Raw genomic sequence first — 72089 nt, 5'->3', positions numbered from 1 at the left:
GACTCAGATTTCCTATATCATGTGTAAAAGCTAACTAAAGCACTGTACAGGATGAAGCAAGCTCTACGAGCATGGTATGAAAGATTAAGCTCTTTTCTAATTGATCATGGGTTTACAAAAGGTAAAGTAGATAATACTCTATTTATTAAAAGATCATCAGAAGGTAATCTCATTATTCAAATTTATATTGATATTATATTTGGTAGTACTAATCCTCTTATGTGCAAGGAATTTTCAAATCTTATGCAAAGTGAGTTCGAAATGAGTATGATGGGAGAACTGACGTTCTTTCTTGGACTTCAAATTCAACAATTTGAAGACGGAACATTCATGTGTTAGACTAAATACACAAAGGATCCGATCCAAAAATTCGGCACGAGCAGTGCCAAAGCTATTGTCACACCAATGAGTCCTTCAACAAGTCTCGACAAAGATGAACAGGGAAAATCTGTTGATGAAACTAAGTATCGTGGAATGATTGGTTCTCTTCTTTATTTAACTGCTAGTCGACCAAATATTATGTTCAGTGTTTGTAAATGTGCCAGGTTTCAGTCACCTCTTAAGGAGTCTCACATGACTGCAGTAAAAAGAATTATTCGATATCATATTGGAACTGTCTCTCATGGATTATGGTATCCTCGTTCTAACACTTTTAATTTAGAAGGTTTTTCAGATGCTGATCTTGCAGGTGATAAGGAAGACAAAAAAAGCATGAGTGGGACATGTCAATTGCTTGGCAAAGCTTTAATATCTTGGAATAGTAAAAAACAAGGATCAGTTGTACTATCCACAACTGAAACTGAATACATTGCTATTGGACAATGTTGTGCACAACTACTGTGGATGTCTCATCAACTTGGTGACTATGAATTATTTTTTAAGCCTATTCAAATCTTCTGTGATAATTCTAGTGCTATATGTCTTTCAAAGAATCCTATGCATCATTCTAGAGCAAAGCATATAGACATCAAGCATCATTTTATTAGAGATCATGTTCTTAAGGGAGACGTAAAAATATCTTTTGTTGGAACAACTGATCAATTAGCAAATATTTTTACTAAGCCTTTATTAGAGGATATGTTTTGTGCTTTGAGAAAATTACTTGGAATTACTTGCATTAATAATAATTTGTAGGACATATGTGTAATCCGGTTACTTTTGTAGGTTTAATAATTGTCTCTTACTTTTTCATTAATTACGCCTCCGTTTTCCCTCTCTTTTCCTCTTCTTTCACATCAATTGCGCCGTTCAAAGATGGAAAGCCAATCATCACGTCTATTCAACTGAAGCCTTTTTCCTTTTCTGTACTCAACCGTCAGAAGGTTCAGAATCCCTCTTTTTAAGGCAAAGATCTCTTTTCAATCACTTTTATCTCTATCATATAGAAAACCCTTCTCCGAAGCTCTGCTCAAACCACTATCCTTTAATGGATAAACACTCCAAGAACCCATCTACCTCCACAAGAAAAAGTACCCATTCCAAAGCAAAACCCCTTTCTATTCCCCCAGAACAAGTAGAGCTAGGGTCCGACCATTCAGAGGGTTTCGCTTCTTCGCAGGGTGATTTGTCTGATCATTCTCAAATCTTAGGAGAAAAAGCTTTAGGAAAATGACCTATGGAAGACCCCCCTATTTCCTCCACTCCAAATAAATCCAAGATAGATCTTTCTGGCTCCCTAGAATCTGACCTAAATTTCTGGGATTCTCCAAACATGGATCTTTTCATCGCTTTGAAAAACAAGCCCATTGTTCATGGAAGGGTAGTCGACCTTGACGACATGGAAGCCTTAAATTGTAAGGTAAAAAATCTTTTTGTTCATCAAGGGTGGTCTAAGTTCCTCTCTATTCCTCCGCCTAAGGTCTATGAACCCCTAGTAAAGATGTTTTATGCTAATTTTTGTTCTAGTAAACCTGATAAATTGGAATCCTTAGTGTTAGGTAAGCGCATTGCCCTTGATTGTGCCATGTTTGATTCACTCTTTCAGTGTAAATGTTCTGATTTTCCCATGCTTTTCAAAAATACCCGACCCAATGATTTTGAAATCTCCTTTGATCAAGCTAAACGATGTATTGCTGAGTATTCCTCTGAATCCCTTCCCAATCAGTTAGGCCCCAGTGATGTTAGTTTTGAAACTCGAGTCCTGGCTTATATCATAACAACTACTCTGCTTTCTCACACTGGTTCCTTCTCTACCATCTCTCAAAGAGACACCTTCTTGGTGTATTGTCTTGTGACCAAACTCAAAGTCAAGTTATCCTCCTAGGTCATTAACTTCATGATTGAAAGTGCAGAAGATCCCACCAGTCTACCCTATGGTATGGCCATTACTCACATCCTGGAAGCCGCCAAATTTCCCTGTCTGTTTATCCCTTTATCACGGTTTCAAAATCTTAAAATTCTAGAGATTTTGCAAGTATGGGATATGTGAGTGTGAAAGGCTCATGGGTTAAGAAGCACGAAGGCGAAGTAAAGCATGCTCCAATAGATCCCAAACCCAAATATTCTGCCTCTCATCCTAGTCCTAGTGATCCTGATCTTGCTGAGAAGCTTCGTGCCATTGACATTCAACCCTCTAAAATTAAAGATCTCATCACAGCCACTCAGTCAACTGTTGGTGACATTTATGCCATCTCCAAAGAAATAGGGTTTGATGTGTCCAAGATAAGAGTTGTCGTTCTTAGAGTAAGGGAGAACGTTGTCAAGGCTTTCAGGGAGATTCATGACAGGTTTGATAGAATGAGCATCTCAACCAATGCCAGCTTTGACCAATTAAAGGAAGCCATCTGCAATACTCTTACTTACTTTCTGCATTGTTAATGTGGTTGCTTGAGACAATTTTTTTGTTGTGCTGTTTTAAGACTATTACATCAGTCATTGGACAATTTTTGTTTTTGTTTCTTGTTTTTCTCTGGTTGCTTTTTGGACTATAACTCTGTTTCATAATGTTATATACCTTGTTTTAGTTCGTAGTTTGCTTTGACTATTCCTTCTTTGCTAATGCCAAAAAGGGGGGAGAAGGATATATGTATGTATCTACACAGGTATACAAAGTCAGTCGACTAAAGGGTAAGTGTACGTTAGCATCCTCTGCAACAGGAGTCGACTGCACCATCTATCACCATGGACCAATCAACTGCATGAATTAATGGGGAGTACCATGGACCAGTCAACTGCATACATTAAGGGGGAGTATAACACAGGAAAGGCAACTGTTGTTTATACATATATATTATTTTGTCATCATCAAAAAGGGGGAGATTGTTAGATCTGATTTTAATGATGCAAATAATATATCTATGCAGGAACTCATGGACATCAATTCAAAGACTGAAGGAATCAATTATAGAAGATCAAGGAATCAAGGAGTAACTACGAGATGTTAGCAATCAATCAGGAAACTTAAGGAAAGCAATCCGATATTAGCAAAGATCACGAAATCAATGGACAACAACGAGATGGAAGGAATCAAGAAAAGCAATCCGGTATTAGAGAAATCAATCAAAGCCAAGACGGAATCAATCAATCCTAAACTTAAGGAATCAATCAAGTCGAGCGTATCTAAATCTGGAAGGTGCAAGATCTTGGGAAGCATAAATGGAATATCAATCAAGGATCTCATAATTATAGCCGTTATTGTATGACCTTATTCTTGGAAAAATCAATTTCTCTCCAAGGTTCAAATCTCTTATGTTGGAAAATCTCTCCAGAAACCAAGACTCTCTCAAAGTATTTAAACTTGTATCTGTACCCTAGAACCACATACTTTGATCGAACCAAATACCTTCTTTTTATTCTACTACAAACAAACATTGTAGCTCTACTAGATCTGCTGTGTAACAAGTTAGAGAAACAAGAGAGAACAACACTAGTGAAGCATTGTATCAAATGAAATGAGTGAAATAGGAACTAAGCGATCGGTGTAGACCACACCATTCTCTGTACTCTCGAAGAAACTAATTCATTGAAAATGAACTCCCTTGCAACCCAAGGGGACTGGACTAGGATTCACATTGAATCCGAACCAGTATAAAAACTCTGGTGTCTTTAATTCCTACATTTAAATTCTGCAACTTAAATTCTGTCTTTACTAGTATCAAGTTCTTATATCCAATCGAGTAATCGTAAAACTAGTCAACTGCTAGATATTAAGTTTAACAATAAGCAATTCACCCCCCCCCCCTCTTGTATTTTCAAAAAGTTCATAAGTTTGATTCATGGTGCGATTCTTAGTTTCAATATTTTTTTATGTGATTTGAGACCTCGAGCGAGTCTGTGTTAGGTTATGAAACTTGTTGGTATGTTTAGATAGAGTCCCAGGGGCTTCGGGCGAGTTTCGGATAGGATACGAGTCATTTCCTTCTATTTTTGGACTGCTGTTTTCTGTCATCTAGTTTCCTTAATTGTGTTTGTGTCACTTCCATCGCGTTTGTGTAGTGTTATTTAAATGGATGAAGTATTTCTTCTTCGTGTTCGCATTCTTGCTCTCACGGTCACGAAGTCCTGTCACTCAATTCTTCGCGTTCTCACTCTCGCATAGTTTAGAACTGGACGACCAATTTTTCCTCTCTGCATTAACGAGTGTGTTGTCGCGTTTGCGTAGTACAAACTAGGCATCCTTTATTTTCCTCTCCGCATTCGCAAGCGACCAGTTGCATTCATGAACCACATCTTGGCAGCCTTCACTTTTTCGTCTTCGCGAACGCGATCATTCTTCCTCGTTCGCGATGCTTGTGACCTGGACAGAATATAAACATTATCTATTCCGAGGGTTTGCCATTTTCACCATTTTTGGAGTTCTAGAGGTCAGGTTTGAGTGATTATTTGTGGGGTTTTCAAGCAAAATGATTGGGTAAGTGTTCTTCACCTAGAATTTATTATATTTCAAGATTTTATCATTTAATTTGTATTATTAAGTGAAGAGAATGGGGATTTTTGAAGAAAGCTTTCACAATGAAAAATGATGATTTGAGGGGCGAATTGGTATCGAAATTTGATAATTTTTGTATGGTTGAACTCGTATCGGAATGGGTGTTCGAATTTTGTAAAATTTGCCGAGTTCTGAGGTGCGGGCCCGGGGTCAATTTTTGGGTTGCATTTTTAGATTTTGATAAAGATTGAGGCTTTATGACCCGGAATAGTTTCTTATGAATTTTATTTATGTTTGTAAGTTATTTTTGCTAGTTTTGAGCTGTCCAGAGGTCTTTTCCCCCGAGAAATTTATTTTAGAGTATCGGTCTATCTTGTATGAGGTAAGTATCTTGCCTAGCTTCGTGTGGAGGAACTACCACTTGGGATTTGAGTCTTCTATGCTAATTGTAGTCCGTGTACGCGAGGTGACGAGTATGTGCTCGGGCTTATTTGTGGAAAGTTGGCCTTTTAGGGTTCTTGGGTCCTTACATTCATTGAGTATAAAATTGTTTTTATTATGATTAAGTTTCTTAATTACTAATTTCACCCTTACCTGCTTTAATTGAAATTAATTGCTTCATGATCCACTACTATGTATAGTGGAGGTGTATTTTTAATGATGGGAGAAATAGTAAAGTGTAGGCCACAACTCCCACCTTCCTAATAATCTGAAATGGTCTATAGTATTTAGTAGACAGTTTATGGAATGGTTGAGCAGTAATGCTCACCAACCTTAAGGTTGAGTCTTGAAATAAATCCAATACCCTACTTCAAAGTTCATGTCACTCCTATGAGAGTTGGCTTGCTACTTCATTCTTAGCTAGGCTCTCAACAAGTGGTGCTGCAACAGTTGCAACTTCAATTCTCTGTTGATCAGAGTGTTGTCTACATCAGCTGAAGTTGATTCACCTGGTAGATAAGGCAAGTGCTGGGGTGGTGGTCTTCCATAGAGGGCCTCACAAGGGGTGGTTTTTATGGCTGAATGAAAGAAAGTATTGTACCAATACTCAGCCATGTATAGATAAGAATGCCAGTCAGTAGCTTCCTCAGAGCAAAAGCATCTCAAATATGTCTCTAGGCATCTATTTAGACCCTTAGTGTGCCCATTAGTTTGTGGGTGGTAAGATGATGGTGTAACTGGACTCCTTGTATTGTGAGTAGTACCTGCCAAAAGGAATTTAAGAACACTGTGTCCTTGTCACTCACAATGGAATCTGGTAGACCATGAAGTCTGTATGTGACTTCCATAAACACTCTCGCTACAGATTGAGCAGTATAAGGGTGTTAAATGGTATAAAGTGGCCATATTTAGTCAACCTATATACTATGACTAGTATTACCTCATATCCTTTGACTTAGGTAATCCATCAATGAAATCCATACTGATTTGAGACCATACCACTTCTGGAATTGGAAGAGGTTGTAGGAGACTAGGATACGCTGCTAAGTCAGACTTATTTCTTTGACAGCCATCACACTTCTAAACAAAGAGCTTTACATCCTCTCTTATGCTCGTCCAGTAGAACAAGGTCAAAATTCTCTTCAATGTTGCCTCGATTCTTGAGTGACCACCTTGGGGTGTAGAATGCCACAAAGAAATGGTGTCCAATCTAAGTTGTAGTACTTTGCCAACTACTAATTTGCCTTTTCTCCTCAATTGATCCTGATTCCAAATGAACTATATGTGAGCTGCAGGATCCACCTTTAGTTGTTCAATGATTGCTTTTAGCTCAGGATCTGTGTCCCAATTGTGGGCTATAGCTTGTAATATTTCTGAGCTAGTAGTTGAGATGACTAATGAAAATACTTCAGCCCCAGATACCCTCGAAAGAGCATCAACATTTTTGTTTTCAATTCCTTTCTTGTACTCAATGGCATAGTCAATGGGCATCAGCTTTCTTAACCACATCAACTGAGAATTAGTGTGGAGCTTCTGTTCCATTAGAAATTTGAGAGATCTTTGATCATTTCTGATAATGAATTTCTTGCCAAGCAAGTATTGAGACCACTTGGTTAAAGCATGAACAATAGCTAACAACTCACTGCCATAAATTGGGAGAGCAGCATATCTAGATGAAAGAGCTCTGCTGATAAAAGAAATATGATGGTCCTGTTGCATGAGGACAACACCTATTCCTTGTCCACTTGCATTAGTTTCTACCATTAAGGTTTTATTAATATCAGGTAATGCCAGGACTGGTGCTTGAGTAAGAGCAGATTTCAATTGTTCAAAAGTTGTAGAGGTAGCAGGTAACCATTTGAGTTGTCTTTTTAAAGGAAATTAGTTAGTGGCTTACTGATGATCCCAAATCCTTTTATAAACTTCCTGTAATACCCTTCTAGACATAAGAATCCTCTTAGTTGTTTGATAGTAGTGGGAAGATGCAGTTCTTCACAGATTCTTTCTTTTGAGGGTCTGTTGATACTCTTTCAATAGTAATGAAATGCCCCTAGTACTCTATATTGTCTACTCCAAAGAAACACTTGTTATGCTTAGCAAATAGTTGGTGTTTCTTTATCTCATTGAACACAAATGGCATGATCACGCCCAACTATGCCTTATAAAAAAGACAAAGTGGTCGTTGCAAATATAATCAATGTATTTAGCCCAGAGTTAAATCCCACAAGGAATTAACCTACCAATTACTTTTGTCAAACTCACTCAATTCTCCGTAACCAACTTCCCAGATATTTCGAATAACACTTGGTGTTATTTCTACTAACTATAACTGAATAAAATTAAGTAAACTAAAAGCTAACTATGACTGAGTTGTAAACAGATAAGAGAAGGATCTAAGGTTGTGATTTCCCCTATTGATGGAATCCCTTCCTGTCGTATTTCGTATAGATTTGCCTAATCGTCTCTATCGATCATGAGCACTCTTACTACCGTAAATCTCTCCCAAGTAATTACGACAATTTACTAGATGTGCTCTCCCGAGTTACGCTAGCTGGCTTTTATTACAGCTCAGTTAGATCACACCCATGGTTTGTTATCCTTAATCCCACCTTTAAACCCTCAGTTATTGATTCCTCATATACTTTGGGAGTGGTTTTGTTCAATAACTACCTAAATATTCACTCTCTCCCAAGTAATACATATTAAATAGGCACAGCTAATTGAGGATCCTATCAATTAACTACAACAAGAACGTAGTTGAAAAAATAGAGATTAAATTGGGCAAACTATATTAACACAACAAGAAGTTCAACCCTCAATAGGTTCCATCAAAACCTTAGACTAAATAATTAGCTACTCATAATCATGTTCATCATAACAACAACAAAATTCATCATGAATGATAAAAACAAAAGGAATAAAGGTAGAACTCGATGCCGAATTATCCTCATTGCCTCTTGCATCTTCTTGCCTTCAACAAAACTATTAAAAACTTAATATCCTCTTTTTGGGCGAGCTGGACCTCTTATAGGTTAAGTGGAATTTCCCTCAAACTTCCAAGTTTACTCTTAAAATTCTGCGTTTCGGAGTGACTAGCGCGGCCACACTCGAACCACGCATGGACTGCACAAATGACATTCTACACTGTCGCTGCTTCCTGGACTAGTGCGGTCGCTCTCGTGACCGCGCTTGGGCCACGTTAATCGACATCAACACTACACCAGTTCTTCTGCTCTAGGCCACGCTTGGCCTACACTTGAGTGGATCAGTTGTTTATCTCTTCTTTTCTTTCTTCTTTCATACGTACTCAACTCCGAGGGGCTTTCCTTGCTTTAATTTAGCTTCAAATACTGTACTAAGTCCCCATAAGCACGTCTTGCTCCTGCAAAATATAAAATTCACAATTAGAGCCATTCTATCGTCATTTAACCTTCCTAGAACAGTGAAGCACAATTAAGTTGGGGCATAAATAGTCACCAAACTATATGAATCTAGCCTATTATGAACACCCCACACTTAAATCATTACTAGTCCCCGAGAAATCCACCATACTCTATAACGGTTCCTTCACTAAGCTTTTCCCTAACGTATTACACCAAGAACATATCACCAAAGTTGCGTCTAGTAGTGTAAAATCTTTGCCTCAAGAGTCGACTCTCACGTGCCGTGCAATATTCATACTTACTCAAATTACTCTATACAGAGGTCAAGACTTACCTTTCCTTCGTGAATCAAATGCCCTCACATCATACAAGAGAGTAGTTCCATAAGTAATAATATTAAGAACAATTAGGAACTTAGATAGACAAAATTCACTCACTCTTAGAAAGAACATTCATATGCCACAAAGATGCACTATAGGCTTGCCCGTAGTGTACTACTCTACTAATCAAGCTCATTCAGTCTAAGATCAATTAGGACTTCATTTGGTTGTAATATAGGCTAAGCTACGGGTAGGATATATTTGGATATACTGACTAACCTCCCTCAGCACTTTTAATGCAATCACTTTCGCATTCAGAACCATACTTATGTCAGACCAGACATTCCACCACACTTCTATTTATAATACCCCAAACTCCTTTAGGTGCAATTGTACCAAGTCACCACTTATCAAGGACTACATTTACTTATTTTCTTTTCTCTTTTTTTTTCTTTTTAAGTGGCGTTTATTCTTTTATTTTTCAAAACACTGCACCTTTTATTTCATCGGTTCTACTCAAAAACCAAACTGCCATCCCAAACTTTAACTTTTGCATATTTCATAACCATTCAAGTGCTCATGGGAGGTAAATGGGTTCAAACAGATGGGCCATTCAAACAATTGAGTAAGGTTTGTAATGTGGTTGCCAAAGAAACATTCTTATAGGCTCAACGGAGTTAACTACGATGTATCACATTTAGGTGGGTCTACTTTATATATCTTGCTTCATAAACAAATGCCTAAATCACTTCTAAAACTGAATAAGGCTACTATTTCGCTTTGCAAATATACAGGGCAAGTTCTAGGCATCAAATACAGAGCATAGAATACAATACAACTCACACACACATGGCACATGACTCAGTCCAGATTGGCTTATCAAAAACTCTCATTTGAGTACTCAACTCAGTTACAAACATACAAGTTAAGGCACTCTAACAAGAATCAACAACTGAGACTAAGCGTCACACTCTAGTATCTACTGTGTTCAAGTGTATCAATCCTAAGGGATTTTCTTCCTATCTCAACTCATATCCCATAATTACCAAATAAAAACTAGAAACAAAATAAACAAAAACTAACTACACCCGGTTCAAGCAAAACCCTTGGAAAAGAACCGCGGCACAAAGAAAAACCAAGGGGGAGTTACTATACTACCTAAAATAGAAAATCTTTTTGATATTTTCTTTAGACTTACATCCCTCAAGAAACTGTCTAGAAGATCTGTCATCAGAAAGAGTTCAACATATTTCTATTTTTTTTAAAGGTCGACTTAGACCCTCAAGAACCCCGCAGAATGAGATTCGTCGTTGGGACAAGTTGACTCACCTAATTCTACTGCTACTCAAAGCCACAAAACAAAAGAAAACATAAAACAATCATGTTCTTACATATATACACATACACCGAAGTATCCCCCACCCCACACTTAAAAAGAAGACATGTCCTTATGGCATACAAAATAAAGAAATGTTAGGTAAAGGAACTTCCCTGATTGATCAATCTTGATCGGAGACCATCCCTGGGTCCAGATGACATGCACGACCCAGAGCTCGCAGCCAGCCCATTATTTTCTTCTTAGATTTAACCTGCTGGGTGGCCACCGCATCAATACGCGTACCTAAGTTAGCGACCGAGGTATGCAACCCTGCCACCTCCTGCTCTAAGGCTGCTAACCGGGTAACTCGACCAACCCTAGATAGTCCTGAAGCTTCTGCCACCTGCTCATTTGGCGTGTTTGAGTGGAGAGGGAGGGGAATAGTTTTTTTAGTTGTGGGGGGGTTCTTAGTCGTGGGGGGAGGGAGGGGGAGTTGATGTGTGATAGGAGAAGAGGGGAAAAGTTAGGGTTGGGGTAAAAAATATTAAGACAATTAAATAACAAAATAAGAAAATATAAAAAATGTTAACTTATACAAAGTGGCAGGCAGATCGGAACTAGCGCGGTCCGAGCGCGGCCGCGCTAGTGAAATAGAACACTTTGCCATATGCGCGGTCACTAGCACGGTCTGAGCGCACCCGCACTACTGGGAAGAAATCTGAGGCAGAATATTTTGCCATATGCGCAGTCACTAGCACGGTCTGAGCGCTCCCGCACTACTGGGCCTCGAGATTTTTTTGATTTTTTTTACCTATTCTTTCAGCGTCTGATGGACTTATCACTTGCCCAAGCTCACCTGCACTGGTTAGTACTTATTAAAATAAAAAATAACAAATTCTAACTATACTAAAGTCACTATGCATTGGGTTGCCTCCCAACAAGCTCCTTAGTTAATGTTGTGGCACGACAAATATAACAAATCAATGGGCTACCTCCCATGAAGCACCTGATTTAACGTCGCGACACAATGCAGATGAGCACATTTAAGGCTCGCTTGACCTTTGAGGTTCAGTCAGATGGATCACTAACACTTCCTTGGTTTTATCCATGCCCATATATGGTTTCAATCTTTGCTCATTCACTCTAAATATGTGGGAATCTTTCTCTGAGGCAATCTCTATGGCACCTGAAGGGAGCACTTCGACCACTCAAAATGGTCCAGACCATCATGACTTGAGTTTACCCGGAAATAGCCTTAATCTTGAGTTATAAAGCAACACCATGTCTCCGGGATTGAAAGTTCGCTCAACAAAGTTCTTGTCATGCAACCTCTTCATTCTCTTCTTGTATAACCTCGTGCTCTCGAAAGAAAGAAATCAGAACTCGTCTAGCTCATGCAATTCTGTGACTCTATTTGTTCCCGCAACCTCAATATCCAGATTTAGATGTTTCATTGCCCACCAAGCTTAATGTTCTAGTTCCACTGGCAAGTGATAGGTCTTCCCAAACACCAACTTGCATGGTGACATACAAATTGGTGTTCTGAAAGCGGTTCTGTAGGCCCAGAGAGCATCATCTAACTTTTTTGCCCAATTATTTCTTGTGGCATTCACAGTTTTCGTCAGCAAACTCTTTATTTCTCTATTCGACACTTCGACCTATCCACTGGTCTGAGGATGATATGGGGTTGCCACCTTGTGGTGCACATTGTACTTTGCTAGCAATTTCTCGAAGACTCGATTGCAGAAGTGAGTGCCTCTGTCATTGATAATAGCTCTCGGGGTCCTGAAACAGGTGAATATATTCTTCTTCAAAAACCCCACCACTACCCTTGCATCATTGGTGGGGAGTGCTGCAGCTTCCACCCATTTGGACATGTAATCTACAACAACAAGTATGTACTTATTGCCAAACGAGCTAGCGAAGGGGCCCATGAAGTCTATCCCTTATACATCGAACACTTCAACTTCTTGAATTGGGTTCATGGGCATCTCATGGCGACGGGTGATGTTCCCGGTTTGCTGAAATTCATCATAGCCCTTCACCTCTGATGTGCATCCTTAAACAAGGTTAGCCAGTAGAACCCGGCTTCTAGAACTTTTGATGCCATCCTGACTCCTCCAAAATGTCTGCCATATGCCGATGCGTGATATGCGTGCAAAACAGAAGATTGTTCTATCTTAGGGACACACCTCCGGATCATATTGTCAATACAAATTCTAAACAGATAAGGTTCATCCCAGCAATACATGCCGCAATCACGGTAAAACTTTTTCTTTTGCACAGAAGAAAGGTTATAGGGAACTATACTGCTTGCCAAGTAATTTGCAATGTCTGCATACTATGGCACTTCCTCAAGGCTGTGGCGAGTAGCTGCTCATCTGGAAAGGTTTCCAGAATATCCTCTGCCTCAACTGAGTTTTCAGCTCCTTCAAGTCACGATAGATAATCAGCAACCTGGTTTTCCGTGCCCTTACGGTCATAAATCTCTAGGTCGAACTCTTGCAGTAGCAGCCCCCAATGAATGAGGCGTGATTTGGACTCCTTCTTTTCAATAAAGTACTTGAGAGCAGCATGATTAGTATATACAATTACCTTAGATCCAATCAAGTATGATCTGAACTTGCTGAATGCGAACACCACAACCAGCATTTCCTTTTCAGCCATAGTGTAGTTTAGTTGGGGTCCACTCAACGATATATTGGCATAGTAAATTGGGTGTATTATCTTGTATTTTCGTTGTCCTAGCACTGCCCCCACTGCATAGTCACTAGCGTCACACATGAGTTCGAATTGTTGCTCCTAGTCGGGGGCAACAATGATGGGTATTGTGACTAGCCTCTTTTTCAACTCCTCGATTGCTACCCTGCAATCATCAGAAAACATGAAAGGGTGATCTTTTTCTAACAACTTACACAGAGGTTGGGAATTTTTGAGAAGTCTTTGATGAATCTCCAGTAGAAACCGGCATGCCCGAGGAAGCTCCTAATTACCTTGACTGATGTGGGGGTGGAAGATTTGCTATCATATCAACTTGACGATCCACCTCAATTCCTTGCTTGATACCAGATGTCCCAAGACTATACCCTCTTGTACCATGAAATGACACTTTTTCCCAATTAAGTACAAGGCTAGTCTCGATACACGTTTTCAACACTCGGGTCAGGTTTGTAAGGCACTCATCGAATGAGTTTCCTACCACTAAGAAATCATCCATGAACACCTCCATTATGTCTTCAACCATGTCGGTGAATATGGCCATCATGCACCTTTGGAATGTGTCGGGTGCATTGCATAGTCCAAAAGGCATCCTTCGGAAGGCATAAATCCCATATGGGCATGTGAACGAGGTCTTCTCTCTGTCCTCTGGTGCAATGGAGATTTGGTTGTACCCTGAGTACCCATTCAGAAAATAGAAGTAGGACCTCCCCGCCAGTCTATCAAGCATATGATCAATGAAGGAAAGTGGGAAATGATCTTTCTGGTTGGCCAGATTCAATTTCCTATAGTCCATACAAATTCTCCAGTCTGTGATGGTTCTTGTAGAGATCAGCTCATTGTTATCATTTTTTACCACCGTCCTACCACCCTTCTTAGGAACACATTGCACCGGGCTAACCAAGTTTCTATTAGAGATGGGGAAAATGATTCCCGCATCTAACCACTTAATGATCTCCTTCTTCACCACTTCCTTCATGTTGGGGTTCAGTCTTCTTTGGTGCTCCCTAGAAGGTTTGTGCCCCTATTCCAACAGAATGTTATGCATACAATATGCCGAGTTGATCCCCTTAATGTCTGCCATGGTCCATCCAATGGCAGTCTTGCACTCCGTGAGTACCTGCAAAAGTTGTTGTGCCTGCACATCTAACAAACTAGATGAGATAATAACAGGTAATATGGAGTTAGGTCTTAGGAACACATACCTGAGATGGACGGGCAATGGCTTCAACTCCAGCTTTGGTGGTTTTTCTATGGATGGCTTGGCTGGAGGAGTTTCTCTTTTTCTAAGTGTAGGGGCTCAAATTCAAGTGATCTCTCTCAAAAGCCTTTGCCTTCAAGAGTCAGCACCCATTTTGCCAATTCTTCCCCATTAACCTCATCTAAATTCATATGACATGCAGCAAGAGGATCCTCAGTAGTCAATTTCTCATCATCCTCTTCCACGATTACATCCACGGGATCAATAAGAGAACAATTGGAAAATTCACTTGGTCGCCTCATAGATTTCTGCACGTTGAATGTTATCTCCTCATCTTGAGCTCCCTAGTTTCACAATCAATGAGGGCTCGCCCTGTGGCCAAGAATAGCCTTCCCAAAATTATGGGAATTTATTCATCCACTCTACAATCCAAAATCACAAAATCTACAAGGATTACAAATTTCCCTACCTGTATCAACACGTCATCTAAAATACCCGAGTGTCTTTCCACAGTTTTGTCAGCTAGCTGCAACAACATAGACGTGGATCTAGCTCTTCCTATCCCGAACCTCTTATAGATCGCCAGGGGCATAAGATTTATGCTAGCCCCAAATCACAGAGTGCTTTGGCAAAGGCAAAGTTACCAATGGTGCAAGGAATTATGAAACTCCCTGGATCAGACAACTTTTCAGCAACTGGTCTAGTCCCTACAGCACTACAGGTCTAAGTTAAAGTCACTGTGGCCAAGTCTTGGAAGTCGAATTTTCAGGACATCAAATCCTTCATCATTTTTGCATAACCAGGCATCTCCTTCAAAGCATCAATCAATGGAATATTTACCTGAATTTGTTTCAACATCTCCAAGAATTTCTTGTATTGTTCATCTTTCTAGTATTTGGCCAGCCTCTGTGGGAATGGTGCTGGAGGTTTCTTCTTCCTAGTGATTTGGGTTTTCTCTTTGTCAGACACCACCTCAACTATCGGTTCCTGGGCTGTCTCAGCTTCTTTCTCATCCTCAATTTGTGTGTTGATTTCTTCCTGGGCAGGCTGTACTGTCACCTCTGTTAGTTTTGCTGAATCATCTAGCTCAATGGGCACTGGTACAAGTGTCTCAGCCTGTCTGCTTTCTCGAGCCTTCTCTTGCTCCAAGTCTAGGTCTCTACCATTACGTAGACTCACTGCCATCAACTGCTTTGGGCCTTGATCTTTTGGATTTACCTGAGTGTCTGCAGGCAATGTCCTAGGGGGACGATTATTCAAAGACATCGATATCTGGCCCATTTGCACTTCAATATTCTTTATGGCTGACTCATGTGCATTTACTCTTTCACTCATTTTCGCATTTGACCCAATAACCTACTGCATCATTGCCTCGAGTCTAGCAAACCCATCTTTGTGTCTCCAACCATGTTGTTGCTGAGGAGGATGATAACCCTGCTACTAATTTTGGTTGTTGTACCCCTATGGCCTTTGGTAGGGTGCCACATTATTGTGAGGTCGCATGGCTCCCATATTTCCATTGTTTTGTTGCGGCTGGCCTGGCCTGTATGGCTGATTCTGTTGGCCCAATTCTGACCACCCTCTCTTTGGCCCCCATAATTAGATACATAATTCATATTCTTAGGGTAATGATGATGATCACTTTCCGCATTCCACTGGCTACCAATTGGTTGACTAATGCAAGGTTTGTATAAGCCCTCATTGGTTGTATCTATAATGTGCACCGACTGCTTCTGCCCTGACTCTTTTACTTTTTTGGTGAGTATGCTCATTTGTGTCATTAAGGTGGCCATATTTTCAACAAGAGTGTTAGCTGGATCTAAGGCTACTAAGTGAACTATTGGAGTGATAGGTGCATTCCTAGTTGTCCACCCCGAATTTCGTGGCATCTTGTTAAGCAAGATCTGACTTTCTCTCCATGATTTGCTCAAGAATTCTCCACCAACTGAAGAATCAACATTAGACTTCACGCTATCTGTCATATATATGTAAAACCGCTGCCCCAACATCTGCTCTGGAATACCGTGGTGCATACATATAACCAACATCCCTTTGAATCGTTCCCATGTTTCTTGCAATGTTTCCATTGGTTTCTGTTTGAAGCTCAAAATTTCATCAATTTTCTGAGCAGTCTTGTTGGGTGGATGAAACTTATTCACAAATTGCTTGACTAACTCATCCCAAGTCGTGATGAAATTAATATGGAGTGAATTTAGCCAAGTCTGGGCAGCTCTTATCACTGAGAATGGAAACAACAACAACTTTATTACTTCCTGAGTTACGTTGGGCTACCTTTGAGTTTTGCAGATTGATAGGAAATTTTTCAAGTGTTGTTGAGGATCTTCAATGTATGACCCCGAAAATAGTCCCTTGTTTTACAACAAGTGCAACATGTTGTTTGTAATTTGAAAAGATTCATCTTGTATCTGGGGGACTAATATCGCAGTGGCCAAATTCTCTGATGTAGGTTGAGCCCAGTCATACAGAGGAGCCTCTGGAACAAGAGGCTCCACTACCTGCGCAGTTGGGTCTACCACGTTATCCCCGTTGTTGTTTATGTTGTTTACCTGCTCTGCCATGTCTGGTTCAGGTTGTTCAGTTGATTGTTGTTGTTTGTTTTTCCGGTTGGCCCGATTCAAGGCCTTGAAAATATTCTCGGGATCTGATAATGATTCAAACACTTCACCAGTTCTCGATGAGTTTCTAGGCATGCACCTATACAACCAAGTTAGCGAATGTTAAAATTTCAATGTATGGATTGAAAATGAAGAAAATTGACTACACTAAGAATTTTTGTATTTCTTTCAATTGTAATTGATAACACCTTTAATTCCCCGGCAACAACGCCAAAATTTGATCACGCCCAACTATGTTTTATAAAAAGGACAAAGCGGTCGTTGCAAATATAATCTGGGTATTTAGCCCAGAGTTGAATCCCACAGGGAATTAACCTACCAATTACTTTTTTCAGACTCACTAAATTCTTCGTAATCAACTTCCCAGATATTTCAAATAACACTTGGTGATATTTCTACTAACTATAACTGAATAAAATTAAGTAAACTAAAAGCTAACTACGACTGAGTTGTAAACAGATAAGAGAAGGATCTAAGGTTGTGATTTCCCCTATTGATGGATTTCCTTCCTGTCGTATTTCGTATAGATTTTCCTAATCGTCTCTATCGATCATGAACACTCTTACTACCGTAAATCTCTCCCGAGTAATTACGAAAATTTACTAGGCGCACTCTCCCGAGTTACGCTAGCTGGCTTTTATTACAGCTCACTTAGATCGCACCCAAGGTTTCGTTATCCCTAATCCCACCTTTAAACCCTCGATTATTGATTCCTCGTATACTTTGGGAGTGGTGTTGTTCAACAACTACCTAAATATGCACTCTCTCCCGAGTAATACATATTAAATAGGCATAGCTAATTGAGGATCCTATCAATTAACTACAACAAGAACATAGTTGAACAAATAGAGATTAAACAGGGCAAACTACATTAGCACAAAAAGAAGTTTATCCCTCAACAGGTTCCATCAAAACCTTACACTAAGTAATTAGCTACTCATAATCGTGTTCATCATAACAACAGCAAAATTCATCATGAATGATAAAAACAAAAGGAATAAAGGTAGAACTCGATGCTGAATAATCCTCCTTGCCTCTTGCCACTTCTTGCCTTCAACAAAACTATAAAAACCTTGATATCGTCTTTTTGGGAGAGCTGGACCTCTTATAGGTTAAGTGGAATTGCCCCAAACTTCCTAGTTTACCCCTAAAATTTTTGCATTTTGGAGTGACTAGCGCGGCCGCACTCAAACCATGCATGGGCCACGCAAATGGCATTCTACACTGTCACTGCTTCCTGGACTAGCGCGGTCGCGCTTGGGCCGCGCTAATCTACTTCAACACTACCTCAGTTCTTCAGCTCTAGCGTGGCCGCGCTTGGCCTAGCTAGAGTGGATCAGTTGTTTATCTCTTCTTTTCTTTCTTCTTTCACACGTACTCAACTCCAAGGGACTTTCCTTGCTTTAATTTAGCTCCAAACATTGTCCTAAGTCCCCATAAGCACGACTTGCTCCTGCAAAACATAAAATTCACAATTAGATCCATTCTATCGTCATTTAACCTTCCTAGAATAGTGAAGCACAGTCAAGTTGGGGCATAAATAGTCGCCAAACTACATGAATCTAGCCTATTATCATTGCACATAGCAGGTAACACTTGAATTATACAGAGTTGAAACTTGTTACTTGAGAGTCTAGTTAGCTTCCCAACTCCAGGAGTTAGAATTTGCTTTCCTGCACCCCTAAGGACATGCTTCCTTCCCCTGTAATAGAACTCCATGGTAAGAGTTCTGAAATTCATCTTGATATCTCCTAATGTCAATAACCATTGTACTCCCAAAACCACTTCATAGGAGCATGATGGTAGTAGTAAAAACTCCGCACAGAACTAAGCCGCTTGCAATAACCAAGAGATACTACACGCTTTATCAACTCTCATCATATTACCATTTGCTGGAGTAACCAACTGGGGTGTTGTTGATTTAATAGAACACCTTAATTTCTCCATCACCTCTCGATAAATGAAATTATGATAGGTTCCTGTCTCCAACAGTATATTGAATGGCCTCTTGGTATGGTAACCAATGACTCTCAAGATTATGTACCCCGAAGATCCATTCAAAGCATGGATGGATATCTTCACCTGCTCTTTTGGCAGACTCAACTCCAAACCTTGATCTTCCAATTCCTCCACCATTTCTTCTATTGGTATTTTCTCCCCTTCATATTCCTCTAATTCAAGGAGGTACAATTGTTTCAGATTCTTGCATTTGTGGCCAATTACATACTTCTCATTATAGAAGTAGCAGAGACCTTTGGCTCTCTTTTCGTTTATTTCTTCCAAAATCAATGTTCTCCTATTAAATCCCTTAGAGCCTATAGAGTTACCATAGCTGGTAGCTGGTAACAAAGCCCTACTGTTGTTCCTTTGATCTGCATTTCTTTTGGCAGAACTCATTATTGAATTTGCCAAAGGTGAAGGTTGTTTGATAGTATCAAGATAACCTTCTTGCATTCTCGCATTCTTGTAGATTTGTGACAAAGTCTTAGGGTGTGTAATTTTCACAACAACTGATGGCATTTACTTTAGATAGGTTTACCCTCGTGAGATGTCTTTCAAACACACCTTGGTACTCCTTCACACTACCCGTCTATTTAACCTTCTTGAAATCCTCCATAGGATCATAAAAATACACCCCAAATCTTTTCACCAAGGCCACTACATACTCGGTCCACGTAGAAGGTTGGAGGTAGTGTTTGTACCTCATGTATGCTAAATGCCACTGCATAGCTTCTCCTTCCAATTCATTGCGGGCACTTATACTTTTTCTTCAGTTGCAACCTTATACATGGAGAAGAATTGTTCAATCTTGAAAAATCACGACTTTAAGTCTTCACATGAAAATCTCAAAAACTCCATTTGATACCACCTATTGAAGTTTGAATTGTGATGATTGCAGTTAGCGGTGCTCTTATCTATCTAAGGCCTTCCATTGAATGGTTCTTTCTCCTATTGCAATGGAGTCTTATCCCTTCGATTTTGATCCCCAGCAGAGTCGCCAGAGCTGTCACACCTCCTTTTTACCACCCGAGGGGGATATAAGGGAGTTTTTTCACTTTAAGTGACATGATTCGAAATGAGATTATTTATTTAATTTTAGAGTCGCCACTTGGAATATTTAATTGGTGTTCCAAGTTACCTATTTATTTTAAATCCCAAATAGAGGAAATTCAACTTTCCTTTTGAAGTCTAGGAACCAGAAATTCTAAGTAAGGAATTCTGTTAACCCAGGAGAAGGTATTACACATTCCCGGGTTCCGTGATTCTAGCACGGTCGCTTAAACTATTAAAATTGGCCTATTATCTAATTTACTACACGTTTAAAACCTATTGTGCATTTTTAACTTATTAACCACGTTTAATTATTTTGAAACGCTTTTTAGGAAGATTCAACGTTATTTAAAATATGTCTTGAACCACGCCACATAAATGCATCCGCGGTTAGCGACATGTTCTATTTAACATTATTAAGAACTGAATTTGGGTCACATGAAATGCGCACCGAGTTAAACGTGCCTAAAGCAACTACGAAGGTTCAAATTATTAACAAAGTTTGCGAGGTCCATGGAGAATTCAATTGACGGCACACCCACTTTTAAGAATATTAACTCTTGAATTGAATTTGTGAGGGCTACATATTATGGGTTTTAAACATGGCACATCTCAAATTATTTTTTAAAAAGGAATAGGCATTATTTAGAGGCAATCTAGAACTAACCATTAAGCGCTTAAAGTAATCTACCGTTATTCGAGCTTATTTAATACTAAATTAATAACTTATATGAGGGCCATGGGTGATATGGTGAAAATAGCACACCTCAAATTAACCGTAAAAAATACTTTAACCTAAGATTTGAAGCTATATTTACACAACTACTAGAATTATGCTGGGCTTTCAGGCATTCGGGCCACGCCTGCTATAGGCAAAGCTGACAGCAGCAGTTAAATGAGAAGTTGGGCTAGGAAAGCAAGCCCAAGCACGATAAGGCCTATAACTCCCATTTTTCAAGTGGCCTCAAGGTCTAGGCCCAAAAGAAATCCAAACCTTATGAAAAGAAAATACTAAAGAATGGGAAACTCGAGATCGAGCCCACACAAAAACGTAGACGATATTTAAACTCAAAAATACCAATTGAGCCTAATTAGCTTTACCAGTACACAGTAGCTTGATATAGAAGGAAACTTTAAGATCTACTAAACCATATTACACTCCTAAGAGCAACATTGTTTTGAATTCAATTGCAATAATGACATGATAACAAAATTGTACAGCATTCATACTTAATTCAGTCCCAAGCTAGCTTATAAATAATTATATGAAATTTAAACCTCAACTAAACCCTTCTCTAATACAAACAGTAGCAAAAAAATCCAGGAGATTAACATGCAACTACCTTGAATCTAAAAAAATCACATCAAACTCTAAGCAGAATCAGACGAAAGCCAGAAGCAAATCATCTTATACCACAACAACAACATGAGAGGGCTAATATAATACGCATAAGATTAAACTATTACAAAACATTAAAGAAATGGAAGAATCAAGGAAGTAAGACTCAATGAACAGCTTGTATTCATCTTGTTTTCCACATTCAAATTGCATGTTTACACTTCATGTGCTATCCATAGCTCAAGAAATACCTGGAAATCAAGAGAAAAGCAATGAGAGGGAGGGATGAACAACAACAATAGATCAGCTCAATAACTCAGCAAAACCAGCTTCTTTCAAACTAACTTAAACCCAGATGAGCCTAGTTCTTTGGAGTTTTTTTAAAATTCTGACTATCAGGGAACTCAAAGAACAAATTTCAAATAATTTTCAGTATTTTCAGAGTCTAAAAAGAAGGCTCAGTCATTTCTAAGTTTTTTTAATCTTATAATGTCTAAAATCTGCCTTCACAAAGAAGGAAACAACCTTCTTATAGAGAGCATTTAGGGCAGCAGAAATGGCTCTATCATTTATCAATTACCCCTTCCCCCAATTTTCATTTTTTACTTTTAACCCAGAATTTTAAAATCAATTACTGAACTAACCCAAACACCTCTTTCCTGGAAGTTTTCCATTCAGTTTTTAAAAGATTATCTCAATTAAATTCCCCCAAATACCCTTTAACCCCCTGTTATTTACCCTCATGAACCAAACGTGGGTCCAGTTGGCCCAACAATCATATCACAGACCCTAGGCTTGTGAACCCGGATTGACCTTCCCCTCTTTGGGCTTCTAACTGACAGAGCCCAAGTTTAATTCCAAAACCAATAGAAAACCAATCAAGAAACTGGGCCAACAGAGTTATAGAAAACTCTTAAAGCCCTGATTCCAAAGAAGACAAAAGCAAGAGGAAATTTGAGCAAAAATCAAACAATAAAATCAAAAGAACTAAGACATGTTGACTAACGTAAACTTGAAATTAGCATACACAAAGACGATTGAAAAATAGAAAAAACAAGAAAGAAAAATAAAGAATCAGAAGGAGATGAAGATGAGAATAAAGTGAGAGATGAAAGAAAGAAACATGGCCGGAAAATACCTAGAATAGGCGGGTTGACAGCATACTTGACTGGACCTCCAACGCCTTCGATTTTGAGCAAAAACTGGCATTAATTGTGTGTTCTCATTGAGAACAGATGAATAACACCAATTTTAACCCTAATCGTTCAAGGAAAACTTGGAGATTTGAAAGATTTTCTTTTCCTTCTTCTTTTTTTTAGATTTGGAACTGATTAGATTTGGTGAGGTTTAGCGGAGATATATCGGTGGTTTGGGACTTGGGGGTGAGTGATGGTTGTGTAGTCAAAATTTGAGAGGGTTCGGAGGTCTGTTGCCGGTGGAAATGGTGGAAGTTTTTGAGGGCGACGCTAGGGTTCAAATGAAGAGATGAGAGAGACTGAAGAGATGAGTTTGATCTTAGGTTTGATCTGATGGCATTGGGATAGTTATAAATGAAAATGGGGGAAGTGTTCCTGGTCGTTGGATGAAATAAAACGGAAGGCCAGGATTGACTTAAAACAATCGAACTCCAAACGACGTAGTATTCGCCCCATACTACATCGTTTGAATTGCCTAAAGACCGGATGGTTTGGATTGGGTATGGGGAGTGGGTTTTGGGCCGAATCTGAACGGGTTTGGGGAAATTCAAATGGGCTGTGACGAATTGGCCCAAAATCACACCCTTTCTTTTGATTCTTTTTCTTTTCTTTACAATTTTCAATTTTCCTTTTCTTTTCAAATTAAATTAAAACATAAATTAACTCTTAAACTAAATTAACTTACCAAATTAAGCTAATTACTCGTCATAGTATTTACAAAAATTAATTAACTCCTAAATTAAAAGAAGAACTATAAAATTTAAAATTAAAAAGGTTAAAATACAAAGTGAGTCATTTTTGTGATTTTTCATTTTAATAAAACAACTAATTTACCAATTAACCTAAAAAATGTAAAAACAAATAAATCCTAAATGCAAATGCAGAGTATTTTTGTATTTTCATGACTTAAATAAAAATTTAACATGCACAAAAAAATGCAAATAATTAAGAAAATTCTGCAAAAATTCCTAAAATGGCAAATAATTAAAAGAAAAATCTATTTCCTTAGGATTCTGTAGGAGTATTTCAATTAAGGCAACAATCATGTGCTCACAATCATTATAATGTGAAATAATTTGAGCATTCAGTCAAAATATTAAGGCAGTTAATAGTGCCGTAGAACTATACTTTTTTGGCTGATTTGTTTACTGTGTGAGAACAAACACATGAAAGTTCAGCTTTGATAACATGTAAAAAAACAAGCTAAATATACAACTCTGTTATTATAAATATCACATTATGGTGGATGTCTACTCTTCTTCCATGATCTTCATCTCAAATGCTTAATGACATATTCAATGACATATTTTGTATGTTCAATGACATATTCCATGACATATTTTCTTCACTTTTTTTGCTTATATAAAGGCCTTGTAATAGATAGAAAAATACACATAATTGAAGAAGAAAATCTCTTCCTTCTCTCTATCTCCATTTCTTGTTCATGTTTTACTAAATTGCTTATATTTCTTGTTCATGTTTTACTAAATTGCTTATATTTCTTGTTCATGTTTTACTAAATCGCTTTTATTTTATAACACGTTATTAGCACGAAGCTCTAACCAAATTGAAAGGATCGATAGCCCATTTTATAATGGAACTATGAATAACCGACAACCTTGAATCAAGTTGGTTGAGCCAATAAAACCTAGGCATTTCGTATGTCATATCAATATTGAGTTTGCTTCTTATTGTCCAGCAGTGAGTATTATTTTTAGTTATACCATAAATTGTGTATTTAGTTTATGTTAAAATTTAAGATTATAGTTGCTTTGGTTAGAAAATAGTAAGTTTTGATTTTAAGTTTTCATGCATATATGGTTGTGTATGTCCGCTAATTTTGTTCCTAGTTCTAAGATTAATCTTATACAAATATAACATCATGCTATCATTAATTTGTTATGATATTAAAAGATCTTTGTGAAATATTAAAAGGCATTCTGGTCATGTTAGGCCATAATGAGATTACTTGATATTGTTTTTGTTTTCAAGTGTATTTTCTTACTGAATTTAAGTACTTGGGTACACCTAACATATGCATGATTATACATTATTATGCAGTATAACATGATATACTACACTAGCTACATGTAACTATTTATTTTGATAAGCTTACATACAGAATATTAGTACACATGAAGATACTATGTAGGTATAGATTTTACGATATTAATTTTTTTTTTAGGTGCACTTATAATTCTTTTATGTGGTCAATCTAGAAAAGTGACATACTTCAATTTTGGCAGCAAAATATATATTACGCTAAATAATATTTTGCTTTAGACACATGAGAGATAATAATAGTTATATCATTGTCCATTAACTAATTAAATGCACATATCATCAATCTAAGTTGATTACTTCTTTAAATATTATCCTTAAAAATAAGAACTTTGAGGAGCAATAATATTTGATGAGCTTTAATATCCCGATTGAGATATGTGATTTTATGTCTATCCGTTAATTAACTTTATATATCTTATGATAAAATAGTTCAATATTTGGATCAAATTAAATATGTGATAAGGTGATGCAGATACTAGACGATTTTTCACTTATAATTGTTGGAAGTGGTAATATTTTAAAGTCTTATGATGACTAGATATAATGATGCCATTGGTTGAGGTGAAGACGATGGGTTTAAGTCTCATCACACTATGATGATAAGAGTTGGGTTTGAGTCCCAATTCATTACGGCCTAACATGCCTTTATATGGGTAAGGCATTGGGTTTGAGTCTCAATGCACCATATTTATGATACAATGATGACTAAAGAAAAATAATATATTTTTCATGAAAAAGCATGAAGTTTGTCTCATTTGATTTGCTCCATTCTTTAAGTGAATATGATAATGGTGCATAATAAGTCTAAATAAAGATAAGTGGTTGACCAATGAACGTGGGCGTGCCAAAGATTAAATAATAACAGTCATCATTATGGTAATTGTAAAAAGGAGAACAATAAGGTTCTCAAAATGATCCTTCAAAGGTGAAGGAATATGTATCAATGTGGTATGTTAATACGAGACACGTTCACATGATTATATTACATTCGTTGAAAATATGACGTGTGATAAGCATTGTAAATGTAGGCTCATTCCTGAAAGTAAATATTGAAATATATATGTGATAAAAATTATGCATAAGAATGTGTTTATGCATGGTTGGATAAATACCACAACTCACCTCTAAGGGAGGTTTGAGAGAAATAAAGATAATGAATATTACAATGTGGTTACATGAATATGTCATTGGTCGCGTACATGTGATACGCCAAATATTATTTTGCCATGCCTTATAAAAGTTATTAAAGACAAAATTAAAGCAATAAATGATTTTGCTTATGATGATTCTGACCATGACAATTTATTATGATATAAGTTTCTCCGTGAATGAGACATTTACCATATGAATGGTATGATAAAAGATCGTGTAGTACAAAAGTTGTTAAGAGCTCCAAAAAAACTAATTTGTTACTATATGGATGAATAAAATTATTCATGATATTGATATTGTAAAGTCTCAAAAGAAACTTTTTGAGTTTCAAATGTATAAGTCAAAGTGGTTGTCATATTGAGACAATAAATAAAAGGAAGATTGAATATCTTCTCTATAATCATACCGAGTAAATATGAAAGGTTACCTGATTTTATTTCTATTTGTACTACACAAATATAAGCATGATGCTTGAATCATATGCCACAAGTAAACTAGAGGTTTACTAAAATAAATATTAGTTGGCATAACCGGTTGACCATCCCGGTTCAATTATGATACGAAAAAATTAATTGAGAATTACATTGGCATATATTGAAGAATAGAAGATTTTTCAAGAATTCTCTTGTGTTGCTTATTCTCATGATATACCAGTTAAGGTTGGGATTGTATCCCTTGATTTTTAGAACAAATAAAAGGTGATAAATATATGGGCCCAGTCACCTGCCATGTGGATTGTTTACTATTATATGATTTTAATAGATGCATCTATTCTATGGTCATATGTGCATTTGTTATCAACTTGCAGTTTGGTTTTTGCAAGGTTGCTTGCTCAAATTATTAGAGTACAGTTCCAGAATATAAATTATGATGATTTATCTTAATAATACTGGTTTAAATCCAAGTTGGTTTAGCAGAAATTATATGCCTCCAATTATAGCTAAATCATTGGTTATGAGAACAAAACTCTCAAAAATGAATTTTTGTATGAGAAGTATTATTAATATACAACAGCACTTGTACACATCTAGCCAAATTATGAAAATTTCTCGCTATCACAATCGGTTCAGAGTCAGGAACCAAATAATTTCTATATAGAAATATGGATGTGCTATATGATTTAATTATTCTACCACAATGCACAAAGATGTATTCCCAAAAAAGGTTGGAAAATCTGTTGGTGATCCCAACATTAGGGAAAAAATGGGCAGTTGAGGAAGTGATACATGAAATGAATTATTATGAATACATATAGATCATCGTATAAGGAAATATGAACTTAAAGTTCAAGTTCAAGTGATAATTCATTTACAAATTATTTCCAGACGCATTTGCTGACCCAAAGCTAAATGTCATATTTCAGCTGTCAATGCTCCAAATAGAATAAAGTCCACGAGGGACAGAGTCTATGCCACGCATGAAGCGTAACAGACCAATCGGTTCCAAATATAAAACTCCTTGAAGAAGGACAACGACAAATAATCAAAATGGTCATAATAAGGAGGCAAGTGCTCTAGAAGAGCACCACGACATAACACTTCATAAGACCTCATGGGAGAGGCTCAGGTACCTGAAAATAATGAGATAAAAAAACATCAATAAGTTATGTCTTTATTAGGTAATAATGGAACCGACATAAAGTGATCGTCGACGATATTGTTAATATAATACAGCGCTCAATATTATTAATATTGACGAGGATCTTGAGCTCAAATCTGTCATGAAATTTGGACAGATAAATGATTGGCCAAAATAAAATAAAATAAAATAAACGCAATCAAGATTGATTTCACCTGAAAAATGTGAAGTTGGACGGATAGTCTCAACACCTGAAAGTATAAAGCCATTGGAGGTATAAATATGCTCTTGTGCGAAGAAAGACAAGTCGATAGGCATAAAGACGACTTGTGTCACAAGAAGATTTGTAACTATCCTGGCATTGATTATATAGAGACATGTTCTCTTGTGGTGGATGTAGTCATTTCAGGTTTTAATCTGACAATACATAAAAAACTTGATATGCATATAATGGAAATCATTGAAGGATTTAAATTGTTCTGAAGCATATTATGGTTCCCAAGAAATTTATTAAATAAAGCTTCAATAATCCTTATACGGATTGAAACAATCAGGGCGCATGCGGTATAATCGCCCGAGAAAATACTTGTTGAAAGAAGGGTACACGAATAATTCAATTTGTCATTGTAAAAGGATCCGGATTTGAATTTGTTATAATCGTCGTGTATGTTGATGATTCAAATATTATTAGAACTCCCGGGGAGCTTCATAAAGCAGTAGACTATTTAAAGAAAAGAATTGAAATAAAAGATCTTAGAAAGACAAAATTTTATCTTGGTCTACAAATTGAGTATATGAAAAATGAATTTTTGTCCATCAATCAACATACACTGAAAATATTTTAAAGCGATTCTATATGGATAAAGTACATCCATTGAGTACCCGATGGTTGTGTGATCACTCGATATAAATAAAGATTCATTCCGACCTCATAAAAATAATGAAGAACTTTTTGATCCTGAAGTACCATATCTTAGTGCAATTGATGCACTAATGTATCTTGTTAATACTACAAGGTGTGACATAACTTTTTCAATTAATGTCTTAGCAGGATATAGCTCTGCCCCTACAAGGAGACATTGGAATGAAATCAAACACATATTGCGTTATCTTAAAAGGACTACCGATGTGGGCTTATTTTATGGCAATGATTGCAATTCCGATTATATTGGTTATGCCGATGCGGGGTATTTATCTGACACACACAAGGCTTGATCTCAAACATGCTATGTGTTTACATGTGGAGGTATTGTCATATCTTGGCGATCGACTAAGCAATCAATCGTAGCTACTTCATCTAATCATGCTGAGATAACTGTTATTTATGAAGAAAGTCGAGAATGTGTATAGTTGAGGTCTATAATACATCTTATTCGAGCCAAAAATGATTTGAAGTGTTACAAACTACCCACAATTTTGTATGAAGACAATACATCATGAATAGCCCAATTGAAGGGAGGATTCATAAAAATAGTTAGGACAAGTCGCATTTCACCAAAGTTATTTTCCACACGTGATCTTCAAAAGAATAGTGATATCAATGTGCAACAGATTCTTTTAAGTGATAATATGGTTGATTTGTTCACCAAATCTCTACCGACGTCAACCTTCAAGAAACTAGTCTACAAGATTGGGATGTGAATGATCAAGGATGTGAATTGATGCTCTCATCAAGAGGAGTTAATATGCGTTGTACTCTTTTTCCCTTACAAAGTTTTGTCCCACTGGGTTTTCCTTGCAATGTTTTTAACGAGGCAACCAAAAGGCGTATTTCTAAACATGTGTACTATTTTTTCTTCACTAAGATTTTTTTTCCCATAGGATTTTTTCCTAGTAAGGTTTTAACGAGGCACATTATCTTTGGACATCCAAGGGGGAGTGTTATGATAAATATCACATTATGGTGGATGTCTACTCTTCTTCCATGATCTTCATCTCAAATGCTTAATGACATATTTTGTATGTTCAATGACATATTTATGCCTATATAAAGGCCTTGTAATAGATAGAAAAATACACACAATTGAAGAAGAAAATCTCTTCCTTCTCTCTATCTCCATTTCTTGTTCATATTTTACTAAATTGCTTATATTTCTTGTTCATGTTTTACTAAATCGCTTTTATTTTATAACAAACTCAATTAATTTTCCCTGTACGTGGAAGCCATTGTTCTGTTCATTTTCACACTCTGTAACAGTGAAAAATAACATTATGTCGCTAAACCTATCTTTTGTGTCATTATTTAATGTTTAGAAACGTGTAATTTAGGTGTGTATATATTTAGGAGAAAGGGACCACAAATCTTTTTATTTCTCTCAATCTTTTAAAAGAGGTACTATGTTTGTTTAAAATATTGTGCTAATAAAGAACATTCTCTCCTTTAATTCCAACTTGGTGGAAGTGGGAGAAGTGGTGCACTTACTTGGGATAAAGAATAAAACAAGAACAAACAAGGAGCTGTACTAGGAAAACTAATGGAGTTAGATACTGTCCTAGCTCTTGTACTAGTATTCTCATGTTCTTGCTTAACCCTTCTTTCAAGTGAAGACAATATCAAGGTGGGCAAATCAATTACTGGTAATCAGAAAATGGTTTCAACAGGTGGAACTTTTGCCTTCGGCTTTTTCACTCCAGGCAATTCTACATTTAGCTATATTGGCATATGGTATAATACCATCCCTGAACTAACTGTCATTTGGGTTGCTAACAGACAATCTCCAATCCCTCAGAATTCTACTGCAGTTTTCACTATTGGTGATGATGGAAATTTAGTGCTTTTTGATGAAAATGGTAAACTTATTTGGTCGTCAAATGTTTCGTCCACAACAGGTTTGGCTTCAAATTCTGCTGTGGGAGCATTGTTAGATAATGGAAATCTTGTTCTTATGCATGGTGAGTCCCATATATTGTGGCAGAGCTTTGAACATCCTACGGATACATTTATGCCTGAGATGAAACTCGGTTATAATAGAACGACTAGCCAACGAACTCTGGTCAATTCGTGGACAAGTAGTGAAGATCCTCGGCCTGGAAATTTCTCTTTTGGAGTAGACCCTCAAGGGCGACCACAGTTTTACATTTGGAAGCAGAACAGTATTTATTATAGGTTTGACGATAGTAATGAATACTCTGGAGGGAATTTCCTGGGAATTGCATGGTATCTTTCTGTTGTTTCAGGAAAAGATGGAGTATTTCTTACTTATGGTTACACCAAAAGCCTGATAACAATAATCGTCGTTTTGAATCCTGGTGGATACCTTCAGGTGCTGGCATGGATTCAGTATGCTAATAAATGGAAAGTTGAATTTCAGGCACCACAAGTTCCTTGTGAACTTTACGCGCAGTGTGGTCCATTTGGCAGCTGTGGGATCAGATCAAACAGATGCAAATGTTTAACAGGATTTGAACCAAGATTTTCGACAGATTGGGCAAATGGGAAGCCGAATGGAGGTTGTGGTAGAAAAGTAGCATTGGGGTGTGATGGCGGAGATGGGTTTTTGAAGCACGAGAATATGAAGTTGCCCGATCATGCTATCTCCTTCGGGAATATGAACATTAAGGAGTGTGAAACTCAGTGCATTAGAAACTGTTCCTGCTCAGCTTATGCCTATTCAAATAGCACCTGTTTAGTTTGGTTTGGAGATTTACTAGACCTTGCACATAACTATACTGCTGGCAGAGCTCTCTATGTTCGAGTTCGTGGCTCTGAGCCAGGTATTTTCACTTCAATTCCTATCAATTCTACTAATAATGATTCATTACATCTTTTATCTAGAAAACTAAATTTATCTAATTTATCTACCATTTGGCTTCTGGATGCAGTTACTCATCGCGTATCTGGGAATTCAGCTCGGAGACACATAGTTTTTATTGCAAGAATTGTTTCTGCAATATCTGCTATCTTGGTTCTTATTAGTATTTTTGTTTTTGTCTTCAAAAGAAAGCACTTGAGAAGACAAGGTATGTCAAGTGCTTCTTAATTGTAAATTAGCACCAGTAATGATTTTAAAATTTGTATGGATTAAACTGATTTGCTTTACTGATTGCTGTTTGCAATTAGGCTGGACACATGGAACTTCTGCTCTCATTAAGTCTGTATCTAGCTTGTATTCTGTGGGAAAAAGCGATATGAAGTTGCTACAGTTCAGCCTGCAGCAAACAAGAGAGGCTACAGACGATTTCCACGAGGAAAACAAACTTGGAGAAGGTGGCTTTGGCCCTGTGTTTAAGGTGTTAAATTCAGCTTTCGTATTTTACTGATACTACTTTAAGTAATCTGTCTCATTTTAGACATACTGTTTCAGGGGTTTTTGGTCGAATTTGGAGACGTAGCTATCAAAAGGCTATGCAGAAGGTCATCTCAAGGACAGGAGGAGTTCATGAATGAGTTGAAGTTAATTGCAAAACTGCAGCACAAAAATCTTGTCAGCCTCTTAGGATGTTGTGTTGAAGGCGAGGAGAAAATACTAATCTATGAATATATGCCCAATTGCAGCCTGGACAAATTTCTTTTTGGTTCGTCTTCTACACCGTTTAAGACTTCAAATGACTTAAAAGAATTTCAATTCTCTTAGTTAATGAGATATTCAATTTTATTCCAGACTCTCGTCTAAAAGTTACACTAGATTGGAGTACGCGTTTCAAGATAATAGAAGGAATTGCTCAAGGAATGCTTTACCTACACAAATACTCGAGATTAAAAGTCATTCACAGGGACTTAAAGGTAAGCAACATTCTGCTTGATGAAGAGATGATCCCTAAAATATCAGACTTTGGAATGGCAAGGATTTTCGGGACTGATCAAACACAGGCCAATACAAACCGAGTTGTTGGTACATAGTAAGTGATAACCCCTTTACTAGCTTTTATGTCATTGCCTCTTGCGTATAGCTAATGAACGATTTATGCAAATCTGGCGTAGTGGCTATATGTCTCCCGAATATGTAGTATATGGCCAATTTTCAGAGAAATCAGATGTATTCAGCTTTGGAGTATTGGTGCTAGAAATTCTGACTGGTGAGCGAAACTCAGACTTTTTCATGACTGAAGTCTCTGTGTCCCTCTTAGGATGGGTAAGACACTCAGCACATTTTGAAACTTTGTCAAAGTTTGTTTTCTTTCAATATTTTTTTCATTTATGGGGTAACTCATTTGATCTTTTAGGCATGGAATAAGTGGAAAGAAGGAAGCTTGTTGGAGTTGATTGATCCATCAATAAGGGAAACCTGCGATAGTGATAAGGCGACAAGGTCTATAATGGCTGCACTTCTTTGTGTTCAAGAAATCCCAACTGATCGGCCAACAATGTTTGACATAGTTGTCATGTTGAGCAACGAAACATTGCCCATCCCAGAACCAAAAGAACCTGCATTTCGCAGCAGCTTGCAATCTCAACAGTTAAATGATATATCCATAAATGAGATGACATTTACCTTGCCGGTGCCTCGATAAGAGGATTTAGTGTTCCAACTTCTTGTAGTAAGTTTTCCTTGTTAGGACAGAACCATCTTCTCCAAATCATAAATTTCTTAATTGTGTTTTAGAAAGGAGAGATGTTTGACACCTCCCCTGATGGGGAGGGACCCCTGTCTGCCAGCCCACAACTTTAGGATAAACTAATCTATAGATTTTGCTTAAAAAAATTTCAGGCTTTACTTGTTAACAGAAGATAAGGTCCTTAATTGTTGAACCTACAAAGTGTAGGCTCTCGAATAAATACAGACTGAACTTCACATTGATGTTTCCTTGTCTGTTCTGCTGGTTTATCAAATTTGATCATCTTGTTTTCTACTTGGCTTAAAATTGTTGGAATTTGTGGGTATCTCAAAAGGAAATGTCCCTTATTTTTATCAACTTTCTCTCATCTTGAAATAGTTAAACTAGCCGTTACAAACTAGACATTACAAATTAGCCGTTAACTAGCCATTGGAGCAACACCTATATAAATATTGTCTTTGGAGAGCTAAAGAAACAGTGTTCTTGACACGCCTCAAGCTTTGATAAATCCTATTCTCCATAACCAATTTATCCAACAAAAATATGGTTGAATTATATTTATTACTGTAATGAAAGAATTTTGGTTTATGCAGAGAGCAGTCCAATGTAATGGGAGATTGAACAAATGATGGAATTAAGTAAAACTCTGATTTTGAGAATGACAATGCTGTTTAAAGTAAAGGAACAAAAGAAAAGGAAAGAAACTTGGATGGTTGGGAATGTGGGGAGAAAAATTATGTAGTGGAGTTAGCAACTTCTCCATGAATCTGGATGATGTAGATTTAAAGTAGGCCTATTCTTGTTGCCAACAATGTCCTACATAGTTGTCTTGTTAAGCAATGAAACAATACTCATCCAAAAGGGTAAGTGAGATGACATTTACCTTGCCAAAACCTCGATAAGAGGAAATACAGTCTGAACTTCTTCTATGTTTAGTTAATGTTTCCATTCTGTTCTTCAGTATATTAAATTTGTGACTTGATTAACATGTTCATGTCTGTCTTCCACCTACCATATCATTAGCTGACAGATATTTTGTGACTTAATGGGTTCACATGAGATATTCATTTGATTCGACTATATATATATATATATATATATATATATAGAGGAGTCCGGAACCTAAATAATGTGTGTTTGGACTCAAAACACACAAATAAGTGTATTAAAAAAACGACATTTTTATATATAGCGTGCAACAACAACACGCTATATATTAACGGTAACGTCTGCCGTTAAGTATAGCGTGTTGTTGTTACACGCTATATGTATAGGGCACAAATAGAAAACGATATCCTCTGATTTTGGCCCCACCAATAAGTGAACTTACAATCACAATTATTTCAATGTATAGCGTGTGTTTAAAAAACGCTATATATCCAAAATTTTCTACCTCCCGGACTAGCCATTTCCTATAAAGTGGTCAGAGTATTTGGAAAAATCGTTCACATGCAATTCTAATTCTCTTCAATATTTTCTTATTGTTAAACTCTGAAGCATTTTTTTCACAATGTCTGAAGAGCGTAGAATAAGAGTTTCACTATATTGGGGGGGGGGGGGGGGTTGTGACGGAAATAACTCTGTGAGGTAGAGTTTATCTCCACAGGGTCATGTTAAATTACCACTTACACTAGAGTACGATAAATTGATATCGGGGTGGAGTAGCTCCAAATAGAAGAAGCAACAATAACCTCGTATAATGGGTGATATGCTCCACCTCTGTATCGTCAGTGGTATCGGGGTGGAGTAGCTCCAGGTGCTGTCTAATAAGGGTCAAAGCCAAGCGACTAGCACCAGACGATGCAGCCTCGTCCTGAGGCCTGAAACCAGTAAGCTGATGCAGCATGTCCAAATAATGATCACGCGACATATATCTCATAGCAATAGGCAGTGAAACGGGCATGCCATATAAAACCTCAACGTCCTGTAGCGTGACGGTAGCCTCGCCAATGGGCAAATGAAAAGTATGCGTCTCCGGTCGCCACCGCTCAATCAACGTCGTGATCAACGCCCAGTCAACCTGTATCCGGCCGATCTTAATAATCCTATAGAATCCTGTGGCCTGGAGGCAATGGATTACACGCTCGTGGAGAACTTTGTCATGAAGAAAATCTCACAGGTCGTCCACTCTCCTAGCACGGAGAGTCTGGGAAAGTAACTCTCCATCCCATATATGGGCGGACCTATGATCGCCCTGAAGCACTAATAGCTCACGAGAGTAAGGGCCGGGATGTATAGGCGCGTCCATATCGTCAACTATAAATTAAACAACATTAATTGTATGTTAATTATTAAATTGTACAAAGTATATGTAATAATTTGGGTCCAGGCTCGATATTTTAGGCCCAGTAGCACCAAATTTTCATGAATATTTATGTGTGTCAATTTCAATTTTTTTTATAATTTTGTGTGTGTTTGTTTTATAATTTAAATTCTATATTTTTTAGAGATTTAATTGTACAAAGTATATGTAACAATTTGGGTCCAGGCTCGATATTTTAGGCCCAGTAGCACCAAATTTACATGAATATTTATGTGTGTCAAATTCAATTTTTTGATAATTTTGTGTGTATTTGTTTTATAATTTAAATTCTAAATTTTTAATTATTAAATTGTACAAAGTATATGTAACAATTCGGGCACGCTCGATATTTTAGGTCCAGTAGCACCAAATTTTCATGAATATTTATGTGTGTCAATTTTAATTTTTTAATAATTTTGTGTGTGTTTATTTTATAATTTAAATTCTAAATTTTTTTAGAGATTTAATTGTACAGAGTATATGTAACAATTAGGTTCCAGGCTCGATATTTAAGGCCCAGTAGCACCAAACTAACATGAATATTTATGTATGTCAAATTTAATTTTCGATTATTTTGTGTGTGTTTGTTTTATAATTTAAATTCTAAATTTGTACAAAGTATATATTTTCATCTACCATTCTAAAATTACTTAAACTACAAGGATTCTACGCTAAAATACTATACAGTTTACTACGTTAAAAGTTTCTACATTTTACTACGCTAATAAATAAACTAAATATAAACAACATATATATTTTAATCACATAACATTAAAAAAAATAGCTACAACAATACTAGTTTCGCAAATAAAAAACACATAATGACATAGAAATACTAATATCTAAATACTTATATTAACATAAAAAATTAAATCTAAATTTTACACTAATATCTAAGTCCGGATAAATATAACATACTAGTTTTGCAAATACAACACAAAAGGACATGGAAACACATTCAATAGGCAGTGATATACATTATTATACAAGTTTGGACATAAAATAAATCGAAATACCTCGATGTTGTGTGTGTCTTGCGTGAAAATTTGAAGACGAAGGAGATAAACCACGAGTCCAGAATGCTCTACTACGATGGAGGACCTACGTTCCTGACCTTTTGTGTGACGGGAGGGGCCCACAATTTTTTAAAAAAAAATGGTCGAGCAGTTGGGTGGGGGGACCAGAAGGAGAAGGGAGGGTTTGTAAAAAAATGGGGGAGGGTTCTATCGAGGAAGAAGACGAGTTCAAATTAAACGCTATATATAGCGTACGATTTGAAAACGTTATATATAGCGTTTAATTTGAACACGCTATATGAGAAGTCAAATCGTCTGACATATATAGTGTGTAACAACAACACGTTATATTTAACGGCAGACGTTATCGTTAATATATAGCGTGTTGTTGTTGCACGCTATATATAAAAATGTCATTTTTTTTAATACACTTATTTGTGTGTTTTGAATCCAAACACACAATATTTAGGTTCCGGACTTAGAGATGGAGAGGGGCACTATATGAACTTATGGTTGCAATATAACAAAATGCGCACTGTACTGAAACTCATGATTACAATATAACAAAATGACTGCTGGCGCACTAAGGGCGGCCCCTCTACTCGCAGGCCAATCAAGTTCCTGTGGCTTTAGGCCTTAAAAAAATCAAAGTCCGAAAATTTATTACTAACCTATAGGGTGTATAATGGAAATCGATAAATCGCACCAACCCGATAATTTGAGTCAAATCGAGAAAAAAAACCTGATTATAATTTGATTTGATTTGGTTTGGTGTTGGAAAATAAAATCCGATCATAATCGGTTTGGTTTTAACTAAAGAAAGTCAAACCAAAACCAAATCAACCCGATATTACATATATAGAAATTTTAGATATATTTAATATATAAATATGCTTATTGTGATGTAATTTATATATATATTTCTTAAACTTTTTCATAAAACTACCTTTAAGATATTATTTCAAGATTGAACTTAAAATTTTTGAATGTTTTAATAAGTTTTATGGCCATTAATATTAGTAATTTATATAATGCTAACAAAAGCTCAAATCAATACTAATGCTAACAAAAGATATTCAACTCAATACTACGAACGCCAATGTGTTGAATATCTATTTTATATTTTGCAATAATTTAGATAAAAATGCATAATCTATTTTTATTTTTCTTTAGCGTTTTAGTCATGAAATTAATATTCCCTTATTAGTCTACTTATTTTAGCATGACTTAGTACTTTTAGATTATGTATTATGGTTTTTAATTAACAATATTTATATTACATAATTTTATTATTTTTATTGTTGAATATTTTAGGATAATGCCATGACACATCTCATATTTTGTATTATTTTCTTGAAATAATTGTATCTTATTAGGATTAAAGAAATATTTTGAGCAGTAGTTATATATTTTGTGCTACGAAGATTTTACCGGAAAAAAAAATCCAAAAAACCCGAAAACCAGAGATTGAAAAACTCGAGTTTTATTGGTTTGATTTGGTCTTTAAATTTAATAACCCGACACAATTAGTTTGGTTTGGTAATTACAAAATTTGAACCAACCCAACCTATGTACACCCTAAGATATGTAAATATATGTATATATTATTCGTGAAAAATAAATTTTCTCAACCATTTTGATGTTAATTTGTCACCACTCATTCATCGCATAGTTCTAACTTAATATGCTTTTAAGAATTTGGTTATAATTGCATTTAATATTCCCTCTTCTTGCCTCTTATTCCCTGAAACTTGAACGATTTTATTTACAATTTTGACTTTGTACGGTTTCTTCTTTCAATGTCCATGGGGATTCTTCAAGCTAATAGATCAAGATACGTTCGTATTAAATTAAAACTATTAAGAGATATTGTACAAGTAAAAAACAAATCTAATCAATATATACTCAACTAGATAAAAAGGACTTCATATTCATTTCCAAATATCTATATTGATTATATAAAAATGTTAATTGTTATGTAACAATGTCTTTAATTGAAAGTCATTTTTTAAGATTAATAAAATCTTTCTTAAGATCAACGATGTTTCAATAAGAAATAAATGAATTGACAATATTACCTATAGAAAAAGAAATATATCAGAAATAACTAACTATAAAACATTAGCAACTGGTTTAGCTATGTTTTTAGGAATGGAAGACAATATGTTTCCTTCTTGAAAATGTATTTTCCTTTATCATTTACATTAGATTAGATTGTTGAAAAGGTATTTTATTCTTTTATTTACGTTAGAACTTCAAATTCACATCTCCCTTATTTCTGGAATGTCCATTTCACCTTTTGCGTGTTAACATAGCGATTAACGAGTGTAAAGGATACTTTGGTCCCACTGGAAGTGAAGAAACAGAAAAAGATACACATCACACATATATATAGGGACGAGATATAGATAAAATACCTAAATTGAGTTCGAGGTGAATAAGGATTCTGAGTAAAACTATAATAAGAAATTGTCGTTAAGAATATTCTCCATTTTGTGCTGAATTAATCCTGATACGACATTATTAAAAATTTAGTTGTTATCATAACTGAACCCGAGGAAAATACTCAAAGCTAGTTCATTTCCTGGTCACTATATAATTCTAGTTTAAGTTGAATATACATATTCTTTATTGGTTAAGTAAAAACATTAGACTTTAGTATTATTATAACAATGAATTCCGTAATCATCTTTTTGGTGTTGCTTCAAGTTTTTGAGTTTTGCAATGGAGGTGTAACAAGCAGTTATATCAGAAAACCCGAACCTCTATTGACATGCCAAAAGAATATTTTCCTCCACCTCCTGGCTATAATTCACCCGAGCATGTTCGAATCGATTCAGGATCAGAAATATGTGCAACAGATGAACGAAGAAGAGATAAGAATGTTCTAGAGAAAAGTGTGGAAATGAACGACTAAGGCTCCAAAGTAGAGCCAATTCTCATTATATACAAAGTCACAAGAGTGTTGGGTTAAAACCTGTACATAAATGGGTACCCAATTACAATAATTAATCACATGTCTAATACAAAAATGAAACTAGCTAAAGTAAGCTCAAATACAGGAAAACATATATCTCAACATCCCCCCTCAAGTTGGAGGGCGGTTAGCCACACCCAACTTGCTTAAAATGAACTGATGAGTCACACCAAATAAGGGCTTTGTTAACATATCAGCCAGTTGCAGCTTGCTGGGAACAAACGAAAGAGAAATCAAGCCATCATGAAGCTTCTCATGAACAAAATGGCAATCCAGGTTAATATGTTTAGTCCGTTCGTGGAAAACAGGAATTTTTGCTATATAGATGGCAGATTGGTTGTCGCAATGAAGAGGCACAGGTACCACAGAAACAACAAACAACTCATGAAGTAAACGAGTGAGCCAAGCTAACTCTGCAACCACCCGCCGCATGGAGCGATATTCTGCCTCAGCAGAAGATAAGGCCACTGTGTGCTGCTTCTTAGATTTCCAAGTGAGAAGAGAACCACTAAAGAGGACTAAGTACCCACTAACAGACCTTCGAGAAGTAGGGCAAGAAGCCCAATCAGAATCACAGTAGGCTTGAAGAGTGAAATCAGGATCTGCTGCCATAAAAAGACCTTGCCCCAAAGTGCCCTTAACATAGTGAAGAACATGAAACCCAGTAGAAAAATGAGCAGAAGTAGGGACATGCATGAACTGGCGAAGATATTGGACAGGAAAGGCAAGATCAGGTCTGGTATTAGTAAGGAAGTTTTAACTTCCCTATCAATTTTCTGTATAATGTTAGATCAGATAGAGGCTCTCCTTCACCAACTCGAAGCTTGAAAGTAACATCTAGAGGACTGCTAACGGGTTTACAATCCAAATAACCAAATTCAGATAGAAGGTCGGTAGCAATCTTTCTCTGACAAATAATCACACCTCCAGGTTCAGCTAGGATCTCCAGTCCCAAAAAATAGTGAAGAAGTCCCTAATCCTTTATCTTGAATTTGATATCCAAGAACAATTTCAGGGAGGCTATTTCCTTATCATCATTTCCACTCAAACGAATATCATCAACATACACAACCACAACAGTAAAAGAAGCATCAACGGACTTTAAAAACAAGGAGTAGTCATTTTTGGAAATCTCATAACCCATAGACACAAGAAATCACTTAATTTTGAGTACCATTGCCTAGAAGCTTGTTTCAAACCGTATAAGGATTTATTTAACTTGCAGACAATGTTGGGACCAGGGGCAACCATGCCTTGAGGTATTCTTATATATACCTCTTCGTCTAAATCCTCATGCAAAAAAGCATTATTAACATCAGGTTGGTACATTTTCCACCCTTTCTTTATAGCTACAGCAATTACAGTTCTAATAGTTGTCATTTTAATAACTGATGAAAAGGTTTCAGTGTAGTCAATTCCTTCTTGTTGTGTATCCCCCCTCACTACTAATCTAGCCTTGAACCTTTCAATACTCCCATTTGCCCTATGTTTAATCTTATATACCTATTTATTACTGATTGGTTTCTTGCAATGAGGCAGTGGCACAAGGTCCCAAGTGTGATTAGCCTCAAGTGCAACAAACTCATGCAACATAGCTTCTTGCCAAGCAGAGTGCACTGCTGCCTGTTGATAAGTTGAAGGTTCATTTACAATATCTAAGATTTTGACTAAATTCTGATTAATGGAACTCAGACTGCTGAAACATACTGATCGAGAGATGGTGGAAAGGGGGGTTAAGGTTGGAGAAGGTATAGATTGAACAGAACTACAATGGTAGTCCTTCAGATAGGAAGGAGGTTGATGAACCTTTGTAGGATATCTAGGCATAGAGGGTGGAATAACTGTGTGAACAGGGGAAGAAGATGGAACATGTGAAACTATATTAGCAGGGGAAGAGGAAATGTCATGATTAACAGGAGGAGAAGAAAGAGATGGTGAAGATGAAGAAATATCAAGAGAGCTAGGGAAAGAAATCCCATTATCTGGAGAATGAGGAAAGATGTGAGAACAAGGTGGTGAAATAGGCCATTTAGGAAAAATAGTGCTTTGAGAAGATGATTCGGAATATGGGAAGATGTTCTCATGGAAGACAACATCTCTAGAAACAATAATTTTCCTATCAGAAAGTTACATTAACTTGTAAGCCTTCTTTCCAGGGGGATAACCAAGGAAAATGCAAGGGGTGGATCTGGGAGAGAACTTGTTTCTGAGAGGCTTAGGAATCACGGCATAGCACAAACATCCAAAACTTCTGAGATGATTATAAGTAGGTTTATGTCCAAAAAGAATCTCAAAAGGGGTTTTACCATCAAGCACAGTGCTTGGAAATCTATTTATTAGATATGTAGCAGTAAGGATACAATCCCCCCAAAAATGAAGTGGTAGTTTTGATTGGTATAGTAAAGCCCTTGCTGTTTCAAGTAAATTTTTATGTTTTCTTTCAATAATCCCATTTAGTTGTGGTGTGTAAGGGCAAGAAGTTTGGTGCAAGACACCTTTGGACTGAAAAAATTGTGTGGCTTCAAGACTGGTTCCAAGCTCTAAAGCATTGTCAGATCTAATAGCTTTAATTTTGAGATTAAATTGGGTCTCAACCATAGAAAAGAATGATTTGAGAATGGATAAGGCATTTCCCTTATTGCTGAGTAAGTGTGTCAAGTTAGTCCTGCTACAGTCATCTACTAGAGTTAGAAAATATTTATAGCATTTTTTTGTGACATGTTATAAGGTCCCTACACATCCACATGAACAAGATCGAAAATATGAGGAGAATGAGATTGACTAGTAGAGAGGGGAATTCTTTGTTGTCTGGCAAGGGGACAAACATGACAGAGAAAAGGTTGTTTATCACAAGAAGACACATTTAAAGCATCTATCTTTTGCAATTTTGAGAAAGGAATATGGCCTAGTCTGTGATGCCACAAAACATGAGTTTTATTCACACTTATTGTATTTACATGAGCAGAAAAAGGTAGAGACACAGCAGAAGACATAGGAGATGGATGAGAAAAGCTGGGTTCAGAAAATGAGTCTTCATTGAGATGTAAGAGATAAAGCCTTTCAACCACCTTACCAAGTACCAATGGCTTCTTCAGTGAAGGGCCCTGGAGAAAACAACAATATCGTGAGAAGGATAGAAGCACATCAGTATAAAAAATATCGAAAAGAAATTTGTTCACAGAAATCAAGTTATAGCTGAAAGTGGGTACAAGCAGGACTTTGGTCAAAGTGATGGACGAGGTTAAATAAACAGATCCAAAAGTAGAAACCTTTACTTTCTATCCATTAGGTAAAGAGACAAGACGTGGTATTGGTAAAGTGATTAAGTTTGAAAGCAATGATATGTTGGAGGTCATATGGTCAGTCGCACCAGAGTCAAATATCTAGACATCGGAACTTAGCATACTACTTAGACAAGTGCAAGTACCACAACTCATAAAACAGGAAGCAAATATACCTGCAAAAGTAGCATTAGCAGTAGCAGAGGATGCTCCTATATTTTGAACTCCATCAGTGACTTGCACATTCTGAAGAATGTTCATTAAATACTTATACTGCTCTGTAGTTATGGTGGTTGAAGTAGCCATGTTACGTGGATTCTCTTCTATTTTAGGCTCTGGGGTAGTAATGACATTAGCAGCAACTCTCATATTCTTGTTGTTGAGCTTGAAATTCTGTGAAAATCCATGCAGTTTGAAACATTTATCTATAGTATGTCCATTGTTCTTGCAGTATCTAGCTTTTTGGGATCAAAATTTCTTTTATGAGTTTGATTGTTGAAAGTGTACTTCTAATGTTGGTTTACATTGTTGTAGACTGGTTTGGGTATGGAACTTGAACCGACAGACAAAGAGGAAGTCCCAGCAGAGAAAGCAGTAGAGTCAGTATGAAAATTTGGTGCATTATGAATGCCTCTTTGTTTTTCATCTTGGATGACTAATGAATAAGCTCTGCCCACATCAGGAAAAGGTTGCATCATCAAAATATTTCCTCTGGCATTATTAAAAATCTCATTTAGTCCCATGAGGAATTGCATTAGCTTCTGATTCTCCATCCTTTTCATCATTTTGTGTTTACCCCCGCAATTACAATCGCAAATACAGTAGGACTCTGGATCCAGTGACTTCATCTCATCCCAAAGTCTTTTCACTTTGTTAAAGTAACCACTTACATCAGATGAACTCTGGGAGGCTGAAACCAAGTCCTTCTCAACTTCATACATCCTAGCACCATTTGACTGCCCGTACCTCTAATTTAGTTCATCCCAAATTCCTTTTGCAGTCTTTGTGAATATCAAACTTTGTGCAATCTCAGGATCTAGAGAATTGAGGATCCAACTGATGACCATGTGGTTAACTTGTTCCCACTGATCAAGGAGAGGAGAGGTTGGCGCAGGTTGAGGGAAGCTACCATTTATGAATCCTATTTTCTTCTTTGTGGACAGAACAATTATAATCGCTCTCCTCCAGGCCCCAAAACAAGTACCATTAAATTGCTTAGCAACTAACATAAGTCCTGGATTATCAGAGGGACTGAGATAATACGGATGCGAAGGATGGAAAGTAATTTCATTACTGTGGTCTATGAATTCATTATCACTGATAGCAGAGTCATTATCCCCCATTGTAAGGTCAATTTATCACACACTTACAAACCTTACAAAAGCAGAACTAATTAAAGAGATGAAAAGGGTAATCTTACGAAGCTTCGTCACAAATCCAGTAGCAAAAGGCCAGAAAAACGAAAATTTCAGTAAGTCACCGGATCAAATTCAGCAAAAAATACCAAATATGGAGCAAACTGTTGCAATCAGTAGAAAAAAAAAGGAATTCGCCAAAAACTGATTATCAGAGATAAATCCTCCAAACGAAAACTCCGATATGAGATCGACGAAAAGAAAAAAAACTCTGATCAAAATATTAGGGTTTTTTTATTTCTTTTTTTTAGCAGAAATTCTCCGCGAAAATTAGCGTATGACCTTCACCACGAAAGTCACTACATGAACTAAGCTACATGGTTTCCATGGCTCTGATACCATGTTCGAATCGATTCAGGATCAGAAATATGTGCAACAGATTAATGAAGAAGAGATAAGCATGTTCTGGAGAAAAGTGTGGAAATGAACGACTAAGACTCCAAAGTAGAGCCAATTCTCATTATATACAAAGTCACAAGAGTGTTGGGTTAAAACCCGTACATAAATGTGTACCCAATTACAATAATTAATCACATGTCTAATACAAAAATGAAACTAGCTAAAGTAAGCCCAAATACAGGAAAGCATATATCTCAACAGAGCAGGTTCAACTTGTCAATTTCTTGTCACCAATTAATTGTTTTTTCTTTCATTTTATATTCAAAAGTCAAAACTTGGTTCGACTAATTCGAGTTCACATCTAGTAGAGTCCACTAATATAAAGTGCTCCCGACTAATTCAAGTTCACATTAGAGTCCATTAAAAGGGTAAAATGTTCCTTACAAGACTTCTGTTTAAGGGGTGAAAGAATATTCCTGACCAATCAATTTCATTGTCATAAGATACAGCAACATACCAGCGGATTCCTAGTTTCTTGAACATGAGTGCACCACAAATAAAAGTAGAAAAAATATTAAGTGGGACTAGATGCCTATTCCTATGGGTAAATAACCTAGTATTCAACCAAGTGCAACATTCAGTCTTTTTTGGAGCATGGGTAAATAAATTAGTTTTCAATCAAGTGTACAATTCAATATTTCTGGAGCATGGGTGGTGTGAGCACCTAATTTTTTACCATAATCGGATTTTTTTACCATTTTGTAGCATGTAAGTATTATTTGAGTTTAATCTACACATTTTAGCTTTTGTTTTACCTTTTGTGGATTTTTCTTAGGAAATTAAAACTCATAAAAGATTCACATTTTTTAATTACTAGCTTTATTTTAATTTGCAAAAGAAAAAAAATTCACAAAAATATATCTTTTTCTTCTAATTTTGATAAGGCTAGCAATTTTATAACTTTTTCCTTCATAATTTGTTATATTTTTCTAGTTTTTAGTTTTAGTGTAGTCTTTAATTTTGATTGTCTTTAATAAAAAGAAAAAGAAAAAAAAAGAACCAATGCAAAAGGACAACCTAGCAAGATTCTTTCATATCTTTTTAACAAACTCACATGCTCTCTATAGTTGGGCATACAGATTTTCAATCTGGCCAATCCTTCCAAAGCCCAATAACTAATAATAATAGTAATAAACTACTACAAGCCCAAGACCATGCTAACAACCACTTACTGGATGCTGATAAACTGCCGCCCATAATAACCAATCCTCTTTCCCTTAACCCTAAGCCTACATTACTAAAAGATCACTCTTTAATCTTAGTTGATTATCACACGTCTCATCAGAATTTCATGACACCTATTCTACCCTTGCCATGTAACCCGCCACACACTTTTATAAGCCAATCAACATTAACCAAGTTAGAAGGATCTTTACAAAGTTCGGACACGTTGAGTCCACCTCAACCTAAAGAAGTAAAAACCTTGCATGCTACCGTAAATACACTCACTTCTAAATACACTCACTTCTGATGATAGGTTTCCTCAAAACCCATGTAAACCACATGATGATACTTCATGTGAATATCATAATGATAAACCCATTATCTTATCTCCTTCACTCACTAATATTTATCCTCCACTAGTTCAAACTTCCACGCCTAGTACGACTATTCCCTCTGAAGCAAAAAAACTACCATACTCTATTTTCAATGCAGAGACCAACATTCATAAGTATGACTCGGAGTCAGTTTCTGAGGGCAAATTTACAGACCAACAACCAATTTTTCCATCTTCCTCAACTGCCTCAGAGTACATCACCTCTGATATACACGTCCCAGATAATGACCACAGACCTTCCTCTCCAATCTTGGCTGGAAATGGGATTGCAGGGATATGCTCTAGTATTTACACTACAACTCAATAACCAAGAGATGGTGCTGCTCATACAGAACCCAACACATCTAGCAGAAATAGTGACAGAAGGGATGAGGTTGGGAATGGAAGCCTACAACCAGAATCATTGGTACACGACCCAAACTCCTCTTCCAATGGAGCACCAGGCTTCCAGCTCCACTCATCAACCTTGGACATATCAGTTCACCCAGATGAATCCAACCTGGGATCACACAGTAAATCTACTACCTTTTTATCCACCCCATCATATGGGTCTGGTCTATGCTCCTTGGTTTCAAGCTCTGGACTCCATCAATCCACTCTCCCCTTATTCAAGTCCAGTAAGTCCACTAGAGAGTCTAACACCACCAACCAGTCCAGTGCACTCACCTCCTCCATATCCACACGAACTAGACAGAGATAGAAGAGAGGAACTGATAGCCATACTTGCGGAGATGAGAGAAACACGAACGGAATTTTGGTGGTTAAAAGGGATCCAGTGTTACAACCTCAAAGAACAATTTAAAAAAAATCATTCTAAAGTGTCCTCCGGAACTGAAAACATGCAGTCTCAATTTCCATCATACCACCAATCCGGAGGTTGGAAAATATGCCATGGTCATCATTCCAACGCTTATTCAACTTCCACTGACTCTGTATTCGATGACACCCTCAGTTGTCAATCCACTGACTCAAGCTCCTACGAACCAACTCAGGAACCCTAATTCTTATATGAATTTCTTAGTTTGGAACTGTAGGGGCTCCCATAATCCAGAGTTTAGAAGACACTTTAGGTCTCTATTAGATAATCATAAGCCCACTCTTGCTATCTTACTGGAAACACACATGCAAGATCATACATGCTTGCATGAGGATTTCAATTTCACAAATATGGCTCAAGCTTCGCAAATGGACTCATTGGGGGTTTGGTGGTGCTTTGGAATGCTGATCTTATTAATATCACTGAAATGAGAATCTCTGAATAGGAAATACATTGCCTAGTCCAGATTAGTCCCACAAAACCCTTCTGGCTATTATCTGCTATTTACGCTAGTCGACAGTACCAATTACGTGATGTGCTTTGGAATAGTTTAATTAATTTGTATGTTAACAATGATTTGACATGGCTAATAGGGGGGATTTTAATGAAATTCTAGAATCTAGGGATAAGTTTGGGGGTCTACCCATTAACAATAATATGGCTGATTAATTTGCTAACTTCATGCACAGTTGTAACCTTTTGGATTTAGGTTTTCAGGGTAGTCGTTTTACTTGGACTAATAAAAAAAGAAATGGGCATACCATATTAGAAAGACTAGATCGTTTTTTGGCTAACTATGATTGGTTAAATTTATTTCCAAACTCTACCGTGACACATCTTCCTCGTACTTACTCTGATCATTGTCCTTTACTAATTAATTTAGAACCTCCTCAACCATTCCACAAAAAGATATTTAGATTTGAGACTATGTGAGCTTCTCATCCTCAATTTCAACAATTGGTTCATGCAACATGGTCGAATGATTCACCTTTACTAACTACTACTGAAAATTTTAAGAGGGTAGCAACATGTTGGAATTATAATATTTTTGGTAATATCTTTGAACGAAAAAGAAAATTGCTTGCCAGATTAGCAGGCTTACAATCTTCATCCCATTATCCTATTAGTATCTTCTTGCAAAATTTAGAAACTCAATTGTCTTTGGAATATAGTCACATTCTTCGTATAGAAGAGGAATTCTGGCAGTTAAAATCTATAATAAATTGGTTGAATGAAGGGGATGCAAATACTAGATTTTACCATATATCCACTCTTCATAGACGTCGTAGAAATAAAATAACTGCTTTACAAGATAACGTAGGAAATTGGATATCTACTTCTACTGAAATTCATTGCTTAATCTTAAATTATTATACTGATCTATTTCAGAGTGACCACTTAATCTCGAAGAACATGAGTATGGATTCATATAGCTGTGAGATCTCTCCTAATGATTTACTTAAGATGGATTTACCCCTTGATCAAGAAGAGATTTTAATTGCTTTAAATAGTTTTAAGGCCTACAAATCACCAGGACCAAATGGATTACATCCATTTTTCTATCAAAAATACTGGAAGGATGTAGGTGTTAAAGTAACCACTTTTTGTCATAATGTATTTAATTCTAAAATTGTGCCACTTTAGCTTAATAAGACTCTCTCTTGCCTTATCCCTAAGGTAAAGCATCCTACAAGAATATAACAATTTAGGCCAATTATCCTTTGCAATACTGTTTATAAGCTAATTACTAAGATAATAGTTAATAGGCTTAAACCAATCATAAGTAAGATTATAGGACTAACACAAACTAGCTTCCAATAAGGTAAGAGAGCTTGTGATAATGCTATAATAGTCCAAGAAGCTTTAAATTACCTTGCTAGAATGAAAGGGAAATATCCTTCAATGTTATTAAAACTTGATTTAGAGAAAGCTTTTGATAGATTAAAATGGTCTTTTATAAGACATGCTTTATTTTACTTTAATATTCCTCCTTCAGTGATTTTTTTAATTATGTCCTGTGCTACAACTACATCGGTTTCTATTTTAATTAATGGTTCAAGCACACACTACTTTACACCCTCAAGAGGTATCCGTCAAGGAGATCCATTGTCACCATATTTATTTATCATGTGCATGGAATTATTGTCCAGAAATATTTCACAATCAGTGGACTATCTAAAATGGCGACCAATTCGACTATCTAACAAAGGCCCACTACTATCTCATCTTTTCTTCGCAGACGATATTATACTATTTTCAAAAATAACTACTAAAAGCTGTCATGCGATCATTGATGTGTTAAATAACTTTTCAGAGTACTCAGGGCAAAGAATTAATTTTGATAAATCAAAAATTTTCTTCTCCAAAAAAAGGTGGTCCTACTGAAAAGGATTTTGTTATCAATTCATTTAGTATGAAAGAAGGCACCTCTTTTGGTAAATAGTTGGGATTCCCCATGTTCCAAACAAAACCTAAAAATGCTTATTTTCAGTTCTACTTGATAATTTTAAGAATAAATTAGCAGGATGGAAGTCTAAATTCCTAACACTAGCAGGAAGAGCTACCTTAATAAAATCTACATTAAACCAACTACCTAATCATTTAATGCAATACATACACATTCCATCACATATTCTACACAAGTTAGATCAGTATCAACGAAATTTCTTATGGGGCACTACATTAGAAAAAAAGAAACTACATCTTGTCAAATGGAATGATATTACTAGGCCAAAAAATATTGGAGGATTAGGAATTCAAAAATTACGTGATAAGAACAATGCTTTATTAGCAAGTTTAGCTTGGAGGCTATTCAACTCACCAAATGCTATGTGGGCTAAGGTCATACTGTCCAAATATATTCATACGTCTCCTATTAATAATCATTCTCACATTTGGTCTAATATAACTACTGGTTGACATCTATGTCAGCTAGGTATAAAATGGAATATAGGAAGAGGCACTCACATTAAACTATGAGATGACCCATGGATTGCGCCTGGTACGACCATCAGATCAGTTATTTATGGTCCCTTACCCTTAGAGCATCAAAATATGACTATCTCTTCCTTTATGGATAATGAAGGATGGGATTGGAATAAACTGCCATTTGAGATACCCAATAACATTAGCCAACTAATTCAATCTACTTATATCTCAAAATACAGTAATAAAGTTGATAGTATTTGCTGGGGTTTAACTCCTACGGGTCTTTTCAGTACTAAGTTTATGTATGGTATATTAGCTGCACTTCATAATATTTCTACTCCTACTTATATAAATTCTGAGTGGATATGGAAGTTACCGGTCCAACCCAAAATTCAAGGGTTCATTTGGCTTCTTGACAAAAAGAGGCTACCCACTAAGGACTATCTCAAACATATCAATGAAATTCAAGATGCTACATGTCAATATTGCCATAGGGCAGATGAAAACATTAATCACTTATTCCTAGAATGCACAAGTGATAAAACATATTGGTAGAATTTAGGCATTCTTGAATTCATAAATCATCATTTGCAAGGAACGCATGCTTCTAATTGGGTTCATCAACTTATAACTTGCAAGGACCTTCAGTTTCCATACAAAATAAATCCAGCCACATACTTGTCTCTAAGTTTATGGAATATTTGGGTAGCACGTAATAATAATTGTTATAGACATATTACATCTACAGCTTCCACTAAATTACTACTCAACAAGCAGCCGAATTCACATATCTTGTAGCTAAAAAGTACACTATTAGGAAAAAAAAGACAACAGAATCTTAAATGGAAACCTCCTAAATATCCTTTCTATAAATTAACACTGATGGAGCCCATACTTTGAGCAAATCTGGTATTGGTGGACTGATACGAAATGTAAATGTTGATTGGATATTAGGATTCGCAGCAGCAATAACAACAGATTCACCATCTTCTGCAGAACTACGTGCTTTGATACAGAGTCTCCAATTAGCTTTCGAGCATAATCTTGTACCACTGGAAGTGGAAGTGGACTCAAAGGATATCATAAGGCTCCTCACCTCTAATAATGTGGCAACTAATAACTTAATTTCTGACTGCAGGTACCTCCTGGACAGGTTGGGTAAACCTACAGTACTGCATGCGTACAGAGAACAGAATAGAGTTGCAGATAAACTAGCAAAGGAAGCTGCAATTTTGGCATTCAATCGGTGGTGCATATTTTTGATGGCAGCCCAGATTGTTTTTGAGCAAGAGAAGAGTGCAGTGCCGTATTGTAATAGTGGCAATCCTAGGTGTGGTAGTAATATAGTTAGGTATAATACTTTAGCACCCACTACCGGTGCATCAGTATGTAAGAGGATGCAATACGGGCATCCAGCCTCTGTATGCAATCTTTAATATAATTTATGTTTATTTTTTAAACAAAAAAAAAAACTCACATGCTCTCACTCCAAACTCACATGCACACACACTTATTTTCTTGGCCACCAACTAATCTCTATAACTACGCCTATATATCTTCCATTCACACACAACACACAAAAAAACAGTTCTGGATAGAAACAAAAATATATAGGGACGAAGAGGGCAAAAAAAGGAAAAAAAAGCTGGAAAAAGGCACACCATTCTTTCTCGCCTGCCTCTCTTCTTCATAATAGCAGCTCCAAAACACCTGAAAAGTCACCTAAAACTAGCTGAATATGGCCTTAAAGTATCCCCAAACCCATCTGAAAAAACAGCAGCAAAACCAACCATTCTCACCACTAAAGTCCCCCTCAAACCCAGCTGGAAACTAACCGCCCAAATACCCCAAAATCCAGCTCCAAATTACCCCAAAATTCAGCTTCAAAACACCCAAAGCAGCCATGAAAACAAGCTGAAAATACCACCCAATCACCAGTAAACATCACAAAAAACGCACCTGAAAATTCAACCAAAATCCAGCCCCAAAAGCAGCTCCTAACCCAGCAAAAAACAGTCACAAAATCACTGGTTTTGTAAGGTCGATTGGGTTGCAAGTCGCGATTTTCTGCTCGAGTTTTTCGAGGTTCGAAGGCTCCAGTTGAGAGCTATTCGATCATGGAGTAGCTGTAAATTCACAATCATCAATACAAAGGTTCATTTCTCTTTCTATTTTGGTTTCTCAATAATGTTTTGGGGTTACTCTATGATCGAATTTGAGTTTGAGTGTACTAAGATTGATTGATTCTCCTGTTGAGTATGTTTTAAGATTGATTTATTTTCCTTTTTGGTTGTTCATATGGTTAACCTTATTGATGAATTGTATTAATTTGTTACTTTTCTTATTTAATGTTGAGAAGAAGGTATCGATGGCGGCTTCGGAAGAAGAGGAACAGAATATTTTAGGTCTAAAGACAAATGACTCTGTTTCGGATATCCCTTGGACAAAGATGAAGTCCTCTTCTTCAAAGTCACCACGTGGCTTAATCCTAGCCTTTGATCAAAATTATGATGGATTAAATGAGGACCGTCGGATGAAACAATTTAACAGCTGCACAACTTTGGATTCCACATTCAATTCTCACATGTGCACCGTGTAAATAGGATAGAGAAGAATATTATTCAGTTATTTAGTTATTACATAGCAAATAAGGAGGAGACACCTATATAGATAATTCTCTATTTTTGTTTTCTTTCTTTACACAAATACTTGTATAAATACATCTCTTCTGCAGATAATAAAACACACAGACAATTTCACAGATCTATTCTCATATTTACATTCCTTCACGGTAACATAGCACACATAGCTCGTTTCTGGGATTGATCTTCATTCTCCTTCAATTTTCTGTTCATCAGTCTCACTCACTATGGATGATACAATAGATATCACTCTCCCTCAAACTGCTTCCAGTATTGGAGCTAACTTCGATCCAAATCACCCTTATTTCTTGCATTCATTAGATGCTCTAGGAATGAGCTTGGTGAATGCAGCCTTTGATGGAAGGGGCTTTCAAGGTTGGAGAAGGTCAGTTCTGATTGCACTCTCAACAAAGAATAAATTGGGATTTATTGATGGAACCTGTGCTAATCTTGCCATCACATCCAAGGACTATCAGCCATGGACTAGGTGCAGCGATATGGTGACTTCTTGGTTGTTGAATTCACTCTCCAAGGACAATAGAGATAGTGTAATCTACTCCAAATCTACAAAGGAACTCCCGATCAGTCTAGAACACAAATTTGAAAAATCAAATGTAGCAAAACTGTATCACTTGCGTAAGGAACTATCTTCTTTAGTTCAAGGAACAAATGATATAGCAAGCTACTTTACAAAACTCAAACGCTTATGGGATGAGCTGGATTCTCTAATGTGTGATATAAAATGTGTTTGTGCTTGTGTATGTTGTGGGAAACAAAAGCTGGAAAAATCCTTGGAAGATGAAAGACTTACACAATTTCTCATGGGATTGAATGATGTTTCTGGTCAAGCTAGGGGAAACATTTTAATGTTGAATCATTTGCCTAGCATAGATTATGCTTATTCTCTAGAATTACAGGATGAGAGTCAGAGAGAAGTCTATATGAATCCTCTCATTTCTTCTGATTCCTCATCCTTCATGGTGGGAAGTCAGGGAAGTTATACACTAAGAAATAACCAGCAAATGCAAATGAACACATGACAGAATCAGCAGTTTCAAAAGGGAGGAAACTCCATGCAGTTCCAAAAATCAGGAAATAATGTGCAGAGATTTGCAAATCAATCACAAAGAAACATAGTTTCAAAATCAAAGAAACAAAGGTTCAATCCTAATGTATCTCGCACTCATTGCAAAAAGATAGGACATACAGTTGCAGATTAAGATAGGACATACAGTTGCAGATTGCTACAGTATTATTGGCTTTCCTGAGGATTTTGAATTCACAAATGCCAAAGGACATCAAAATCAGATTAGGAGCAATGGAGTGCTTACAGGAGATCAAGCAGATGATGCAGTCAGCAGTTACAATGAAGTCCTAAATCAACACCTCTCTAAGGATCAATTTTCACAATTGGTTCAGATGATCAAACAAGTGAAAATTTCAGATGGAGGAAACAGTTCAAAAATAAATGCAAGTGCAGTAGCTGGTACTATTAACAAATATACTGGCAAATATTTTTCTGTTTTCAATACCCGTGTTTGGATAATTGATTAAGGGGCTTCAAAACATGTGTTTTGATTCAAATGTTTTTATCTCTTTAGATCTTCTTCCTACACCTTTACACATAAATTTTCCTAATTCATTTAGAGTAACAGTTACACATACAGGGAAAGTCCCCATCTCTCCTAATTTCATTCTAGAAAAGGTCTTTCATGTGCTTAGTTTCAAATATAATCTATTATCAGTTAATAGATTTTCAGTTCAGTTTCAATGTATAGTCTTATTCATTCCTACTCAATGTCTATTGCATGCCCCTTTAATAAAGAGGCCTCAAGTTTTCGGTGATACAAGTGAGGTGATACAAGTGAAGGACTCTACCTGTTGAAGCCTAGTCTTAAGGAGAAAACTGTTTCACCTTCAGTAAATAATGTTTTCAATCAAATTTCAGTTGTCTTTCCATTTTCTGCTAATGTGGATATAGATGTAAATCTTTGGCATGTTAGGTTAGGGCATATGCCTTTTTCATCAATGAAGAATCTTAGTTTTATTTCATTTCCTTCCAATTTTGATTACTTATGTGATATTTGTCCTAAAGCTAGGCAAACTAGTATTCCCTTTTCCTTGAGTTAAATCAAATTCAAAAGAGCATTGGAATTAATTCACGTGGATACATGGGGCCCTTATAAGGAACCTACTTATAATGGTTTTAAGTACTTTTTAACTATTGTGGATGATTTTAGGAGGAGGACTTGGACATTCTTATTAAGCACCAAGAGTAATGCCTTCACAGTCCTAAAGAATCTTTTAACAATGGTTGAAAGACAATTTGCAGTCAAGGTACATAAATTGAGAACAGATAATGTATTTGAATTAGGCAAGGGATCACAACAAGCAGCCTTTCTCAGCTCTCAAAGAATAATACATCAGACTTCTTGTGTATCAACAACTCAGTAGAATGGCATAGTTGAAAGAAAATATAGACACTTATTGGAAATAGCAAGGGCTTTACTTTTCCAATTTAAGGTGCCTATCAGGTATTGAGGAGAGTGTATACTAACTACAACATACCTAATAAACAGGATACCTTCCAAGGTTCTTCAAGGAAAAACACCCTAATCCTTTCTGTTCAATCAATACCCTACTTATGATTCATTAAGGTCATTTGGATGTCTTTGTTGCGTTTCTACCTTGTCTAATAGTAGAAACAAATTTGAGCAAAGAGCAAATAGTTGTGGCTTTCTAGGATATCTTTTAGGTCAAAAAGGGTACAAAGTGTTGGACTTAGATACTAAAAACATTTTTGTGTCTGGAGATGTACATTTTTATGAAAACATATATCCCTCTACTTTAAATTCCATACCTCATTCAGATATTTCCAATCCAGCTCTTATATTTCCTACCCCTTCTCCTATGGACACAGCCACCAGTGACCTTCCACCAAACACATCGTTGATTGATCCTACGCTACCTTCATCACCTAGTACCACCAGAATTCACTCACCTCCATCTTCTCCCTCACCATCACCTCACTCTTCTCATTCTTCTTCCCCCATCACTGCTGGTTTGCCCGCTGCATCCACTCATACACCAGGTATCAGGAAGTCTACTAGAGTTTCAAAATGGCCTTCTCACCTCAAAGATTTTGTTTTCTCTAATGTCTATTTGACTGACCTAACCTCTTCCTGTTTCATCCAGCCCTGCAAATCCAATATTTTTAGCTTTGTTGCACTTTATTCCCATAACAAACAGATAATCCAATCTCTTTCAGAGATTTCAGAACCTACCAGCTTCTCTCAAGCTTCTGCCCATCCAGGATGGATGCAAGCAATGCATTCAGAAATTGAAGCCTTAGAAGCTAATCACACATGGGATGTGGTTCTTTTACCACAAGGGAAGAAGTCCCTACCATGTAAATGGGCCTACAAGGTCAAGCATAATTCAGATGGAATTGTGGAAAGACTCAAAGCACTATTGGTGGTAAGGGGGTGCATTCAAAGGGAAGGCATTGACTGCACGGAGACATTTTCTCCTGTAGCCAAAATGACTACCATTCACTGCTTAATGGCTGTTGTAGTAAAGAATAATTGGCATATCTCTCAAATGGATGTTAGTAATGCATTTTTACATGGTGACTTACAAGAGGAGGTGTTTATGAAGTTTCCAGCAGGTATACTGTCACTTAGTCCCAATCATGTCTGTTTACTTGGGAAGTCACTTTATGGTTTAAAGCAAGCTTCACGATAGTGGTATGCTCGACTTGCTGGTGAATTATGTTTTAAGGGCTATTCTTCATCCTTAAATGATTATTCTTTATTCTTCAAAAGGACAAACAATCTAATTTCTATAGTAGCTGTTTATGTTGACTGACATTCTCATCAGTGGAGATGATATAGAAGAAATAACCTCACTCGAGTCTTTTCTTCACAGTGAATTCAAAGTCAAAGATTTGGATGATCTTTATTATATCTTAGGTATGGAAATACTTCGAGAAAAATAGGGGATTATAGTATGTCAGAGGAAATATACCTTAGATTTGTTGAAGGAGTTTGATGTTTCAGCTTTTTCCTCTGTATCTTCTCCACTCGAACCTTCATCTAAGCTCCACGCTGATGGAGGTCCTTTGCTTCTCGATCCAACCATCTATGGTAATTTTGTAGGGAAATTGAACTACTTAACCCATACACGACCCGATTTATCATTTGTTGTGCTGAAATTGAGTCAATACATGTAACAATCCAGATACTCACATTTCTCTGCAGCTCTTCATGTTCTACGCTATTTGAGTTTGGATCCAGGACAAGGCATTCTCTTAAATTAAGATCCCTCTCTATCTCTTCTAGCTTTTAGTGATGCCGACTGGGCTTCGTGTCTTGACAGTCACCGGTCAGTGAGTGGCTTTTACATCAGTCCTGGTGGATCCCCTATCTCTTAGAAATCAAAGAAACAAATCTTCGTTTCGTTATCATCTGCTGAAGCGGAATATCGATCCATGCACCGAGTAGTAGCAGAATTCACTTGGCTCACTCACCTTCTCTCCGGCATCTCTGCTACTCCATCTTTGCCGGTGCCAATTTTCTCCAATAGTAAGGCGGTGATTTACATAGCCTGAAACCCTGTGTTCCATGAGAGGACAAAATATGTAGAACTGGACTGCCACTTTGTCCGGCAACAATTTCTCTCAAGCTTAATCTCTCTTTCTTATGTTCCCTCATCTTCTCAGCTAGAAGATTTATTCACAAAAACCCTTTTAGGGCCCTTGCACACAGCTGTTCTTGCCAAGTTGGAGTCATTTCAGTACCCTCCAACTTGAGGGGGATGTTGAGAAGAAGATATCAATGGCGGCTTCTCACAAGGAAGAAGAGAGATAATATTTTAGGTCTAAAGATAAATGATTGTGTTTCGGATATCTCTAGGACAAAGATTAAGTCCTCTTCTTCAAAGTCACCACGTGGCTTAATCCTAGCCTTTGATCAAAATTATGATGGATTAGATGAGGACAGTCAGATGAAACAATTTAATAGTTGCACAACTTTGGATTCCACGTTCAATTCTCACATGTACACCGTGTAAATAGGATAGAGAAGAATATTATTCAGCTATTTAGTTATTACATAGCAAATAAGGAGTAGACACTTGTATAGATAATTCTCTATTTTTTGTATTTTTTCTTTACACAAATATTTGTATAATTACATCTCTTCTGCAGATAATAAACACACAGAAAATTTCACAAATCTATTCTCATATTTACATTCCTTCATTTACCATATGAGTTATTTCTTTACTAGTAAATTTGTTTTGTGAGGACAATTATATGAGAAACTAAGTTATAATAGGTTTCTGCAATGAATTAGTGGCTTTCCATTTCACCATGCCTTAGTTTCATTTTGATCTTCTATCTTAGTAACTAATTTGGTTCTGCCCGTGTCTATCTATTCATGCTTTGAATTTTAATCTAGTCTAAAATATTTGTTAGCGGTATAATTACAGGAGATTAGGTTGGGCCATGATTGACGTATGGCTTTAAGTGGATTTCCTCTGGCGTATTTATGGGTTAATTGTTGCCCAATCCCCAAAACAAATCGACACTCACAAGCTAGCTCATATTTCTCCCATAATGAATAATTGCAAATACTTTTCATAACGTAGTAAGGTAATTCACTGTGATGACCCGAAAAGTCATCTTACATTTTAGAACCCAATTCTGCTCTTTTAAGCTTTAAACACCTTATTTTATCCATCCTCAATTTGCGTGCATAGTCCGGACGTGTTTCCGAAATGCTTTATGTTAAAAGTTGATTAAAATAAGAATTTTTCCTAAAAACTTTGTTTGTGTCGACTTCGGTCAATATTTTTAGTAAATGAACTCGGATTCATGTTTTGACAGTCCCGGTGGGTCCGTATCGTGATTTGGGACTTGGGAGTATACCCGGAATCGAATTCGAAGTATGCTCTGAATTGAATTCGGAAGTCCTTAGTCCGAGATATCGGACTTTATTGAAGTTTGAAAGTTAAAGTCTTAATGAAAGGAAAATATTTGACTTTTTGGATATCGAGTCTGTATTTTAGTTACGGAACTTGGTATAGGTTCAATACCATATTTACGACTTGTCTATAAAATTTGGTGAGAAACAAAGTTGGTTTGACGTTATTCGGATGTTCGATTGTGAAAATAGAAGTTCCAAAGTTTTCCTGAAAATTTCATTTGATTTGGTGCTCAATTCGTAGTTCTAGGTGTCGTTTTTGAGATTTGATCATGCGAGCAAGTTCGTATGATATTTTTAGATTTGTGTGCACTTTTGGTTTAGAACCCCGAGGGCTCGGATGAGTTTCAGATAGGCCACTGAGTGAATTTGGACTTAGAGCATTGATGGTTCTACAACTGGTGTCTGATCTCGCATTTGCGAGATCAGTGTTCGCATTTGCGAACATTCCCCAAGCTGACATGCTCGCATTTGCAAAGTGGATCTGGTCCAGCCTTAATTCACATTTGCAATCTAGAGGTCGCATTTGGGGGGAGCCAATGATCGCATTTGCGGTCAAGTCTTCGTATTTGCGAAGGGGAGATAGGTCAGGCAGTGGTCGCAATTGCGATCAAATTGTCACAATTGCGGATTGGTCAGTGTTCAAATTTGTGAACTTTTTATCGTAAATGCGATGAATGCAGAGTTGTGGGAGTCTTCGCAAATGCGATGGATTTATCGCATTTGCAGGCTTCGCATCTGTGAAGCCCAGGTCGCAAATGCAACATCTGTAGTTGAACAAAATAAGACTTAGACGGGATTGTTGGTTCATTCTTCAAATTTTCAAAATCTAACACCTTAGAGGTGATTTTTCAAGACTCCTTCTTCCCCAAATCATTGGTAATTGATTTTAACCTATTTCCTTTCAATTTTTCACTACTTTTTCGAAGATTTCATTTCTCATGGTGGAATTGGGGGGTTTTGGATAGAAATTAGAGATTTGGTAAATTGAGGATTTAAACTTCAAATTGAGGTCGGATTACAAAAAAAAATACATAATCGGGCTCAGGGGTGAATGGGTAATCGGGTTTTTGTCCAAATTTCGGGTTTGGACCAAGCGAGCTCGGGTGTTGACTTTTGTTAACTTTTTCAATAATGACCTAAATTGAATTCTTTGTAATCGTGGGTAGTTCCTAAGGCTTAATTTGAATTGTTTGGTTGGTAAATTGCTAGATTTTATTAGTTCAGAGGCTTGTTTGAAGGGCAAAGCGGTGGTTGAGCTTTGAGTTTGGTCTTTGGAGCGAGGTAAGTATCGTAGTTAACCTTAACTTGAGAGATTAAGACTTATTTGTCTATTTGTTACGTGTTTAGATGTTGAGTGCAATGTATAGGTGAGGTGACGAGTACATATGCGTTATTGTCGGGTAAAGCATGCGTGTGAGACTTGGCTTATTGTAATTATTCCTTTCCTTTGATCATGTTATCAATGTTAGACTAGTATAATCAAGTTGATCGTTTTTATCATGTTTACGAATCTTTTGGTGATAATTAAGTATTAATTTCAAAGTTGAGGTTGGTATTGTTGAACCAAATGTCGAAGTAAGACTTGTTCTTCTTATTTCTATCTCCCTGTTGTCTTTTGTTCATTTCTTTATGGTAAGAGAGAGTGTTAATGCACAAAGGTGATGTCGTGCCATGTTATGAGAGAGTAAAAGTACGAAGGGTGATGTCGTGCCATATTGTGAGTGTTAATGCACGAAGGGTGATGCCGTTCCATGTTATGAGAGTTAATGCATGAAAGGTGATGTTGTGCCTTTTCTATTGATATTATGGTGAGGTTGAGAGTAAAAGTACGAAGGGTGATGCCGTGCACTTTCCTTTACTGTGTTTACTTGTTCTTATTTGTTCAAGATATATGAGCTGTTGAAGTTATCATTATTGCTATGATTCTCTATCTTGTATTCCTCTCAGCATGCCCCCTCCCGATATTACTTGTCTAGCTTCTATTTGTTGTTATCTTGTACATATACTGTTAAAGTGCACATGTTTATTATGTGGGTGTCTTGTCATAGCCTCGTCACTACTTCGTCGAGGTTAGGCTCGACACTTACCAGTACATGAGATCGGTTGTACTGATACTATACATTGCACTTCTGTGCAGATTTTGGTACTGGCCCGAGCTAATCGTGAGGTTAGCCACTGGATTGATTGACCGGAGACCCAAGGTAGATCTACTGGTGTCCGCAGACCCTGGAGTCTCTCCCTAGTCTTAGTGTTTTACTAATTCTTTTCCTTCTGAACAATGTATTTCCTTTCAAACTCTGTTTGTAGTTAATCGTAGTAGCTCGTTAGTTTGTGGGCTCCGGGGGGTAGTATTGGTTGTCCTGGACCTGGAATATAGGCTCACTAGGAGATTTGTGGAATGTAGCTGGGGGAGGTGCCACGAAGACAGGAGTTACTGGTGGAGGAGGGTATGGAACTGGTTTAGGAGGTGGAGACTGCGGTGTATGAGAGGTGGTGCCTCGGTAGTGCTGGTAGATGGGGAAACTCGGGGATAGTTCAGTGGCAGGATTATCCTGAGTTTGGGCTAGTGATGGGGTGAAGGCAGGGTTAGCTGGGTAAGATGGGGGTGATTGCCCTGTAGACCAGGCCCGATACATCTCGGCCATTTGTTGCTTAAGTTTAAGCATCTCTTCTTTCATTTTACCGACGTCCATCTCCTCTATCTCAATACCTGTGTCGACATCCGGGATAGACATGCTTTCGGCTATCGGTCCTTTTGATCTGGTGTGATAATGATAATATGCCAGTATACTCTTAGAAAAACTACTGCTTGAATTCTGGAAATGAGCAAACTTGTTAGTTTCGAGAGTTTAACACATATATAATTACACGTTGAGATGCAATGTTCCTAGACAAATAACCCTTTTCTATCATGCATTTACTCGGTTGCTTGTGTCATCCCAGCTTTTCTTAATCTCTCTTCTTATTGTCACTCACTCTTTATTTTATTCCTTCTTTTGATTGTGGTCGAATCTTATAGAGATTGCCTATGTATCATGTCCCCACATGAATCAGACCGTGCGTAGTTCCGGCGTAAAACAATTGTCAACACTTTTATTTATTCTTGAAATAATACAAAGATAGAACAGACATTACATTTGGAAAACATTATAAGAAAATGATTTTAAAAAAACTCGACACAAACCCAAATCAAACAAAAGACATAACTCTTAACAGTTGTGAATATACTCCATTCCCCACTTTTGTTTTCAATCATTGGATCATCTGCTCATGGTGGGGCTTGACCCGGATGACCTCCCAGCGTACGATACATTCTTTCTAACTCCATTGCCAGATGACGGGAAAAAATAGGTGCATGCTCTATAAACCTTTCATAATCCATCCCTTGGCAGTTTACATAACTTTGAGAGGTGTAAACCGCTAAATCATGGATTTGGGCCCTGAAATCTTGGAGACGTTGGTCTTGGTTTTGCAGTTGCTGTTGGCGAGTGGTGGCTATATCTCTTATACGGTCTTCGCGATCTAGAGCTGACTCTAATTGAGCTCGGAGTCTGGCCTGATCGAGTCTTGCCTGTGCTCTTTCTCTGTCGATGTCCTCGTGCTGATGTTCCCTATTGTACCTTCTCGCCTCTTCCAATTGTGCATGGAGTTGAGCTTCTGAATGTATCCAACGGTCTTTCTCTTTCTTGAATTGTGCCCTGTCTTCTTCGGATTACATTTCTTGGCGTTCCTTTTTCGACTTGGCCTCCTCGTTTAATTGTATGATTCTTTCTTTAGCTTTGCCTAACGCCTTTTCGGTTTTTGCCAAAATGGAGTCATAATCTTGCATTTTTTCTAAACGATTGGCGATGGTTTTTTGATCTTTCCAACTTCTCATTGGTGTTTTAGAAGCTTTCTTCATTTTTTGAAATTGAGCGTGAAGATTTTTATTTTCACAAGCCAGACTCTTCTTTTCACCTTCTGCTTCTTGTGCTTGTAAGTCTTTCTCCAAATTGAGGTTCCTCAGATTTTCTTTTAAGGCATGAATAGTTGCTTTGTATCCTTTTTCCTTTTCTCCCCAAATCAATCGTTCTTGGATTTTATCGTTAAAGGTTTGAACATGGGGCCTTTTTGTAGGCCTTCTCAGATCGGGTTCTGGTGCATCATCTACGCGGGATCGTTTCTCAAACCACCTTGCATATCCTGGATTTATCTCGCCCTCTGTAGTGTCTGGAACTTGAGTATCATCTTTCAAGTATCGACATCCATTCCACATATGCTGAATTAAAGCCTCGGGAAGAGTGGCTTCAGGGTGTAACTCGATTACTTGCATACTCAAATCCTCATCATCAGGCACCACTTGGTATCTCCCTAGTTGTCTTAGAACTCTCTGTGGCGCATATGGTTGGACGCTTCTCAATCCCAATAGCAGCAAATAACTATTCAAGGTTGACATGTGTATCACTTCTCTTACCGGGAGCCATCCCAAAGTCCACTCAATTTGACTTGCCGTTAAGGATCTTAGATGAGATACCCAGGCTTCCACCCCTTCTGGAGACTTATAATCTTTTATTCTTTCATCATAACTCTCGATGAAATTATCATTGCTTGGACCATACTGCATGAACTTGGGGTGATGTTGGAGATGTTCAATCATCCACATTTGCAACAAAATTTTGCACCCTTCGAAGACTTTTGCCCCTGATTTACATAAAGTCAACGCCCGATAAATGTCTAAGAGAATGATCGGGGCAAGGGTGTGATTTTCCTTAGTAGTGAGGACCTGTACGACTTTTGCTGTGCGAATATCAATTGTTCGTTCTTTGTTTGGGAAGACCATGATTCCCAGAAAAGCCACCATGAAAGCAAAGTGACGGTGAATCTGCCAGGTGTCTTTGTTCTGTTTGTTAGTAAGGCCCTTTTCATGAATTTCAAATCCGTCCAGCTTTTCGAACCTTGAATATAGGAAGTTGAAAGAACAACACCCGTTGACAACATTGCTTTTTCTGATTTGATTACTGATGTTCAGAAGACCAAAGAATCGATGCACTGAGGGAGCCTTTAGGAATATCAGATTTTGATTTCTTAAATCTCCGTCAAAACCAGCATATCCAGCTATCTCTTCTAATGTAAGAGTAAGCTCGAAATCAGAGAAACGAAAGACATTGTGAACAGGGTCCCAAAAAGTTACTAACGCCGCAATCAAATCATCACGTGGTTTAACTTTCATAATATCTGTGAGAGTTCCCAAATGCTTAACGACCCATTTCTGACCATTTTCTCCTAACTCATGCCACCATATCTGAAGCCGAAATAGAAACTCATCTACATTTGCGAATGGTGGGTTTTGGGTGATGCTCATTTTGTATCTGCGATTAATTTTAACAAAATCAAGACTCCTTTTGAAAACAGATACTCGTAAAAGAAAATCATTTTTTTTATTTATTTAACAATTCTTCTTCTTTTTTTTTTCAAAATGTAAAAACTATTTTGGGAATTTTCTGAAATAGCCCATTTTATTTCTCGGCTCTCACAATGATTTTTTTTTCAATTAAGCTGGTCAACATGCAAATTCGAGGCAAATGAATGCATAAGTAGCAAGTAGGATGCATCAAGATGGTCTTTTCATTTCGGGTTCACCTGTCCTAGACAGACCCAACCCCTATGTTGAGTCTCCAAGGTCAAATGTACATGATGCAAATAGACGTTCCTACTAGGGATCCGGTACGAGGCTGAGTTATTCTAAGTGAAAAACCTGAGGCAGATTGTTCTAGACCTGGCTTACCCAAACGGACAACTTGAGCCGAAATGGGGGAAATGTACCGGGAGCACGAAAGTCTACCCGGCCTAGTTACTTGTCCCAACTTCGTCTTATTTGGTATGACTTCTAACAGAAAGGTGGGCTACGCGCACGTGTGCACCATAAATTCAGAGGACTCAGAAAGAAGAAGGGTTTCGTAGCAGGTTTATATACACAATTCAGATAATATTAAAGCGGTAAAAAGCAACGTTTAGCACATTAAGCATAAACATGTAAAAATCAGATAATAAATAAAGCCAACTATAACAGTTATTTTAAGCTCGAATTTCTAACCCTGAACCAGTGGTTCTGGGTTACTTTGTCCCCAGCGGAGTCGCCAGAGCTGTCACACCTCCTTTTTCCGCCTCGCGAGGGGTGAATGCGTTTTTTCAATTAAAGGACAATCGAAACGAGATTTGTTTATTTATTTCAGAGTCGCCACTTGGGAGATTTAGGGTGTCCCAAGTCACCAATTTTAATCCTGAGTCGAGGAAAAGAATGACTCCATATTACAGTCTGCGTTCCAGAAATCCGGATAAAGAATTCTGTTAACCCGGGAGAAGGTGTTAGGCATTCCCGAGTTCCGTGGTTCTAGCACGGTCGCTCAACTGTTATATTCGGCTTGATTATCTGATTTTATACAAATACATTTTTTTTGTTGCATGATTTGGTTACTGCTTTTGTTTGGATTGTTTACAATTATAGACCTTTCTTGAAACGAATCACGCGTACGTATATTCGTATTACATATTTTTTATAAATGTAAAGAATCGTATTACGCATACGTGTACACAATATGATTGATAATATTTTTTATATTTTTATTATATAAAAAAAAATTATGGCCGAAATTGTGCTTAAAATAAAATTACGAACATTCGTCACTCTTGTATGATTAAATAGTGAACTGCACATCTCGGGTTATATGAAATTAATTTAATATCCTCCGAAGAACCCCCTTTTATTAAAAAATTTGCTCGAAGTTGCGCGAACGCATAATCCGAATTACTTTTAGAAATATAATTAGGTCACGCGAACGTATCCCTAATTACACAAAATATTCTTGATGGTAATATAAAATTTCTACAAATGTTTATTATATCCATCTATTTTTAAATATGAAAGTCATGGGAAATCACCGATTGGGACGCCTCCAAATTTCTTGAAAAGAAATCAAAATTTATTAGGTGTTGACCACAGGTTATATTTTAAACGTATGAATTATATACCTCAAAACTATTTAAATTTAAAGAATTAATGATATGAAAAATAAATAACGTGCAACTAAATTTACCATTTTTATCGTGAATACAGTATCCGTATTTTGTTTATGTATTTTAGTACTTGATAATTATATGCACAATTTATTTGTTATTTTCCTAGGCTTAAGACTAAGTGTATATGTTTGAAAAAAAAAGCGAATTATGTGCAAAACTAGGAAAGAATTAATTGATAAGCAAACTAATAGTTTTCGAAGAATTTTCATTGTTCTATTCAGAGCAAACTCTAGTTTGTATATCTTTGACTTAAATGTTGCATTTTAGTATTTATAAATCCGACCTTCTTCTACACAACTAGTTTTTAGTCCAAAGGTCAAATTATTTGATTAATTTGCTTACGATGATTGAATTTGGGATAGGTAAAATTAAACCAATTTTTTTTTCGGCTTATGCAAGCTATTTACAAATACTAAATCTACACTTTGTAAAATTATTGACATTATTTTATATACTATTTTTAAGAAATGAGTTAATCGCATTCCTAAAATAAATGAGCCATTTGTTATTAAGAAACAGAACTAATCTACAAATTGATTTAATAAAATGACATTACATGTAACGTAATTATACATCTGAACCATCCATAATATTCCAATATCTTAAACGTAACGGATTATATCAATTCACCTCTCACCTATAGTTATACACATAACCGTTATTATGCCATATACGAACAAGAAACAACTTACATCATCTAGCTTTAAACAAAAATCGGATGCTTGACGAGATATACTAGTAATGTGGTTCCTTGATATTTCCATACTATCCTATACTTAGCCAACAAGATTACAAAATTTAATTAATGGTCAGCTTTCTGCCGTGTTGCCTATCTTGACAATTCGAAAATAAATGTTACCACTAAACTTCAGAATAAATAAGATTAAAGCAGAGTTTATACTACTCCAAAAGGCCAGTTGGCTAATAGCTCCCATGTCAAGTATAATACTACATTAGCTAACCAAAAAAAAACTGAAACTTAATTAATAGATTTAAATGAGTAGAGGACATAATTGCAATTCCAAACTTCATTTATTTGCAATATTGAAGCTTTTCATGACATGAGTCTACAGATATATACCTGAAAATGAGGGTAAAAAAGGTAATATTTCAGCAACAGCAGCAACAGAAACCCAACAGCAGAAAAATGCTAATCAATTCAGCAGATTTGAACAAACCAGCAAGACCCGTGAAAACCAGACGAACAGTAGCAGAAATCTTAGGAAATTTCAGACTCAAACCAAACAATATCACCAAACAAACCCAGACAGATGCAAGGAAACAGTATTTCTGATTTTTAAAACTTAGGAAAGGCAAACTGAAACTCTCAATCTCCCAAAATCAGCCTTAACACTAACTTCTAATGTAAAATTCTGTTTTTACTTTTCTGATTTTCTCCCTTTCTTTTTCTCTATGTGTATATTCTGTCTCTCTTCTCTGTCTCCCTTCTCTTTTTTTTTGTATCCCCCCTGAAATCAGTCCCAACACCCCCATCTTATACAACTTATTTCCCTTTCCTTCAGCCTAATGCCCGGACCCCCTTTTTCTTTTCAAATCAGTTTTTTCCATTCAATCTGCCACTATAACTGCTTTTTCTAATTAATCAGCCACTAAGGACAACTTTTACCTTAATTTTAGCCCCCCCATCTTCTTTTGTTCCCCAGTATTCTTTAAACAAACACATTATTGAACCCTACCATTAGTTGTCTATTATCTTTACACAAACCCACTTAGAAATGTCTCAAATCAGTCCACTAACAAGTTTGAATATTCAGCAGCCCTTAAACAAGTATTCATGTAGTTTATTTTCCCCAAACTAACCCTTAACTACTTCTGAAAAATCTCAAAATACTGCCCCTAATACAAAATCAGAATCCAATACAAAATAGATTTTATAATCTGTTCAAACTTAATTATCAACACTAGTTTCTGATTGAACAGCTATAACCAAATCCTAAGGTTTTAATGCAGAAAAACATTAGATTTCCAATTCAGAACAATATTTACAGAATTTTAACTAATCGGGTAATTAACAATCAGAACCAAACAGAATATTGAATGATTCAGTCTATACAAACAGACTAATCAATGAAGTTTAATCAAATGATTGCATATTATAGTTGACATTGATCAACAAACAATGAAAACAAGCAATTCAAATAATTTCAGGATTATTGCCAGAATCAAGGATTTAACGAAAACTAATTGATCGACACCACTTATTAATCGACTGCACATTACAATTGACACTTAAACAAATTAGTAACAAAGCAACTATCAAACAGTGTTATTGACGAATTTATAGACTAACAGGGAATTAAGTAAGCGACGCAATTTAGGACTCGATTTCACCATTTATAACACATACAGTTAAGACGACTATAAATAACAAACAAAATTGGACCAAATAAAAGGTCCTTTGAAAATAAATAGAGTCAGTGTGACTTAACAACAACCAAAATCAACATAGTAAATAAACAGATATGTAAATAATGAAAACAAACACGAAGGAAAGAATAAAAATACCTCATAATAACAGAATCAATACGGACCTATTCTTTGAAACTCTGATTCGGACATTTTGAAATCAAACAGACCTTAGTCGAAGTATTCTCAACTGAAAATACTTCGATTAAGGTCGATTAGACCCCAACTTTCTATTCAATTTGGGCAGAATCCAAAATTTGGGATTTTAGGGTTCTTGAAGGTCTGATTTAGGGCTCAACCGTTTCTGGTCAGATTCGAACCAAACCAAGTTTGGTTTGGTTACGAGTAAGGTTAGGAGAGTGCCTGGTGTGGGTTTGGGGTGCATTGGGGTAGATTTAAGTTATGCTCGAATCTTCGATTGAAGATTCGAGACGATGTAGGGTGATTCGAGGTGAACAACTAACAGATCTGTAATGAGAGCGGTTAGGGGGTGCTATGGTGTTAATTAGGGACTGGTTGGTTTGGATCTGAGTTTGGCTCGAATCTTCAAATGAAGATTCGAGAAACTCCAGGAAGATTCGAGCTTAGTGGTTACCAGATTTGGATAGAAGATGGTCAGGTGGTCTTAGGGTGTTGGTTTGGTGACCGGCAGCGTAGTTGCCGTCGGGTTTCAGGCGAGGGGAAGCTAGGGCGGCTAGGGTTTGGGGGCATCGTCTTAGGGACGATGATGAACAGGAGATGGAGGGGGGGTGTTTGGTTAGGGGGCTGGGGTATGAATTTAACTTATATAGGGGAGGGGTGGTCTGATCTCGTCCGTTGGATCAGGTAAGATCTACGGTCGGGATCAATTCTTTTAACTAAACGGTGCCGTTTTGGTTTTAGTGGGGATTGGGTCGGTCTTAGATGTAGGTGGGTCGGGTATAGAGGACTAACCTGGAACCATCAGATCAAAAATCAATGAACGGCCCCGATTAAATTCAATCATACGACGTCGTTTGGTTTAATTAAAGATCTGAACTGGACCGTTGGGTGTATCTCAACCGTTGGATGAATTGAATCCGACGGCCCTTGATGAAGGGTGATGAAACGTCGTCGTTTTGATTTGTTTGAATTGGACCGGACATGGGGCTGTTGGGATTGGGCTGTGAAGGGGATTAATTGATTTGGGCCTGGATTTTAATCCAGGTCCAATCTTTTACTAGTATGTTTTCTTTATTTTATTTTTTAATTAATTCATTTTCTAATTTAAAAATTATAAAACCATTTTAACTTCACAAAAATATATTAATTACTCTATAACAATTATTTAACACATAGGCAAAAACATCAATTACATAGTGAAACATTTAAAATAGAACCAATGCGTATTTTTTGCGATTTTATTTAAATTATCTCTTAAATGCATCCTATATGCATGCAATATGTATTTTACTTTATTTTTTGATTTATTTTGACAAAAATAAACATTTACGGACATAACACAAACATTTAACACCACGCCAAATTCAAAAATTACACAGTAAAAGAAATTTATTTTATTTTTTGATTTATTTTGGAGTAGTTTTTCGTAAGGCAAAAATTACGTGCTCACAGCTGCCCCTCTTTGTGCGGAAACTTGAAGAGTTTTCGTACAAAGATAAAGTGAGCGGACACGAGCGATTTTTGCCCGTTCGAATACTCCGTGGGAAGCATTTTTTGAAAGATTTGACCGAACCTCTGCTTCAAAGGTTTCCTACATATCCTTGGCTATAAAGGAATCAGGTCAATGTAGTTCGGGAAGTTTTGGTAGCTGGGACTACCATGGACTGTGATGTTACTGCTGTTGCGTGCTGCGTTTACTGCTTGTTGACCTCCTTATTACACCCTGTGTAAAGAAAAACAAAAGCTAGACTAGACCATGGTATATGAATTACAAAATCTTATCTAGATCATGCCCTTTGTGTCTCTTGTTGCTTTGATGTCTTGGTGACCCCTTTGGTCTCTTTTGCTTCCGATTTGTCTCGTATTCTCTTCAGACTACTGGTCTTGACCTGCTTGTTTCCTTTTTGTATTGTTTTTTCATCGAGTCTTGTACTTCCTTCCTCTGCTTGAGATTCTTTGTTGTTTCCTGCTGGGGATTCCGATCGGATTCTTTTGCTTTATTGATTCTAAGTGTATTCCTCCATTTTATGGGTGGGTTCCTGACTTCAACCAATAATGTAAAAAATAAATCGCCATTTTGTTCTTCTTCAGGGGGGGCTCTTGACTTTGAAATTTGAATTATATTCCCTTGTTCTCCAGGTGGACGCCTGTTTGCTGATATTTCAACTGTTCTTCCTTGTTCTCCAGGTGGACGCCTGCTTGCTATTTCAACTGTTCTTCCTTGTTCTCCAGGTGGACGCCTGCTTGCTATTTCAACTGTTCTTCCTTGTTCTCCAGGTGGACACCGGCTTGCTATTTCAACTGTTCTTCCTTGTTCTCCAGGTGGACGCCTGCTTGCTATTTCAACTGTTCTTCCTTGTTCTCCATGTGGACGCCTGCTTGCTATTTCAACTATTCTTCCTTGTTCTCCAGGTGGACGCCTGCTTGCTATTTCAACTGTTCTTCCTTGTTCTCCAGGTGGACGCCGACTTGCTATTTCAACTGTTCTTCCTTGTTCTCCAGGTGGACGTCTGCTTGCTATTTCAACTGTTCTTCCTTGTTCTCCATGTGGACGCCTGCTTGCTATTTCAACTGTTCTTCCTTGTTCTCCAGGTGGACGCCTGCTTGCTATTTCAACTGTTCTTCCTTGTTCTCCAGGTGGAAGCCTGCTTGCTATTTCAACTGTTCTTCCTTGTTCTTCAGGTGGACGCCTGCTTGCTATTTCAACTGTTCTTCCTTGTTCACCAGGTGGACGCCTGCTTTCTATTTCAAATGTTCTTCCTTGTTCTCCAGGTGGACGCCTGCTTGCTATTTCAAATGTTCTTCCTTGTTCTCCAGGTGGACGCCTGCTTGCTGATACTTCACACCGGGTGTTTTCCTGAAACAAATATTGTTTTTGCCCCTGTTTCAAATCAAGGAAAATCTTGTTAGTTTAAGGCATGGTGGTTAGTTGTGGCATTCTCGCTGGGGGTGAGGTTTCTCTTTGTCCTATTTTACTGCCTGGAAGCGGTTAAAAAGACTGTTTTGTCCTCATAATTGATCCTTAACCGTAGGATCCCCAACTGTTGTTTTCACTTCAAAACCTTTCAATCGTAATCATATATCTCTCCTGACATTACTGAACCATTTTTCTGATTCAACTTTTCTACACCCATATCTTATTTTCATCCTATTACTTCCCGCCTATCATGGCCGTATTTTGCATTATGCAATCTTGAATCTTGGTAGTATACCTTGACATTCCTTTTTATTTGCTTGGAACGAAACTTACCTCAAAAACTTTAGAAGAGTAAGATTATTAGTGACGAAACATGACGATTTCGACAATTAAGAATGAAAAGAAAAATCCAAATTTGGATGATTGTTGGAGATAGGAATAAGGAACTTATCTGATTAGAGTTACTGGCACCAATGATCAGGGTATGCATTGTGGATTAATCAGCCCAGTCTATTTAACCAATCTCCTTTTCAATCTTTCCAAAATTTCCATAACCCAATTTTACTTTTTGCCAACTTACGGACCTTGTTTGACTTGCAATGTCTTAAAGAGTTTTCACCGACAAACCTCCCTCGTTTGTTTATTTCTTAATTCCTTTTCGCCTTATGGTGCTTTCGAAGGTTTTCACCAATAAGACTCTCTCATTTTACTTTCTCTCAGCTTCCGTCGTCTCATGGTGCCCGTGCGGGTTTTCACCTATAAGACTCTCTCATTTTCATCGTTTTTTCTTGTTTGGACCAGAGTGTTATGAATTACCTCCATTTGCTTGACTCAGCATTTTTCTAAGATTGATCGAAAGGTCTTTTGGTATGTGGTTGGAATGAAAGGGTATCAAAAGTTAAACAATTTTGATATGGGTTTAAAATTACAACTCTTGGAATCATTTTTCTTATTGCCAATACAATTCCTGCCCCAGTTTCTTGATTGGGGGTCTCTTAATGTTTCATTTTATGCACATTATGCATATAACCCTATGACCGAGTCGTGAGGTGCCTACGTATCCTCTTTGAGGAATCAGGTCAAACGTAGTTCACTTCTATAATTTTCCTCTTTTTATTATTATTATTATTATTATTATTTTTATTATTATTTTTTTTATTATTGATTCCAAAAGAGGGTAGGAAAGAAACAAAATATGGCTCAAAAGGGGGAACAAAGGGTACAGTGTTTGGATAGCAGAATAAATTGCCTTCGTCATTCCAATCTTCGAAATAATGCCAAATACAAACATTCAATAACTATACCAAAGAAAAATCATGCATAATATCTCTTTACTGCATCAGAGTTGATAGCCATGTCTATGCATTTTCCTTCACTATCTGTTAAACATAATGCACCATTGGACAATACTCTGGTCACAATGAACGGTCGTTGCCAATTCGGGGCAAACTTGCCCTTTGCTTCAA

At 36.9% G+C, this 72089-nt stretch overlaps 4 protein-coding genes and 1 pseudogene across 4 annotated transcripts; 4 read left to right on the top strand and 1 right to left on the bottom strand.

Moving 5' to 3' along the window:
* The first annotated feature begins 405 nt into the window (after positions 1 to 405).
* On the top strand, positions 406 to 1134 carry LOC138872940 (secreted RxLR effector protein 161-like). Its single transcript, XM_070151362.1, has one exon. It carries the CDS (start codon positions 406 to 408, stop codon positions 1132 to 1134), a length of 729 nt encoding a protein of 242 aa, XP_070007463.1.
* A 28605-nt stretch (positions 1135 to 29739) lies between these two features.
* LOC104212345 (G-type lectin S-receptor-like serine/threonine-protein kinase At1g11330) lies at positions 29740 to 33002 on the top strand. Its single transcript, XM_009761563.2, has 7 exons — positions 29740 to 30978; positions 31087 to 31224; positions 31325 to 31494; positions 31569 to 31779; positions 31866 to 32103; positions 32186 to 32336; positions 32428 to 33002. The coding sequence occupies exons 1-7, from the start codon at positions 29853 to 29855 to the stop codon at positions 32713 to 32715; spliced, it is 2322 nt and encodes a 773-aa protein (XP_009759865.2). The 5' UTR covers positions 29740 to 29852; the 3' UTR covers positions 32716 to 33002.
* LOC138874261 (U6atac minor spliceosomal RNA) lies at positions 32799 to 32911 on the top strand (annotated as a pseudogene).
* Positions 33003 to 43304: 10302 nt separating the features above from the next.
* LOC104212346 (uncharacterized) lies at positions 43305 to 43679 on the bottom strand. The gene has a single exon (XM_009761564.1). The coding sequence runs from the start codon at positions 43677 to 43679 to the stop codon at positions 43305 to 43307; it is 375 nt and encodes a 124-aa protein (XP_009759866.1).
* Positions 43680 to 52322: 8643 nt separating this feature from the next.
* LOC138872466 (uncharacterized) lies at positions 52323 to 54844 on the top strand. The gene is made up of 2 exons (XM_070150508.1): positions 52323 to 53581; positions 54336 to 54844. The coding sequence occupies exon 1, from the start codon at positions 52323 to 52325 to the stop codon at positions 53133 to 53135; it is 813 nt and encodes a 270-aa protein (XP_070006609.1). The 3' UTR covers positions 53136 to 53581; positions 54336 to 54844.
* The last annotated feature ends 17245 nt before the right edge of the window (positions 54845 to 72089 follow it).

This window comes from Nicotiana sylvestris, chromosome 7, assembly GCF_000393655.2.
Source record: "Nicotiana sylvestris chromosome 7, ASM39365v2, whole genome shotgun sequence".
Classification (NCBI taxonomy): domain Eukaryota; kingdom Viridiplantae; phylum Streptophyta; class Magnoliopsida; order Solanales; family Solanaceae; genus Nicotiana; species Nicotiana sylvestris.
This window is presented reverse-complemented; position numbering and strand designations above follow the sequence as displayed.

Coding starts and splice junctions, on each gene's coding strand:
- LOC138872940 (XM_070151362.1), top strand. CDS start 406: ATGAGTCCTTCAACAAGTCTCGACAAAGATGAACAGGGAAAATCTGTT.
- LOC104212345 (XM_009761563.2), top strand. CDS start 29,853: ATGGTTTCAACAGGTGGAACTTTTGCCTTCGGCTTTTTCACTCCAGGC. Junction 31,225..31,324: donor AAAGCACTTGAGAAGACAAG/GTATGTCAAGTG, acceptor GTTTGCAATTAG/GCTGGACACATGGAACTTCT. Junction 32,337..32,427: donor CTGTGTCCCTCTTAGGATGG/GTAAGACACTCA, acceptor TTGATCTTTTAG/GCATGGAATAAGTGGAAAGA.
- LOC104212346 (XM_009761564.1), bottom strand. CDS start 43,679: ATGGGGGATAATGACTCTGCTATCAGTGATAATGAATTCATAGACCAC.
- LOC138872466 (XM_070150508.1), top strand. CDS start 52,323: ATGGATGATACAATAGATATCACTCTCCCTCAAACTGCTTCCAGTATT.